Source organism: Musa acuminata, chromosome BXJ1-5 (assembly GCF_036884655.1).
Source record: "Musa acuminata AAA Group cultivar baxijiao chromosome BXJ1-5, Cavendish_Baxijiao_AAA, whole genome shotgun sequence".
In the NCBI taxonomy this organism is placed as follows: Eukaryota; Viridiplantae; Streptophyta; class Magnoliopsida; order Zingiberales; family Musaceae; genus Musa; species Musa acuminata.
In genome coordinates this window covers 9442274-9505839 of record NC_088331.1, presented here as the reverse complement: position 1 = coordinate 9505839, position 63566 = coordinate 9442274, and the positions used below count along the sequence as shown (strand labels likewise).

The window sequence follows — 63566 nt, the reverse complement described above, 5'->3', positions numbered from 1 at the left end:
ACAAGAAGCCTTTAATTCAAAATTTTCTATTTGAATTTTGGTTATGTGGGTCTTTTCCTGCCATTTAGCTCTGTCAAGAGTAATTTCTCTTTGAATAGTAAGATGTCATTTCCTTAAATTTTTAATAATTTCTTTGGTCTTACTCAAAATTTACGACACCTTGACTTAATTATTTGAACACCTCCTTTCTGGTGTGTTATGTCTAGTCACATTGAACATATTGCAGGGGCTTATGTTAGTAAGCTCTCTGTCCTTGTTATGCAGCTTTTGCTTGCGAAACACTCTGTTCTGTGATGCTGATAATAAGTTTGCAATAAGAAGACTTCAGAGTGTGCTAATGGGAGCTTGAGAAGGGCCGAGAAATATGTTCCAAGCATGATGGAATGCTGATCACTGCTTTAGGCCACAATATAACCATTGACAATCTGGACATGAGCTTCTTTAAGGAAAAAGTGAAAGTTTCCAGTACAAATTGACTTATAATTGCCACTTGATTTATGAAAACTTGCATATTCAAAATTGGAACAAAAATTTCCATAACGTATGATGTTGTTATAAGTTGTAACTTACAAATTTCCCGAGATGATGGACCCTTTTGGTATAGAACAATCTAGATGGAAGCCAAGTACTTTTGAAGGATTGGTGGATGGTGGCCAACATAGGCTTAGGGCATGTCTCTAAATGAAGCCAAATATGCACAATGACAGAAAGGATCAAACCAACAATGGGAAAACAAAAGTCATTGTAGCATGAAAGTATGGCATTTTTTGCAGCTATGTAGGTTATAGCAGCCAACAATGGGAAATCAATGGCATCATAGCTAGATGTTAATACACAAATAAAGATTGATGACCAACTGAGAAAAATAGATTGGAAATGGATTGGTTTTAAAATTTATAGACATGATGGAGAACTAACCTATTATTCATTGTGTGGTTCAGCATATTTAATGATAAGAGAACAGACAGTAAGTTCATCCATGAAGATAGATCATGAACTGGACTTTAGATGCACCCCAAATCAAGGATTAATTTCCTCGGGGTAGAATAAAAAGGGAAAAATCTAATTTACTAGGCATTAAAACCAAAGGGTAGAATAAATAGTTAACGCTTAATTTGTTTCTTCTATCATGTATTGTTTCTCCTCTTCTTTGGTGGTCAAACTGGAATGAGACCACTGAGCCACGTAGGAGAGAAGTGAAGCACTAGCGAGATACCAATTCGACGAAACTCTGATGTGGCAAGTTTCATTTATTCCTCCCCTTTCATATCCACTTCTCCACTTCTTTGATGAATATGCTACAGTAGGAACACTTGAGTTTTAATGGAGTATTGTGGCAAGATAAACCCAGGTTCTAAACTGAAGAAGCCTAAAAGCCCATAACCAAAGCTTATAACTAATTGATTTTAGACACTGAACTGGACTGGCTTGGTACTCATCCATCTGAAATGAGAGAGGGAAAGAAAAGAAAAAAGAAGAGATAGAAGAAAAATATAAATCAATTTATTCTTGTTGCTCGTTGAATTCTGAGAACTTCATTTTTGCATGCCAAATGGTACATTTTGCTCAAATGGGTAGTGGGCAATGAGAATTTTATTTTTGCTCTGAATTATTCCTTCTAACTAAAAGCTGGGTGGTCCCAGCTTCTTGGCTTAAGCTGAATAAGTTCAGTTCCTTTACTAGTTTTGTCCTTATACTGTATGACATTGCAGTGTTATGTTTTTGTCATCAAGGAAAGCTTGCATCATGTTGTCTTTGTAAGGGAATCTTTTCAGTTATATTGGGCTTTTTTGTTATCTATTTTTATGGTTTTTCTTTTAATTTTATATGATGCGGATGAAGACGTTAAATCAAATAGCTACAGTGAAGGATGATGGGACTGTTGTGGTAGATGTTCCAAGCAATTTTGAAACCAAATCAATAAATTTGAGATCTGAGAATATATATGGTGAAGCAGTTGATGAAGAGCCAGTAGATTTGCCTGATCTACAGTATCGACCTCCGATGCAAATAGTCATTCTTATTGTTGGGACACGAGGTGATGTGCAACCATTTGTTGCTATTGGAAAACTTTTGCAGGTTAGTTAATTTGTGATGTATTCTTCTGTATTACTAAATCCTAACAATTACCATCGGTCTAATTCTGGATTTGTAACTTAGTTCAGGCAGTGTTTAGTAAGTAGATTTACTTCATACTTTTTATTAAGAAAATTTCCAATTTAAATTTCGGAAGTGCCTAGTAAGATTTATCAACGTTTGTTGTATCACCCAAGTCGGTATGGTACGGATGGTATGGATTGGTCTAACTGACATCCGAGACACGGATTGCTTGAGTCCTTGTTGACACGCCTGAACGTATCATGTGTCGGTACACTGGTATAGGCCTGGTACATACAGACAAGGTTCGCCGTACCGTACCGTACCGGCATTTCGACCCGGGCTCGGTATCGGTACGGTACGGTATACCGCTCGGTACACCCAGGTGTACCGAGCACCGTACACTGCTACAATGTTACTGTACACTGCTACAGTGCTCGGTACGGTACGGGGCGGTCCGCGTACCGCTGGCCTGTCGGACCGGTACGTACCGCCCGTACCGGGCGGTACAGTCCGGTACGGCAAACCTTGCATACAGATCTAACAAATCTCCGAGACGGATCCAGTACCCGAAATGGTGCCCCCTGAGATTTATAGTCATTTTTATTTAACACTCTGGAACTTTGTTAATTGTTTTGCATGGTTTTCATTTTTCTTCTTATGCATCGTTGGTCTCATCAAAAGTTCCTAGTTTTATACATCTTGATCCAGTATTTTGAGTATCCCATTTGGGCATTTGAGACATGGGAGAAATAAAAAATATTTTTGTCCTATTAGAACAAAGGCTAAGAATACTTGTCAGCATTGTCCTTCATGTTTGTCTATTCAGCATTGTCTTTTGATATTGGACATCATTTCCTTATGCGCAGACATTTGATTTTCATTACTTTCAGAAGGCAGTATTATTGATTTATATGTACTTCATTTTTTCAGCATTTAGCCTCTTTGGACATTGTGTTCCACATGACTGCCCCATGATTATGAAATAAGTTTCTTTCAGGCCTATGGTCATCGTGTTAGGCTGGCAACTCATGCAAATTTCAGGGAATTTGTTTTAACTGCTGGCTTGGAGTTTTATCCTCTAGGTGGAGATCCAAAAATTCTTGCTGAATGTATGTGAATAATTTAGTTAGTTATTAAATGTGTTTGACAAATGTATTTCCGGATAGTTCAGTTCATGGATTGCTACTTTTTCAGATATGGTTAAGAATAAAGGTTTCTTACCTTCTGCACCATCGGAGATACCTATCCAACAGAAACAGATTAAAGAAATTATATTTTCCTTGCTTTCAGCCTGTAAGGATCCTGATATTGGCACCGATGTTCCGTTCAAAGTCGATGCTATAATTGCAAATCCACCCGCATATGGTTAGAATCTAAACTTCTATACTATTAGCTGAAAGTAGATTTTTTATCTTTTCCTCTCTTGGTCTTGATTTTAGCAGATTAAGATATGTCAGCATCTATTGTTTTGCCTCCAAGAACAGTAAGAAAGTAATCTATAATAACACTACATAATCTTATGTTTTTTTTTGTTTGTGCATTATATCATTATATTACACAAGGTTTGCAATTATGGGCCACGGTTAGACCGATTCGAGTCTGGTCCATTCCAGCATACCAACATACGGTGTGCTAAAACATGCTTTGGTATTGATGGGGGAGGGAGAGAAACAAAGGAAGAAAGAAGAAGAGGAAGAGGAAGCCAAGGATGAAGAGGTGTACTAGGAGTTGGCGACGGGCGCATGGGTGGTGGCGAGCAGAGGGCGACAAGCAGACATGGGAGTAGCGATGGGTGAAGACATGAGAGTCACAATGCACAAGCCAAGCCCTAGTGTAGGGTTAAAGTTAAAAGAGAAAATAATAATAATAATATAATTATACTGAACCAGATCGGGCCACCCTATTTGGGCTGGTCCACATACTGGTTGGTGGTTGGACCGATAAAAACCAGTTGAACTATACCAAACCGGTGATATTGCAATATATGATATTACAGTCATTATTTATGGTGCTACATCAAGCGACAAATAGTATGTTGTCTTATGGGCAGGGTAGATCCATGAATTATATGCAGGCGGCCATTCTAGTGAATCAATAATTATTGGCAACAATTCAACATCCTAAGAGAGTGATATGTTTTGGCATATCTCAGACCAAAATGAAGGAAAAATAATTTAACAAACGAATGGAGTACATGGGCCATATGAAGTGGAAATAAGTCTAGGATAACTGAGGGAAGGATTTATTTAAAATAATGAAATTCCACACCAATATCATACTCGCACAGACAAACAGGCTTTCACCTCTCCGATAAACTGAAAAAGGCAGACTAAGACAAAGTACTCATTGCACTTAATACACTTAATAATGGCCCCCAGGATACCAAATTCTCAACTTTTCTGGTTTGTTGCCTGAGATATCATTGGCTTATTTGGTATATCTTGAACAGGATCATTGGGTAAGAGCTGCTGCTTAGGCTCTCTGTTGCAAACAATGTATATACCAACTGATTCATGCTGGTCTTTTGAGGGTGGCATTATGGGGTTTGCTGCCAAGGCATATGCCTAGGCACAGGAACAGGCCTATGCAATGTAATAAAATCTAATGATATCATCGCAACATGGTTGGAAAAAGGTACACGTGTTAAGCATTAAGGGTATTCTGTTGCCAGGACTAATTCAAATTTAAAATCACATAAGCTTTACGTCTCTTTGACATCAAGGTAAAAGTTGTGATGTGATCTACTGCTGGACATCAGTGGAGTTTTTAACAGGATATGATCACTTTGCTTTTTTTACCTATTTTGGTCTTAGAAACAAGCTGAGTATTTAAGAATGAACCTTGATCATTTTATTCAGATCCAGCAAAGCCTGAAGTTAAACACAGTTCCTCCTACTGCTGAGCACCATATAACTTCACTAGTCACCTCCTTGTATTTCATGTGCTACATTTGTGTGGTTAGTTAAATTACTTGCTTTCTCAATCTGCCTTGATAGCACAAGATGTTTATTGCTCGTCTCTACTTGTATATGGTTATAGTGGTTTAATAGATACTATAAACAGACTGCATTGAGTTTATGCTCATGTTTCGTCATTTCCATAAGGACTTATTTCGACCTGGATGACTGCATGTTCAGGGCATACACATGTGGCTGAGGCGCTAAAAGTACCAATTCACATTTTTTTTACAATGCCATGGACGTGAGATCTTATTTCCCTTTTTCATTCTTTCTGTATAGCATATGGTGGTTTACATTATGGCTATGTTTGAAGTTGGTTTTAGTAAAAGTAGGTAACTTAAGTGTGCCTGATGTGACATTTTCTTTCACATTTTCAGACCAACTAGTGAATTTCCACATCCTCTTTCCCGTGTCAAGCAATCTGTTGGATATAGAGTAAGAGAAATATATTTTGCTCTCCTATTGTTTCATTTGTTATATTTTCTGTATTAAATTAAAGAGTGGTTAACATTTTCTGTTTAACCTAGTTAAGATCTTGTTGTTATTGTGTAAAATTCTATAAGCTAATGTGAAAGTTCTTTCTTTGTGCTTTGATGCCAGCTTAGTTTCTATCATTACCTATCTCGGCAGTATACTGCATGATGTCATAATAGTGGCCTATGGTTTTTTTTTTCTACCTATAGCTTATATTCTGAAGCCATTGAATCAATTTTCGTGCTTTTATCTGGTAGTATAATCTTGAGTTGTATGTAGTTAATGACCTTCTTCTTCATATATTTTACTATTGGTACTCTCTTCTCATTGATATAATTCTAAATAGTTTATTTCCTTTGTTTTATTCCTTGATCTTTGTAGATTTCACCTGACTTTAATTTTACTTAATTATGATTTTTGTCTTCTTTTGCAGCTCTCGTATCAGATTGTTGATTCTGTGATTTGGCTTGGAATATGCGACATGATAAATGATTTTAGGAAACAAAAATTAAAGCTGCAACCTGTGACTTATTTAAGTGGTGTACAGACTTCTGCCTCTGACATACCTTATGGGTATATCTGGAGTCCCCATCTTGTTCCAAAACCAAAAGGTTATTTTTTGAACTTAGTGATCATTGTTTAAACATATACTTTGAGTATAGATGTTAACTCTGTGACTGGCTCATGAACTGGGCAATTTCTCCTGGTCTAAGCGCCTGCCCGAACGAAGTAAGGCGCTCAAGAATATTAAATTTTAAAAATTATATATTATGATCGATAAATATGATCTTAAAAATAAAAATGACACAATCTAGTTTCTACTAATGGAGAATTATGCTAAACAAGTTTCTAACCAGTGCTAAACAGTTCTAAAGAGTGAGTCAATATAGCAAGGTATGCAATATTGAATTGTATGCAATATAGCAAGGTATGCAATATTGAAATTGCCCAGTTCATGAGCCAGTCACAGAGTTAACATCTATACTCAAAGTATATGTTTAAACAATGATCACTAAGTTCAAAAAATAACCTTTTGGTTTTGGAATAAGATGGGGACTCCAGATATACCCATAAGGTATGTCAGAGGCAGAAGTCTGTACACCACTTAAATAAGTCACAGGTTGCAGCTTTAATTTTTGTTTCCTAAAATCATTTATCATGTCGCATATTCCAAGCCAAATCACAGAATCAACAATCTGATACGAGAGCTGCAAAAGAAGACAAAAATCATAATTAAGTAAAATTAAAGTCAGGTGAAATCTACAAAGATCAAGGAATAAAACAAAGGAAATAAACTATTTAGAATTATATCAATGAGAAGATGTTTGAAATCATAATAGAACTTTTTTTTTCTTGGAAAAAAATAACATGTAATTTTCTGCAAGCATTACTATCAGAAAGAGCAATTTATCTTTTGCTCCTTCAATTTTACAGCACAAAAAATAACATGTAATTTTCTGCAAGCATTACTATCAGAAAGAGCAATTTATCTTTTGCTCCTTCAATTTATCTACACACTGACATGTTAAGGTCATTTGACAAAATTTTAACGAGAGAAGGTATATTTTTCCTTCTAAAACACTTCGACCCCAGCCACTCTACCTTGAGTTGAAACCGAATTTGCTGCTTGATTATAATCCCTGTAACATTAAGAGAACATTACAATTTTAACTTTGACAAATTTTAAATAGAGTAATCCTTCTCTAGCAACAGGAGCTTCACATTGCAGTGCATATTACACATACCTCAGATCCTGTGTGCCTCCTAGACCTCATGCATATAAGATGTTTTAGCAAATTTAGTTGTTCAACTTGACTATTTGAATTTTGTTGTGGTCATAACTCTATAGGATTTAATATCATCAATGTCTATGCCCTCCTAGTATCGGTACTCATTCTTATTTTAAACTTTTATGTAAATTTGTAGCCTGTTCAAGAACCTGGAAAATTGACAAAGATTATTGTGGAGGCACTAAAAATTACTGGTCAAAGAGGCATCATCAATAAGGGCTGGGGTGGCCTTGGAAATTGTGAGCATATTATTTATATGACAGTTCTTTTTTCTCTTTGTTGCTTATCCTTCTGAGATATTTTATAGAAGGATGTTATTTTTCAGTGGCAGAACCCAAGGATTACATGTACCTGCTGGATAATGTTCCCCATGACTGGTTATTCCTGCAGTGTAAGGCAGTGGTAAGCCATGCAACTTGACACTTTTGATTTGCTGATGCTACTTTTTGTTGCAGTGTTACTCCAAGATCTTCTATGACATATGAAGAAAATTTCAATATAGAGTTCAGGTACCTGCTATAGCAGGAATCATAGGGTACATGTTAGTTGAGCATTGGCTCAAGTCTCTTGAAATAAGGAGGATCCAATCAGTGTTTTCAAAAGGTGCTTCGGCGAGGCGTGGCTCGAGCGCCTTGCAAAACCTTCAGGCGAGATGTTTCGATGAAGTGCTGCTTAGGCGCTCGCCTGAGCCCTAGTGTCGAGCGCCTCTAGCGAGTGCCCAAGTGAAGTTGGGTTGGAGTTTGAGCATGGTTCCATGGAATGAGCAAGTCAAACCCACCCTCCCGAGAGACAAACCCAAAGTGAAACCATAACACAAAACCCGCCCCCCCTGGAAACAAACCCGAAGTGAAACCCTACATCTGTCGCCGCTGCCTTCATCCGTAGCTTTGTCCGCCTCCCTCTCCTTCCCCCACCTTCCTCAATAGTCGTCGGTTACTCCTCTTCTCAATTTCCTCTTTAGAACTGTTTAGCATTGGTTAAAACTGTTTAGCATCATATTGATCCACTCTTTAGAACTCTTTAACACTAATTATAACTCTTTTAGCACTATATTGCAAGGTTCGCAATACCGTACCGTGCCGGTGTTTTGACCTGGGCTTGGTACGGTACGGTACGGTGTACCGAGCAGTACACCCAGGTGTACCAAGCGGTATACTTGATTTCAGTCCATTAAACCCTCTGAAAATACCTGAAAAAAAAAATTAGGATAGGGTTTTCAGTCCGTTACTGCTATAGTGCGGTAACGGTCGAAATCGATCGTTATCGAGTTGTACCGGGCGGTAACGGTCAAAATCGACCGTTACCGAGTAGTGCTGGGCGGTAACGGTCGAAATTTCGACCATTACCACCCGATAATACCCCGTATCGTCCGATACGGGGTTTTTTTTAACGTACCGCCCGGTAGCGGGCGGTCATGTACCGATAGCCTGTCGGACCGGTACGTACCGCTCGTACCGAGCGATACAATTCGATATTGCAGACCTTGCTATATTGACTCACTCTTTAGAACTGTTTAGCACTGGTTAGAAACTTGTTTAGCATAATTCTCCATTAGTAGAAACTAGATTGTGTCATTTTTATTTTTAGGATCATATTTATCGATCATAATATATAATTTTTAAAATTTAATATTCTTGAGCGCCTTACTTCGTTCAGGCAGGCGCTTAGGCATGCACCAAGAGCTTTTAAAAATACTAGATCCAATGTGGACCTACAACATTGTTTGTTGATTGATAGTGGTGAAAATAAATTGATCAACTATTCAGTTGAACAATTTTAGTAATATTGATATTGTAGTATTATTCAAGTTTTTGAACTATCGCTTTTAGCTTCTCTCAATCTTCCACCAGTATGTTTTTTTCTTTCCGTCAACTAAACACCTTATATAATTGAAAAACATTAATCGAGGGAATATTGTTTTATGACTACTTAATCCAAAATCTCCAAAGCTGCTTAAATATGTGAAGCTTTAGTGATTTACTTATGTGATTGGCTTTGCTATTCCTTTCTGAAAAAATAATATTTTTTGGAATGAGACAAATGAGTGAGACCCGATATATCAAATTTGCTCATTTGCTGCTGTTTCATTGTATGCTTTACAACTAGACATGATTGGTCTCACTGCCAACAACAGAGCTAGATGTCCTAACGGCATGTTGATGAATGCCAGCAACACTTCATATTTGAACTGATTTTTATCTTTTGTATATTTTCAGGTGCATCATGGTGGTGCTGGAACAACAGCCGCTGGGCTTAGGGCTGCTGTATCACTTCTAACTTGCTTTCTCTGTCTTGCTTTCTTTTTCTTTTTTCTCATATTAGAGACCGTAAAATTTGCTTATGTACATACTTGTCTACATAACGTTGGTTTTGTAGTGCCCAACTACTATTGTACCTTTCTTTGGTGACCAACCTTTTTGGGGAGAACGAGTGCATGCCAGGGGACTGGGACCCCCACCTATCCCTGTTGATCAATTTTCACTAGAAAAATTGGTTGATGCAATAATGTTCATGATGACACCGAAGGTTAGTAATCGGCCTTTCCAAATGTCATATGATTATTTTGATATTTGTGCTTGGTGAGAACATGATAAGACAAAACATATGACCATGATTTGTGGTAAAAGACAATGGTGGCTAGTAGGAGAACCAGATGCGAGAGATAACTACCAACTACCAATTGCAATACAGTGGTGAGGCTTCTGAAAAATGCAGGAGTTGTCAGAGATGTTCTTTTACAATTGCAATGAGAACCAGATGTTCTTTTACAATTAGGACTCTACTTCGTTTCATTGGAAATGTTGCTCCTACAAAACTCGTTGCAGAATGTATCCAAAACCTGCAGCGATTGGATTATGTGTTTCTGTGAACTTTCAAACAGCAATATTTATTATTGGAAACCTTAGTTTTGGTGAATCAATCATTTAGTCTCCTTTTGTAGTCTAATGTATGTGGATTTTGCAAATTTACAGGTGAAAGAAAATGCTGTCCAACTAGCCAAAGCCATGGAAACGGAGGATGGTGTTTCTGGAGCTGTTAAAGCATTTCTAAAGCATCTTCCTCCAAAAATCTCACCTCAAGTTACACCTGAACCATCAAGCTTCGTGGATTTCTTGGTTGCTCCTATTAGAAGGTGTTTTTTTTCACCTCAAGTTACATTTTGTGCATTTTATGTTGTTAAAGAAAGGCATTTATGGTGGAACATATATCTATATGCTAGAGTACATATATCTTACCCTACCAGTTATTAATCATCCCATGCCATCCCACGTGCTGGCTTTAATTTTACGCCATAATGTACACGTCCTGGCCATTCCGGTTCGTGGAATTCCTCGACCCCTCGGCTTTCCCATAGAGCAAGCGACAGTGGATCCCACGAGAGTCACTACCGTTGTGCTGCTGCCACGCCATCGCGTCACAGGCTAAACATAAAGGCCTAAAGCAATGAGAACCGGTGCATTTTGTCTTGGGCGGAACGGGACAGCAATACACGAGAGTTGGTGGTGGGTTGGTTTAATTGTCAACGGAAGAAGACAGAGAAAGAGAAGATTCCTTCACTTTTAATTTAATTAATTGCTCGATCAAAGAAGTCCGTCGAAAAGTGACCCAACACAGGTCAAGTCACAATTAAGAGACACCCCAACCTTTGTTTTCACGCATTGCTTTGTACTAAAGTGCGGTGTTGATTGTGCACATCACGGATGATTATAAATTTTTTATCAGGCCTCCTGTTTGTTTAAACAACCAACTCCAACAATTACATCAAAAATCATACTCTTAATGAAATTAAGTTTCCTCATATTTCTTTTCATATCACTAATGGTAATTATCTAACATCTTTTTACAGGTTTTCTTATCACTTGCTCGTATCATCATAAAATATTCTGTAACACCCTTGATTAGTCCCACATTGAAAGTGTTACAACATTTTGGTCAATGGTTTGGACCAAACGAAATTGATAGGTCAATTAGCCCATTAGATACGAAGATGTCAAGCCTTTGAGTGAGGGTGATTATAACACCCCTGATTAGTCCCATATTGATAGTTTATCAAACCCTTATAAGCTAATCTTAATCTTACTCACTTTCAATGTAGAACTAATCAGAGGTGTTACCCACTTTCGATGTGGGACTAATCAAGGGTGTTACATATTCTTTCTCATATGAATCTCTATCTAAATTATTCACTAATATATTTTTTTTAATATAATTTCTCTATTCTTTAAATAAATAAATCAGGAAAGAATTTTGTAAAGAAGGGAAAATATAGACAGGTCATTTTAGTCATCAACCAAATTGACAATGAGAGTCGTCCCTTTTAATATCGAGCAAGGATTTTATTAATCCTCCTTATTGATATCTCTTGGGAAAACCTTGACATTAACAATTAGTCAAAGGATTTTATTAGAATTGTTCAAAGGGTGATAAACTCGTGAGGCATCACAACAAACCCAAATTGTTTGGACCAATTGGGAGGTAATAACTAATTAATCACACGATATTAGTTTTCTATACATGCAATGCACGAGCACATACAAAAATACATATCTCTAAGCTTCAAGGCTCGCAACTATCAAATGAATGATTTAACGTGGCTAAGCGAATGACATTTTCTGCTTATTATGATTGCATCCATTCTATGATCTATCTATATTATTGATCTTATCGAATTGTCCATGATCATATCATATCTAATATTTTCTTCATACTATTTATAATAAACTTTATGTTTTTTACCTACATGATATATTTCATCATCAAACCGTCAATTATACAATAACCTCGTCTATATGATAAAAAAAAGAAAATCAAGATAGCATCACCACTAAATCAATAGGATCATTGATTTAGTGGTGATGCTATCTTCATCTTAATTGTCCTCATGGAGAGCAAACAAATAATCCAAGGTGATGATTTTGTGGTTATCCTTTTGTGTGTTCATTTATGGTCAACCTCAATATTCTTATCTATTTTGGTGATTCAGATATGATGAGGAAAATAAAGTTGCATGAACTTTCAGCTTTGTATGCTAGATAGGTTATAATGATAAATTATTTGTTTTCATTCTTGTGCTACTTAATGCTCCTATTGATGGATCTTCCTGTACTGGTGCAAATTCAGCATTCATGCTTGAGAAGTGATATTGCTTTAGCTTTGGGCTATATGGTAAGAATTGCATTAAGCAAGCATTTGATTAAAGTTAATATGACTTACGAAGCAGAAATTATGTCTGTCCTATTCTTTGTCGTTTTTCATTGGACCTCCTCTTGTTAGCTGCTAAAGAACTTGCTCCCAATTTCTCTGATTAGTATCTCACTTTACTGAGTAGAAACACTTATGGTGATTGGAAGTCCATAGTCAAGACTGCAGGAAAGATTTAGTATTGTTGCACCTGTGGAACCAATCTGTAAGATCTTTGCTTTTATGTTGCTTACATCTATCTATTCATATTTGAGCCATACTTCTGTTATGTTGCTATAACTTGGAGTCTATTTTTTTGTAGAGTGCATGAAATGGAGATGATGTCAGTGGGTCTTTCATGGTATATAAGCAATTAGGCCATACAAAAGCATCATTAACAAGTACAGAGGGTTATAATCCCAACTATTTGGGGTGAGCTACATGAATGAATCCTTTTCATTTATTTCTAATAACAGTGATATCCTAGTGCATGTTCTAATTTGTATTGCGTGAAAATCCATCTTCTAAATTATGGCAATGTATTTAATGGCTACTAGATGACAAACACGCTATTCCTTCTTCTCCTTGATTGATATTCATGCTCGGGAGAATAGAATGTGACATGCACTGGTGGTGTTGTTATGTACATGGAACTTTAAGAAGAACCTTTTTCCCCATTTTCTTGTTATTTCCAATATTGATTTAACATAGTCACGATGTTTACGTTGCGATGGAATGTTATCAAGCAATTAGGCAAGCTTGATTCTCTTAGCCTATTTCTGTGAATTTTGGCATTTTGTACTGTTTAGGTCCTGATACATGTTATAAAATTCTCCTTCTGTTTCGTTTCATATCTGTTTCTTGTACTGTTTAAGTCCTGATACATTTTGTACTATTTCTAGGTATTTCCAATATCTGTTTGTTCGTATCAGACTCGTAGTTTGTGACTTCGATAAGTTCTATTTTCTCGTAGCTTGTTCTTGTTAAAGACCCAAACTGTTTGTGGAAAATTAGACTGCCAAAAGTCGTAGATCATGTCTATGATCTTCCTTTTGTTCCATTACTTTTTCTTCTGATTGAGCAAACTTTTACTCCATAGACTATGAACGTCCTGAAAGCCACATGCCATTGTGCAGTTGCACAAACATTTCACAAGATTAGTGGGAAATAGTATCATAGCTTACTCTCTCTTATTTCAATAGCTGACTTGAATCTACAGCCACATGGGATTTACTTAAAATTGTCTTCAGTGAAATACCTTAAGAGATTAAGGTGACTTTCCAGGATACCCTGCATGTTTTATCAAATATAATATGAATTTATAAGTAGCAAAAGGATGATTCTTCATTTCCTTGAAATGCAATGGTATATTCTTGGAATTAACAGTGAAGAGTGGGTTTTCCCTTCGTATCTGTCCATTCTAAGGGGCAAGACACTCTGTTTCTTCTGTTCTCTCACATCAGGTAACCATGCTAAACCACTATGAAACAACTTGTCCCAGTAAATTCCTATACTGTTTAAAATAGGCTAAACCTCCAAGAGGACTTGTTTGTTTCTTGGTGCAGATCATGAAGTCACTACGAACCAGAGCATGTCTTTATGATTAGTCCTTGATTTGCTTAGTGCAGTTTGAGACTTCGCCCCCAGTTCAAGGTGCTCAGTTGATGGTGAACGCTTGGAACAGGTGTCCTGATTTTTTGGTAAGGTTTTCTTTAATCCAACTCTTGTTTTGCAATTCATTCACATTGCATTGTTACAGTTCGTCCATTTTGCATGTGTATGTGTGCATATATATAGCGGTGGTGAAGTGGTGAAGGCAGGAATCTATTTTTACGGCATCTTGCAACCATCTTGTAGTTATTGGTTTGTCTTTTTCTTTTTGTCGATCATAAAATTGGGATTATGGTGGACCTTAAACGGGCCATATATTTGAATAGGTCAAATCCGTTGAGATCCGAGAACGTCCAAACAGGCCGAGGGATCAGTCCATGATCATATACTTATGCATTTACCACATATTATTTGTTTTCTTTCTTTATTGTTTTTGGCCTACTGAGTGTACTCATTAGTTTTCAGTGTCAACTGGAGCAACTAATGTTCTATGGAAATCCAGGTCAAACTCTGTGGTATCAGTCCAAAAAGACACATTCGGAAGTCAAGATCTATTGAAGAACACACAATAAAAGGAAAAAAGGAGTGATCTATTGAAAAAAAAAAAAAATCTTTTTTTAGTGTTTCTCTTGCCATTAAAGAAGACAATGATCTATTTTTCACAGTGACTTAAAATACCCAAAGATATATGACAAGGTAATTTAATTAAACGGATTCACATGCACTGTTACTGTTCTTGTCCCCATGAACTCATGGTTTGCAAAGGAGTTATGGCCACTCTGCATATATAAGAGACAAGAGGAGAAAGCAATATGAGGTACACCAAATATAAATTAATGGTTTGCTGTACGAAGTTAAGTATCAGGGTGTTAATTGTTGACCAAGATAGTCATGTAAACAAATAAATGCAATATCATCTAAAAATTTATCTATCTATACAAATCTTTGCATGAAACATTACTCTGTGTCCATATAATTTGCACTTCAGGTTCACATGGTTCTATTAGTTTTTTTCTCCAGCATTTGTACATCAGTTCAGATTTGATAATCTAAAATGCAGTGAGAAATATGCTCATCATCATCAACATCATCATCAGACGACCTATCCAATCTATTCTATTATTGGCTGTCTCCTTCAACTTTTGTTCATCATCATGTGCAGGTTGAATAGACATCACCTTTTGTAGTTTGGCATCAACATGACAGCCAATTCCCACACAGGTATCTTTCATGCTCAAAGTACCTGACAACTGTTTGACAAATGTTGTGGGTCTTCCCTGAGAACAATCCTGTCGACAAATATCCACATTGGCAAGAATCTGCATGAGCCACTTGGAGATCTGTATGTATTCTTCTCTTTTTTATGGATGTTGCATGATTCTGCTGAGAACGATAAAGTTACCAAGATGAGTTGTAGCATCATTTAGAGCATGTCAATACATTTTGGCATCATTTGGACCAAGCATTTAGCTTGATTCATCTTGAGAAGGTTTTTCAGAGCAATCCAAAGGCTGTTCCCTGTACTTTTCTCTTATGTCATGTTTGTTCTGATGACAGGTAGACGTAGATGGAGGACATGTAGGTTAGCTTTCTGTCATCAGCCTCCAGAAGAGTGGAGGATGAGACTTGTTCCAAATGGTCCAAGGTCCGCAAGGAGGTCAAGCCCAATGGCTGTAGGAAGATGTAGGGCTGGGTCATGTTCAGACTTGAAGCAAGAAAGAAGGACCTCAGAGCTCCCTTCTCTGCAGGACGAAGATGTAAATGCTGGATCCTACTGATTCATATCCAAGTCAATTATGGCCAACAAGTCTTGGATTCTTGTGAAAATTCTTGTGTCAGAAACCTCATGGTGTTCCCCCACCTAACATTTTTTTTGTTGTTTTTCTATACTCGACATGTGCATTATCTTCTTCGACATTCAAAGATCAGATCCTGAGAGTACAAAACTTTTCAGTATTATCTTCTTCATGCACAGAGAGAAAAGAAGGGAACTAATAGAACCTAGCAGAATGATTGCAGCTGTGTGCCACCAACCAGCATATTGGCTTTCTTCTTGTAATGTTGGAGGATTGATGAAAAGATTAGGGTTAGTTTGACAATTATGCATGGGTAGGTCAGCATGAGAGCTACGACTTCCGACTCCAAGACAAGATTGGAGAGACTATCCTCACTTGCCTCACAGTACTTACAAAGATCACAACTTGAGATCGTACTGCATTCTGGTCTGCATCCTATTCAGCATTCACATGAGACCAAATCTCTCCAGCAGTAGAACTCCGAGATCTCCAAGTTAATTGCTTTCTCCTGATATCACAATACCAAAAAAAGATTTTGCTCATTCTTAAAAGGTCAATCTTTTCAAAAAAAGTTTATGATCCCTTAACAACTTACAAAAGAAAAAATATTTTACTCGAAATTCACAAGATTCACAAGAACCATTTAAGAAAGCATAGTCAATATAAATTATAAATATAAACTTCGTAAGCTCTAGATGATTACATGACAAAAGGTCTAAAGTGATCCATCATCACATAACAAACAAAATGAGGTTGTCAAACCAACGATCAACCCTCAAGTATTATATCAAATATCTCGGTTATAATTTTATCCATGACAGTATGATCATTCCTTACATTAGTTATAGTATAGCCATTCGTTTCATTGTTTCCCATTTCAAGACGAAGAAAAGCTAATGATTCCCGTGACACACTCTCTTCTTCTCCCTTTTGGTCACAGATTTAGTCATGCTCTAACCCAAGCTCATCATTGGATTCTGCCAACAAATTGACCCATGTCCATAATTAACGCTGGTTGGTTCAAAAGACAGGTTTGGTAACTACCTGTTGGGCATAATCCAACATCCAATCTCCTTAATCGTATTTTTATTATTTGAAGATCATCGAATCAAATTAATCAAGATTAACATATATCATGTCAGATATTAATTATATCCAAAATTTAATCCTTTCTTTAAATTTTTATTTAAAAGATCGTATTTTGTCCACATGAAAGAACAATGAATTTGAGTCAAATTTGTCAGTTAGCTTATATTTGATTAGATTATTTTCAATCTTAAACTATGAATCGAACTCAATATACATAATTCGATTCTTTCAATCGTTTGCGAGGATCAAATCTAATATATATAATATGATTCTTTCCATATGAAACCGTCTTCTAAGTTCATCTTTCTTTATATCATACACAAATATTTACAACTCTAACAACAGCTGTTAACCGGTGAGCTGGATTTATCTCGAGAACAATATATTTCGGCAAGTGCTACCGCTACAATAATAAATCCTGGAAAGATTTAAGGGGATGAAAGGGTGACTCGGAAAGATATGTGTCTTGCAGAATCCTTCTTACGGTAGAATGTGCCCAGTTAATTGCTTTCATCACATTTGATCTGCAGGAAAACAAGAAACAAAAGGCGAAAAACATGAAACGAAAACAAAAGCACGAGGCAAACCAAAACTGCTGCATTGAGAATTGAGAGGATTCCTATTGTTTTTGTTTTATTTGTTCACAGAAAACAAACTTTGGCAGTGTTTTCTATGTCTCTTTTCCCATTTGCTACGTACATGCAGATTGGGAAAGAGAAGAACGTGACACTCACCTGGAGAGAGAGAGAGAGAGAGAGACGTCACATTTTTTCTAAGAGAACGTGACGTTTTGGACCTCCCCGCCGACACTACGATGACTGCCACTTTCTGGGGAAGAGGACGATGAGGAATTCCAAAAGGAGGACGGCGACGGAGACCCGGCCCCGTCCTTCTCCCTCTTCGGTATCGAGTTCAGACTGATGGCCACAGGCGGGATCTCGGAGCTGCGCAGGTCCGGCGGCGGGTGGCGCCACTGTGGCAACGGCCCCGTCAATAGCTGTCGGGAAGAAACATGTTAAAGCGGAATATTTTTTTTCCTCTTTGTATATCAAAATATTAACTTGGTATCCAAATGAAAATATTAATCAAATCAATCACACGGTGAGATCAAATCTTTTAACGTGGAAAAACCAATGTGAGAAAAACCACGGAACCGTAGTCCACCTCAAACTTCCACTATCAATAATACTGATAACAGGTTTACAGTAGATCTTCTCTAGAATAACAAGAGAATCAAAATAACATCAAGAACATAGATCTTGGTTCAAGAATAACATATATTCATCACATAGATGGATCTCCTCCAAAGAAAATTCTAGGTCTCACAAAGTAGATATCGCAGGAAAGTACCTTAGAGAGGGTAAATTGTAGATCAACACTGTTAGGATTGTAGAGTTTGCTGCAAAGATTCTCCACATAAAATTTGGACCGAAATTGATAATGTTTGGCCACCGATCGTCAAACAGAAAACTCAGAAACCTTACTTTCTCTCTCTATTTCTCTCTCCTCTTTTCTCTGCACGTCGTCGCACGCTGCACGCGCACTCTGATCTATTTTCCTCACCTTCTCTCTCCTCTTTTTAATTTTTTTCATTTGCTGATTTGAGTTCAATAGGCCCAATTGTCCAAGCCCACATATAGACTGTACCCAACAATTCTCTCCCTCCAGCTCATATGGTGGGCTGTACCAAGTCCGCTCTTCGCCTACATGCTTCAAGCTTCTCCTTAGGTAAAGACTTTGTCAATATATCTGAACCATTCTCATTGATATGCACTTTTTCCAATTGTAATTCTTTCATCTCAAGCACATTACGAATCCAGTGATATCTCACATCAATATGCTTGAATCTAGAATGGTATGTTGAATTCTTGGAGAGGTGAATGTCGCTCTGACTGTCACAGTAAACAGTATATCCTTCCTGTTTCAAGCCCAATTCCTGTAGAAACTTTTTTATCCATAAAGTTTCCTTACAAGCTTCAGTAACTGCTATGTATTCTACTTCTGTGGTTGATAGAGCAACACACTTCTGTAACTTAGACTGCCAAGAGACTGCTCCCCCTGCAAACGTCATTAAGAATCCCGAAGTGGACTTCCTGGAATCAGTATCACCTGCCATGTCTACATCTGTATACCCTTCTAACACAGGTTCATCATTACCAAAACATAAACATAACCTGGAAGTACCTCTTAGATATCTTAATATCCATTTCACTGCTGCCTAATGTTCCTTTCCAGGATTAGAGAGAAATCAGCTGACAACTCCAACTACATGAGCTATGTCTGGCCTAGTACAAACCATATCATACATTAAACTGCCTATTGCAGATGAGTAAGGCACTCTGGACATTTCTTCTTTTTCTTTCTCACTTGTAGGACATTGTTTCGAACTAAGCTTGAAATGACATGCAAGTGGAGAACAAACTGCTTTGGCTTTACTCATGTTGAATCTTTCAAGAACCTTTTCAATGTAAGTCTCCTGAGATAGCCAAATCTTCCTTTTCTTCCTATCACGAAGAATCTTCATGCCAAGTATTTGTCTCACCGATCACAAGTCTTTCATGGCAAAAGACTTACTTAGCTCTCTTTTAAGCTTTCCAATTTTTCCAACATCATGGTCAACAAGCAACATATCATCAACATATAGTAGTAAAATAATAAAATCATCATCTGAAAATTTCTTCATAAACACACAATGATCATATGTGGTTCTATCATACCCTTGGCTCATCATAAAGGAATCAAACTTCTTATACCACTGTCTAGGTGCCTGTTTGAGTCCATATAAGCTTTTCCTAAGCTTACATACCAGATTTTCTTTTCCCTTGACTTTGAAACCTTCTGGTTGCTCCATGTAAATTTCTTCTTCTAAGTCACCATGAAGAAATGCTGTTTTTACATCAAGTTGCTCAACTTCTAAATTCAAGCGGGCAGCCAAACCAAAAACAACTCGGATAGAAGACATTTTTACAACCGGAGAAAATATTTCTTCAAAGTCAATACCTTTCTTCTAACTGAATCATTTCACAACTAGTCGTGCCTTGTATCTCTGTTGTGAGCTATTGCTTTCAGTCTTCAATTTGTAAACCCACTTATTCTTGAGAGTTTTCTTCTCTTTAGGCAATCTTACCAAGTCATAGGTATGGTTCTCAAGCAAGGATCTCATCTCTTCTTGCATGACTTTAACCCACTCACTCTTATTCTCATGTAGAATAGCTTCTTGGTAAGTTTCTGGCTCTCTCTCGTCAGTAAGTATAACATACTCATGTGGAGGATATCTGGTAGAGGGTTGTCGCTCTCTAGTGGATCTTCTCAATGGAATCTCAACTGGTGGTGGAGGTGCCTGTTCAGTTGGTTCAGCATCATCAACTGTAGGTGTATCATCACTAGTATTCTCACCACAATCTTCTTGTTCATCTCCCCCATGATCATCATGAACTACAAGTGAAGGAACTGGACCCAAACTCCAAGGAATATAAACAGAGGTTTCTGGCTTCTCAACATTATCACCATCATCAAACAATTGGTCTTCAAGAAACACAACATCTCTACTTCTAATAATCTTCTTGTTCACTGGATCCCATAATCTGTACACAAACTCTTCATGACCATATCCCAAGAAGATACATGCTTTTGCTTTACTATCAAACTTGGACCTCTCATCTTTGGGAATATGAACAAATGCTTTATACCCAAAGACTCTCAAATGATTATAAGATATATCTTTTCCTCTCCATACTCTCTTTGGAACATCACCTTGTAGAGGAACTGATGGAGAAAGATTTATCAGGTCAACTGTAGTTCTCATAGCCTCCCCCCAAAATGACTTCGGTAACTTGGCGTGAGAAAGCATACACCTAATCCTTTCTTCAGTGGTTCTGTTCATCCTTTCTGCCACACCGTTCTGCTGAGGAGTTTTAGGAACTGTTTTCTCAAGCCTGATACCATGAAACCTGCAATAATTCTCAAAAGGACCCCTGTACTTGCCACCATTATCTGATCGAATACACTTTAGTTTTCTGCCAGTTTCTCTTTCAACACTGACATGAAACTCCTTGAAAGCATCGAGTACCTGGTCTTTAGATTTCAAAACAAAAGCCCACACTTTTCTAGAATTGTCATCAATAAAAGTAACAAAATAAAGAGCACCTCTAAGAGTTCTAGTTTGCATAGTACAAACATCAGTATAAACTAAATCAATAACTTCAGATCTTCTAGATGATGGATATGTATGAAATGCAACTCTATGTGTTTTTCTAAGCAATGATCACAAGATTTAAGAGATGTACCTTGTAACGCTGGTAAGAACTGCTTTCTAGCAAGAGTTTGAAGTCCCTTCTTATCAAGTCTACTTGTAGATATCAAGTTAAGACAAATATCTGGAACATGTCTTACATCTTTGAGTATTAATTTGCTCCCAATACTGGTCTCCAAGCAAATATCTCCAATACCCATAATCTTAGATGTACCATTGTTTCCCATTCTAACATTACCAAAATCACCAATAGTGTAAGATCTAAAGAAATCACCATGAGAAGTGACATGAAATGAAGCACCAGAGTCAATTACCCAGCTACTGTCCTGAGCTACAAGGCTAACACAACCTTCATCACAAACAATAGTGATATTACCTTCAGCAGCAACTGTATTGGTCTCTTTCTCATTTTTCTTCATTTCATTCTGTTCTCGCTTCCAAAACCTACACTCTTTCTTCATGTGACCTGACCTGTTACAATGAAAACATTTGATATCTCTTCTAGACTTGGATCTTCCTCTATAACAATATGGATTTCTGCTATGACTTCTTCCACGTCTTTCTTGTTTTTCAATAACAAATGCACCAGAAGAAGATTCACCCTGTTCTTTCCTTCTGGCATCTTCATTTAACAAACTGTCTTTAACCATATCTATGGTTAGAGTCCCCTCTGGCGTGGAGTTACAAATAGTCACCACATACGTTTCCCAACTTTCTGGTAAAGAGCTAAGAAATAATAATCCCTACATCTCATCATCTATATTCATTTTCATAGCAATCAACTTGTTTGCAAGACTCTGAAATAGGCTTATGTGCTCAACAATATTACTATCATCTTTATACTTCAAATTTACAAGCCTTCTGAGGAGATAAATTCTATTTTCCACTATCTTTTTCGCAAAGAGGTTTTCTAACCTTTGCCAAACAACATCAGCTCTGGTTTCATCTGAAATATGCTCATGCAAGTTTATATCCATCCATCTTCTAATATAGGCAATAGCTTTTCTATGTTGAACTTCTCATTCTTCATCGTCCATAGTAGAAGGTTTATCTTTAACCTTGATAGACTTATATAAATCTTTGCAATAGAGCGAATCTTCCATCAGACGCCTCTAAGTGGAATAATTTGATGAGTTCAATTTAATCATACCATCTGATTGTTCCATTTCAATCACACAAGAAAACTAGCACCAAACAACCTGACGCTCTAATACCACTTATTGGGAAGAAACCTGTTAAAGCGGAATATTCTTTTCCCTCTTTGTGTATCAAAATGGGTTCCTCATCTAAATACTAACTTGGTATCCAAATGAAAATATTAACCAGCACAGTATAAATAGCAGAGCAAAAATCAATCATACAGTGAGACCAAATCTTTTAACGTGGAAAACCCAATGTGGGAAAAACTACGGGATCGTAGTCCACCTCAAACTTCCACTATCAATAATACTGATAACAGGTTTACAGTAGGTCTTCTCTAGAATAACAAGAGGATCATAATAACATCAAGAACATAGATCTTGGCTCAATAATAACATATCTTCATAACATAGATGGATCTCCTTCAAAAAGAATTCTAGGTCTTACAAAGTGGATATCGCAGTAAAGTACCTTAAAAAGGGTAAACTGTAGATCAACACCGTTAGGATCGTAGAGTTTGTTGCAAGGATTCTCCACATAAAATTTGGACCGAAACTGACAATGTTTGGCCACCGCCGCATGCTACACGCGCATTCTGATCTATTTTCCTCACCTTCTCTCTCCTTTTTTTTATTTCTTTCATTTGCTGATTTGGACTCAATCGGCCAAATTGTCCAAGGCAGCGCCCTCCTCACTGCCGCCAACTCCACCTCCGCCACCGCCGAAGACGCCCGGTTGCTTCTCTCAACCACGTCCTCCGCGGCAGCAGTAGCAGCCGCCGCCGCTGTCGCCGCCTCCGCGACGTCAGTCCCCTCGTCCAAAGCCAAGTTGGGGCCGAGGATGGGCTTGGGTTCCTGGAGTGGTTGACCGCGGTCGGTGTGGTGAAGGAGGAGGAGGAGGAGGGCGTGGCGGGCCTCGTCGCGCTCTCGGGTGGCGGCCTCGAGCAGGCGGGAGAGGTGGAGGCCCCGGGACTCCATCCTCCGGAGCTCCTCCTTGGCCGTGGCGCGAGTGGACTCGAGCTCCAGGGTCGTCCGGAGGAGCGCTTGCTTCAGCTCCTCCGCCGTCGCGACTCCGTCCGCTTCCTGCCATGCATTCCAACCTATCATGGCTACAAGCTCTAGTTTCGAGAGGTCGGAGGAGGAGGAGAAGAAGAGGGAAGATACCTGAGGTTGCCAAGGCAAAGACCATGAGGCAGCGAAGCTGGCGAGAGGCGGATGCAAGCGGTGGAGGTGGTCCATGTCGGTTGCCTGTAGGCGGCAACCCTCGTCGAAGCACAAGCCAATCCGATTCTTTCTTATATGAATGCGGCCGTCAGCGTAGTACACACGAGACACCTCATCCGGATTGGCACTACATAAAATGTCATTGATGCTCATTTCAACTTAGAAATATGACGACTTTAGATCTACACTTTTCCTAGTAAATTAAAATGCATTGGTTCTTCAAAGCATTTCACAGGAATTTCTTACGATAGGATTCAAAGACATAGCATACTTACGATAGGATTCAATAGTACGTGCTATTTCTTGTCTGATCATCAAATTCGAAATCAAAATCAAAATCAAAAGCGTCCACGTAAATTTGAAGTTTCAGCGTATACAGCTTCGAGATATGTGGCATTTTCTCTGAAACCGTATCTGATAGGGGGGTCACCATATAGTCAACGGGGACACGGACTGTGATGCCAGCCATCCCATGGTTGGACAATCGAAGTGACCCCCCTCAGGGAGTAATGGCGACGCGACATGCCACGATGCCATCCGCGCGTGGCCCACACCCTGCCCGAGTGAACGACCATTAACGCTGACCCGACGTCGCCAACATCACCCCCTCTCAGCCAGCGGCTCCGTCGCCCATACCCTGCACGTTCACCCAAACGCAGAAGGCGACGACCGAGGCCGCCCATACCCTGCGACAGGATGGTCCGCCACGCGAGCCTAATGGCGATGTCAAATCCAGCCAGAGGCATGACCCTGCTCTGACAGGCAGGAACATCAGGTAGTATCAGACCCAAACTATAAATAGTCCAGAGCCCTAAAGGTAATTAGGGGGGGGGGGGGGGGGGGGGGGGGGGGGGGGACAACGGCACGAGTTCTACACACAGAAATCCTCTTCTCGTCCGCTAATTAGATCGTCGGAGGGGTCGGGCCGAAGATACGGTCCGACCTTTGTGCAGGTACACGACGACCGCGTTACCGGGACGCTGCAACTAACCATCTCCGAAGACCACGCCCCGATCGGGTTGCTGCGAGCGCTTCCCCAAAGATGTCAAGAAGCTCTACCTGTGATCCTCGACATCCGGACCCCTGAACCGAGTCGTACCGCCCCGAGGTCACGGCATAAACAGGTGCAGACCGCATCAGATTGGCGCTAGAGGAAGGGCCCGAATGTCGAGCGATCCTCATGCCGACTCCGTCGGACCCGTCGCCCACGGAGAAAGAGAAATGCCGACGTCAACGCCGGATCGTTATTGGCGCCTTTTCAACGACTTAGGGATGCCACCCCCATTACCCGCGGTCGGCCCCCCGGCCGTACCGCCCGAGGCGTTTTTCGCCCTCGCTAAGCAAGTACAGGGAATAGCGGAGATAATGCAGACCGTTGTCCCACTTATTTCTGAAATCAGGCGACTGACAGACGCCTCCACCGACCCAACCCAACAAAGGCCGAGCACGGGACAGGATGCAATCGGTGAAACCCGAGACGGGGCCGTTCACCACGAGAATTCGCCCGCACGCGTTTCTCCCGCACCCTCCCGAGCCGCGTGACGTCGCCCTAAGCCTGACTCCGTATCATCCGACTCGGCGGACAACTTCATTAAGGTACAATTCTCCCAAGTCAACCGCCGCCTGGACGAATTCCGACGTGAGCTCCAGAAGTCACGGGACGAATCAAATGAGGGCACCTACGGGTGGATCCCCTTTTGTTCAGGAAATACAAGAGAAACCTGTTCCCCTCAACTTCAGGGTGCCGGCCCTAGAAACGTACGACGGCGGCTCCGACCCAGCGGAGCATGTCGTCGCGTTCAAGACTCAGATGGCCCTCTACGGCAGGTCTGACGCACTAATGTGTCGTACATTCCCGACGACCTTCAGAGGACCAGCACGCGCATGGTTTAGCCGGCTGCGCCAATCCTCAATCACATCTTTCGACCAGTTCGCCAAGGAGTTCGAACAAAGCTTCCTTACCAGCGCGCGACCTCAGCCTCCCATAGCGGCCCTGCTGGCGCTAACGCAGCATGAAGAGGAGACGCTCGCACAGTTTGTAACACGCTTCGCCGCGGAGATCCGCGGGTATCCGGATACTCACCCTTCTTTGATCATGCAGGCGTTCCTGACGGGGCTGAAACCCTCGAGGTTCTTCTGGTCACTAATTGAGAAGCTGCCGGCCACTGTCCCTGAGATGCTCCACCGTGCCAACCAATACGTTGCCGGCGAAGCATTGGCAGCAGGAAGACACGCGATCGGGAAGAAACCGTGGATCGAGCAATCCCGAGCCGCCACCTCGTCGGTCGACCCGTAACCCCGTCGGAGGGTTGACCATCCCGAGCAGCGGCTCCCGAGGCCTCCGCCCCTCCCACTCAACACGCCTCGTACCGAGATCTTCCTCCAGATCAGGGAGAAAGGTCTTTTGCGGCCCCCCAATCCCATGAGAGCTACTTACAAAAATCGGTCGAAATACTGCAGGTTCCACCGAGACCATGGCCATGACACAGAGGACTGCCACGACCTCCAGAACCAGATTGAGGAGCTGATCAGAAGGGGGTACCTCGGCCGCTATCTCAAGGAACCTCGAGAAGCAACCCTGCGTCCCCGGATGCCCGTCGAAATGCAGGTCGATGTCATCATCGGGGGACCGGTGGCAGGCGACAGCAGCTCAAGCTCAAGGAAATCCTACGCCCGGAGCTCGGTCGAGAAACGCCCCCGACCCGAGCTAGAACCCGAAATCTCTTTTGGGGCCGAGGAGGGGGAACGGTCCCATCATGACGACGCTCTGGTGATCTCCATCTAGATCGCCAACGCTCGGGTAAAGAGGGTAATGGTCGACATTGGGAGCTCCGCCGACGTCTTGTACCTCGACGCCTTCAAAAGGCTCGGCTTGCCCACCGAGGACCTCATTCCCATAAGCTCGGCCCTCGCGGGATTCACCGGAGACTCAATCTCCCCGCTTGGCACCACCACACTCCCTGTCACCATTGGGGAGGAACCAAGGACCAGGACAATAATGACTACGTTCATGGTGGTCAGCCTGCCCTCGGCCTACAACGTCATCCTCGGACGCCCAACGCTCAACAAGCTGAGAGCGGTAGTCTCAACCTACCACCGAGCCATCAAGTTTCCCACCTCGGCAGGGGTCGGAGAGTCACGAAGCAACCCAGGAGAGTCGAGAAGGTGCTACCTCACCGCGGTCTCCCTCCCGAAGAGGGCATGCCTCCATATCCCAGACCCTCGAGAAGAGGCTGCCACACCAACGCACCTTGAACCCCCCGAGCAGCTTACCGAGGAGCCGATAAAGGGAGACCGACCCGGTCAGACTGTGAAAATCGGCGTGGCCCAACCCAGAGAAAACCAGCTCCAGCTCGTCGAGTTCCTGAAGGAAAACACTGATGTATTCGCATGGTCGCCCAAGGAAATGCCAGGGATCGATCGCACGGTAGCCGAACACCAGCTTAACATCAATCCCGAGGCCAAGCCTGTGAAGCAAAGGCCACGGAGGTTCACCCCCGACCGGCAGAAGGCGATCAGCGAAGAAGTCGACCGATTGACAAAGGCCGGATTCATTTCCGAAGTGAAGTTCCCCCAGTGGCTGTCAAATGTAGTCCTTGTTAAAAAGCCTAATGGAAGCTGGCGGATGTGCGTTGACTACACCAATCTCAACCAGGCGTGTCCCAAAGACTACTACCCGCTCCCGAGGATAGATCAGTTAGTCGACGCCACCTCGGGCTGCGAACTCCTTACCTTCTTGGACGCATACTCGAGCTACAACCAAATCCACATGGCACCAAAAGACCAAGAGAATACCGCCTTCATCACCGACAGAGGAATATATTGCTACAAGGTGATGTCGTTCGTCCTAAAGAACGCTGGGGCAACCTACCAGCAGAGGATGGTCGACAAGCTGTTCAAACGCCAAATTGGCAGGAACATGGAAATATATGTGGACGACATGATCGTAAAGAGCAGAACCGCGGAGGCGCACCTGGCCGACTTGGCGGAAACCTTTCAGACCCTCAGACGATTCAATATGCGTTTGAACCCCGCAAAGTGCATCTTCGGGGTTAGCTCGGGAAGATTCCTCGGCTTCGTCATCCACCAGAGGGGAATAGACGCCAACCCGGAAAAGGTACGGGCCATAACCCGGATGCACTCACCCCGCTCCGTCAAAGAGGTACAGTGCCTCAAGGGGAAGCTGGCGGCGCTCAGTAGATTCATATCCCGGTCAGGCGACAGATGCCTGCCCTTCTTCCAGGCCCTGCAACAAGTCAACAACTTCACCTGGACCCCCGAGTGCGAGGAAGCTTTTGAAGACCTAAAGACGTACCTTACCCGCCTGCCCCGACTCGCTTCCCCTGAGCCAGGGGAAACCCTGGGCCTTTACCTAGCGGCGTCAGCACGAGTAGTCAGCTCGGTATTGGTCCGAGAAGCACCGCCGAAGCAGTAGCCTATCTATTACGTCAGCCACGTCCTCGCCGGAGCCGAGGCGCGATACCCCCCTATCGAAAGGCTGGCTCTGGCGTTGGTAAAGACAGCGCGAAAGCTGCGCCCATACTTCCAGTCCCACACAATCAAAGTCGTCACTGACCAGCCGCTGCAGAAAATCCTATCCAAGTTCGACGTGTCAGGCCGAATGTTACGGTGGTCGGTCGAGCTCAGCGAGTTCGACATCCAATACTCTCCTCGGAACGCCATCAAAGCCCAGGTACTGGCCGACTTCATCTCTGAACTAACGCCCGAGGATTGTGCAGATGGACGGAGGGACACCGACCGCGCGTGGACCCTGCACGTCGACGGCTCCGCCATCACCGGCGCAGCCGGAATCGACCTCGTCCTTAGAAGCCCTATTGGAGAAACCTACGAGAGGTCCATCCGACTGCAATTCCCAGCCACTAACAACGAAGCCGAGTATGAGGCGCTACTACATGGCCTACGCCTCGCCTTAGAGATGCAGGTAGACAACCTCGAGGTATTCAACGACTCTCAGCTGGTGACAGGACACGTGAATGGGAGCTACGAGACCCGGGACCCCACAATGGCATCATACCTGGTGGAAACGCAGCGGCTCGCCCGCCTCTTCAGCCGGTTCTCAATCACGCAAGTGCCCCGGGCCCAGAACGCATCAGCCGACGCCCTGGCGAAAGCAGCCTCCGCACGGGGTTTAGAAGAAACCTCCATGACCGAGCCCATAGCAGCGCCAACCATACCATCCTGCGGCGTCGTCGAGACTCGAACCCCGCCCAACTGGATGGAGGAGATACTCCGCTTCAAGATAGATGGGACAGAGCCCGACAACCCAACGACAGGAAGACGACTAAGGCGAACACAGGCCTGGTATAGCGTAGTCGGTGGGAAGCTGTACCGCAGAGGTTTCTCACAGCCCCTCTTGCTCTGCCTCGCACCACCCGAGGCCAACACTGTCCTCGCCGAGCTTCACGAGGGAATTTGCGGGGAGCATATCGGGGGTCGGACCTTGGCCTTCAAGGCCCTCCGACAAGGATACTACTGGCCAACGATGCGCCGAGACGCCGCATCATACGTGCAACAATGCCAACCGTGCCAACAGCACGCCAGACTGCAGCATCAACCGGTGGTCCCTCTCAACCCGATGGAAATCGCTTGGCCCTTCGCCCAGTGGGGACTCGATCTCCTCGGCCCCTTTCCTCCGGCTTCGGGGCAACGACGTTTCCTCATTGTCGGGGTTGATTATTTCACAAAATGGGTTGAAGCCGAACCCTTGGCCTCCATCACCGAGAAGCAAGTTCAAAGCTTCACGTGGAAGAACATCATCACTCGGTTCTGGATCCCGAGGTCCATTATCACCGACAATGGGGTCCAGTTCAACAACGCCAAGTTTAAAGCTTACTGCTCGTCGTATGGAATACAACTGAAGTTTAGCTCGATGGCGCGCCCCCAGACCAACGGGCAAGCCGAGGTAATGAATCAGGCGATTCTATAGGGCCTCAGGAGGAGAGTCTCGGGCACGCACGGAACCTGGGTAGACGAGCTGCCGAGCGTTCTATGGGCGATGCGGACAACCCCGAAGACGGCTTCAGGCGAATCCCCGTTCAGCCTTACATTCGGGACCGAAGCGGTCCTCCCGCCCGAAATGGTATTCCCAATTTTTCGCACCTCGGGTTACAAACAAGATGGTTCTGAGGAAGGCCTGAGAGCGCACTTAGACCTCCTTGAGGAAAGGAGGATCGAGGCCCACCTGCGCTCCCTGGCCTATAAAAAGGCCGTGGCACGAATGTACAACCGAAGAGTCCGTCCCCGCCCAATCAAGATCAGAGATCTCGTCCTCCGCAAGGCAGAGGTAACCGACCCGACCCGGGCGGGAGGCAAGCTCGCACCCAACTGGTAGGGCCCATATAGGGTCTACGACATGGTCCGAGAAGGGACCTACCGACTCGAAACTATGGAAGGAAACCACTTACCAAGAACCTGGAACGCAACAAACCTGAAGAAGTTCTATCCATAAAGAAAGATCAAACGAGGGCATGCATTATAAGGGACTCACGCGACAATAGTCAGAACGAACTACCTCCAATATAAAAGATATGTACATGCAATGGGTAGGCGATACAGAGATCAAAGGCCGACCCAGCCAAAAACAAAAAGTAAAATACAAATCAACTCGGAGGAGGCGTCTCGGGCCCATCATCAAAGGGAACGCTCCCCGGCATATCCACGCCATCATCCGCAGGGTGATCGGCAAAAGGGTCCGGCTCCAGCTCCCACTCCGGATGGGTCGATCGGGCGCGAGCACAGGCCATCGGAGATCCCGCCCAGGGGAACCTGATCCCCGAGAGCCGCGCCACCTCCCCTCGGAGCGCCACGTGGCGTGCAGCGCCGCACACCCCACCGCCACAACTTACGGCGCCTGCATTCTTGCCTTTGGAAGATAGCAAAGCAATGACTCCCAAGTACAAGAAAGGCCTACGTCCAAGGCACAGCGCCAACGCGAGGCAACTTGCGACTCGTCGGTTCAAAGCATATCCCGAGCCGCTCCAGTTCATTTCCCGACTTGCGGCTCGGCGATCCAGTCATGGCGAGTCGCTCCAATTCAGTTCCCGACTTGTGACTCGTCGATCCAGTCATATTACGAGTCGCTCCAGTTTGGCCTCCGACTTGCGACTTGTCGGTTCAAAGCATATACCGAGCCGCTCCAGTTCATTTCCCGACTTGCAGCTCGGCGATCCAGTCATGGCGAGTTGCTTCAGTTCAGTTCCCGACTTGCGACTCGTCGATCCAGTCATATTACGAGTCGCTCCAGTTCAGTTCCCGACTTGCGACTCGTCGATCCAGTCATATTACGAGTCGCTCCAGTTCGGCCTCCGACTTGCGACTCGTCGGTTCAAAGCATATCCCGAGCCGCTCCAGTTCATTTCCCGACTTGCGGCTCGGCGATCCAGTCATGGCGAGTCGCTCCAGTTCAGTTCCCGACTTGCGACTCGTCGATCCAGTCATATTACGAGTCGCTCCAGTTCGGTTCCTGACTTGCGACTCGTCGATCCAGTCATATTACGAGTCGCTCCAGTTCGGCCTCCGACTTGCGACTCGTCGGTTCAAAGCATATCCCGAGCCGCTCCAGTTCATTTCCCGACTTGCGGCTCGGCGATCCAGTCATGGCGAGTCGCTTCAGTTCAGTTCCCGACTTGCGACTCGTCGATCCAGTCATATTACGAGTCACTCCAGTTTGGCCTCCGACTTGCGACTCGTCGGTTCAAAGCATATCCCGAGCCGCTCCAGTTCATTTCCCGACTTGCGGCTCGGCGATCCAGTCATGGCGAGTCGCTCCAGTTCAGTTCCCGACTTGCGACTCGTCGATCCAGTCATATTACGAGTCGCTCCAGTTCGGCCTCCGACTTGCGACTCGTCGGTTCAAAGCATATCCTGAGCCGCTCTAGTTCATTTCCCGACTTGCGGCTCGGCGATCCAGTCATTACGAGTCGCTCCAGTTCAGTTTCCGACTTGCAACTCGTCGATCCAGTCATTACGAGTCGCTCCAGTTCAGTCCCCGACTCGCAACTCGTCGATCCAGTCATTACAAGTCGCTCCAGTTCAGTCCCCGACTTGCGACTCGACGATCCAGTCATTACGAGTCGCTCGTTTGAGTCAAACATTACACAAGGACGCCATCCATCCACTGAACTCTAAAAAATCGATGCAACACGCCTCCGCCTGGGGGGGGGGGGAAGTGATAGGGGGGTCACCATAGAGTCAACGGGGACACGGACTGTGATGCCAGCCATCCCATGGTTGGACAATCGAAGTGACCCCCCTCAGGGAGACATGCCACGATGCCATCCGCGCGTGGCCCACACCCTGCCCGAGTGAACGGCCATTAACGCTGACCCGACGTCGCCAACGTCACCCCCTCTCAGCCAGCGGCTCCATCGCCCATACCCTGCACGTTCACCCAAACGCAGAAGGCGACGACCGAGGCCGCCCATACCCTGCGACAGGATGGTCCGCCACGCGACCCTAATGGCGATGTCAAATCCAGCCAGAGGCACGACCCTGCTCTGACAGGCAGGAACATCAGGTAGTATCAGACCCAAACTATAAATAGTCCAGAGCCCTAAAGGTAATAGGGGGGGGGGGGGGGGGGACAACAGCACAAGTTCTACACACAGAAATCCTCTTCTCGTCCGCTAATTAGACCGTCGGAGGGGTCGGGCCGAAGATACGATCCGACCTTTGTGCAGGTACACGGCGACCGCGTTACCGGGACGCTGGAACTAGTCATCTCCGAAGACCACGCCCCGATCGGGTTGCTGCGAGCGCTTCCCCAAAGATGTCAAGAAGCTCTACCTGTGATCCTCAGCATTCGGACCCCTGAACCGAGCCGTACCACCCCGAGGTCACGGCCTAAACAGACCGCATCAATATCCATCAGTTTCATCAACCCGAGACAAAATCCCCACGTATCATCTTTCCCTGCAAAGTTTATTATTATAAATGTCGTGGACAAAAGGAATACATGCAGAAAGGGATCATCAAGTAGGATTACGATACCAACCAGCAGAGCCCAGACAAGCAATCGGCCCTATTGTTCTGATGGAGAGAAGAACCTTCAATTCATACAAATTTTATACCGTTTTCAGAAGAGACGATGAATCCAAAGCTATAATCATCTCTTGAGAATGATAAAGAAAGGTCGTCTCATAGATCTTACCTCCTCGAAACCCGAACTCGAGTTGCTGACAATCTTTTATTGCGATGAGTTTGCTCGCCATCTTTTATTTCAGTGCATATTTGCCAGTTTAGCATGGAAAATGGTTGCTGAAAATTCTCAATTTGATGTATGAGTTTGATAAATGGTATAATGGAGGTTGGCTTACTAGTAAATAGCGTTGGCAAAGTGATTGTCGAGGAGGTGACCTCTGGGCTTTTATAGTAGAGAGGAAGGCCGTGTATTTTTCGTTTTAGGTGGCCAAGCGAAAAGCTCAATTCCCGGCTTAAGGTAGTTTACAGTTGGTTGACTTGACTGACTCGGACCTATTGCAATCACTTTATCAAGCACAAGGTAAGTAAGAAGCATGCACCTAACCACAAACTCAAATCCAAGACAATAGGGTGGAAGCTTTCAACCACCAACAATACCTCTTTTCCTTTGGTAGAATAAAGCCAAGATATCTTGGATTGAAAGAGGATATAGAAATACCAAATACTTTTACTGACTGATTAGGAATAGGAGATACAAAACATATTTATCCATTACATTATTGATACTGATCGTCAACAAGTCTCCAATCATAATGACATATCAGCTTGTTTTGTCAAATAATATGATAATATTTAAAATCAATATGTGTTTAGAACAAGATCTGTCATACCGAAATGTACCGCTCGGTACGGGCGGTACTTATCGGTCCAACAGATTACCGGTACGCGGACCGCCCGGTACCACTACAGTGCTACAGTATTATACTGTAGCGCAACTACAGTGCAACAATGATATACTGTAACAGTGTTACAGTATGAAAAAATATAAAATTACTCGGTACATTATGGTGTACCGCTTGGTATACCCTGATGTACCGTTTGGTACACCGGTACTGTATCGTATCGAGCCTGAGTCGAAACGTCGGTACGATACGATAAGACGAACCTTGATTTAGAACAATCATTGATTGGAGTCAATGTCCCCAACCTAACCAAATGATGACTGATGTTCTTGTCAAATCATTTACTTATGATAAAATCCTCACTTCCGGGGAAAGGTAAAATTTCCGAATGGAATAGTTTTAATATTATTATTATTATTTGACCTTCTGCTATAAAGCACAATACTGCATTTGTCTTCCTTTTTATTGATAATTCATTTGTCTTCCTTTTTGTTGATGTTGCATTTGTCTGGAACTCATAGAAGGATCTTGTGTTTGAGGGAATTTTCGATTCAGGAATACCGTCCTTTAATTTTGTAGTATCTGAATAAGTGTTTTCTTTTAATAGAATTGTTTTTTTATTTTTTATTTTTTAAATGACGAACTCAAATTCCAAGTAAGAGTGCCTCAGACAGCACGAATTCTCAGAGGCCCATCAGAACCGTCCATTGTTTCATCAGACGGATGATTGAGATCAAAAGAAACGATCGAAGGATATAGACTGGCCCAGCAAATAGACACGTCGGTTTAAGAAACCCAAGTCCGTTTTTGAAATGGGTGCACCAATCTTGAAGAGATGCTTTCCCATTTAGATAATCCATATTTCATATTCGTAAGTGGCGGTTGGTGATTGCTATACTCGGAGGCTAAAGGCATCATTACATAGCGCCGATTCCCACTCGCTCTCACTATTTCTTGGCGAGCACCGTATTCCCGATGCCCCACTCCCTCTTCGTTCCTCTCACCGGTGCTTCTCAATTTTGAGCCGTTTAATAATGGCGGAGAACAGCAACAGCATGGGGGAGAGCGACAAAGATGGATCCGCCTCCTCTCCCGCGGGTAATTTTCGCGACCCTTTCTTCTTCTTGGTTGGGTTCGTATTCGCGGGTTGTGGTGCCCCGTGATTTCGTACTGTTGTCTATGCCGATGGGGTGTTTGAATGATTGATTTCTTCATGGAGTTCCACCGGCGTGTTTATGTCGCTGCGTTCTTTGATACTCGGGTGTTTCTGATGTAACCGATGTGACAACGGGAGGTTCTAATTAGTTCGAGGGTCTGATTTCGGAGTTTGGTATCAGTTACTCTGATGGGTTTTGAGGCGTCACGAGTGATTTAGGAAGAGGAATGAAATCTAGCGGTTCCGGATAGATAGGTAATTTACGGCGGTGGTGTCTCCCGTATCGATTAGAGGGCTCGTAACTAACTGGGAATTGTCCGAGAACGACCCTATTGTAGCGAATAACAAGATTTGGGAAACAGTATTTTCTAAACATGTAGAAATATCTAGTCACCGAACACTGGCTTTAGTCGTAGCGCTGGATTTCTGCTGGTGCTAGATTGACAAGAGTCGCTGAAAATTTTTCTTTAGATGGAGTGCGATTTTTAATTGCCAAGAAAATGTTGTTGACCTAAAAAACATTCTAAAGAGCAGAACTTATCAAGTGGTGATCGTTGATCGGTTCTTTGGTTATTTCCCTTTTTTAATCATGGTCTTTGTCCAGATCAGAGATGATTTTTTTTATATTAGTACACTTAGAATAACATCTTCCAGCTGGTACCATCACGCCCAAGACAGGTTGTTTTGACTTGATTGAACCATCATCAGCTTTTCAGTGAGTTTAGGTTCTTCCTTTGTAAGTTTTCTTTTGAACAAATGTGACAAGTTATCATTTTCCTTGTACGAAGATTATTCTCATTAGTTACCAACCAGGTAGTATAGAACTGAGATCTGCTACTGATATATTTGTGAATATAAAGATTGTGTGATTTGCTAAAATTTCATAGAGAGAAAATATGTATGTTTTAACAAGAGAGTCCTCATGACTATTATGGTTAACCTTGGTCGAATGTGTCATAGGTAGTGGTAGTGGTGCTCTCCATCTTGGCTAACTTCAATTATGTCCTTTTAATGTGGAGCATCGGTAGTGTATCTGTTTGAACAAAATTTATTTTATGATTGTTCTATATTTTCTGACTTCTATAGATAAAGTTACTTATTGGGATGTGCTCTCTGTTCAGAGACTAAACTTGTGTTTTTTTACATTAGTGGTTCCAGGGCAACCCATACGGAAAATAGAAAAAAAAGTCTTTTTTTCTATTTTAATTCATTTCATTTACAAATTTTTTGATGTATTCAGTCTTCAAGTGTGGAAACCACAGGACTAGAAGAGGTAGGATTGATTTTCATAATTATAATTAAAGTGAAGTATGTCGAAAGTTTTTTTGAATACTGCCATGCCAAGTTGAAAATAAATGTCCTATAGCAAGTTTCCTTTCATGCACTATGTTCGATATCAAGAAAAAGTGGTTCTGTGTTCAAGGGGGACTCATTTTCTGATGAAGAAATGGAAATGCCACTTTGTAAATTTCTTACTTCTTGGTGCCAAATTGCAACATCTTGATTATTCCTCTTTTGATTTGTTAAAAAATGCTGAGCTACCGATGAATGATACTGCAGTATGTAGACCACCACATTTGCTAATGCATAGTAGCTCCTTTTGTACAGCTTGAGAAGTGGAAAATATATTTTTAATACTGTGATGTAGCATCTAAATTCTCTTTCTGTTGTTTCAGTCGAGAGAAATCTTCCTAGGGCAAGCACAATGCCTAAAGGGACAAAATATGCTGAAAAATCAGAGACTTCCTCAGAAGGACCAAATCTAGAAAGGTCCAAAACTGAGAAACATGGGCAAAATAGTCCACATGATGACCCAACAGCCCAATTATTTGACGACAAGATTCCTGACAAACAAAAGGTTTGACCCTCTTGGCCTTCCTTATTTCCTGGGATGTATTAATATTTATATTATAGGATTTTTTTTAGTATAGCTTTTGATTGCTGAGAGATTATTCTTATTGTGCATCTCTCTTTACATGAACAGTTTTAAGTTTTATTACTCTAGTTAACCACGACCTTGTTTGGCATGTTTGCTGCTTTAAAAAAATAAATGAAGCAGAAATTTTGAGGGGTACCCTAGGTCCATCTTCTCAGTTAGAATAGAAGAAGATGCAGCGCTTTAGCAATTGGTGAGAGACTATGTTGGTGTTATGCTTAAATGTGGATTTTAGATCTGCTGCCTGTAGACGAATTAGATCGATGGTTGGTTATTATAATTTTAGTTCTTAAATGTGTCAACAAGACTGATGAATTTTAATTTATATTGCTGAATTCTGTCCTGTAATTATAAGCCACAGAATATTTACTTTGATTTATGATTTGAAGTAGAGTAAAGATTTTAAAGGACAGCAGAAAAGAAGACGGGAGGAAGGATTGGATGACTGCTGTCCATTTTTAGCTGTTCAGTGAGCCATATCATCTTCCCAGATATTCAATGTATTTGTTCTCTTAAGAGACTGTTCATCATGGTTATTAATTTTGGATAGTGACTTCAAAACTTAGAAGCCACATGTAACATAGTTAACAGTCGAAAGCTCCTATGCATGATTATCCACCACAAGAAGCCTTTAATTCAAAATTTTCTATTTGAATTTTGGTTATGTGGGCCTTTTCCTGCCATTTAGCTCTGTCAAGAGTAATTTCTCTTTGAATAGTAAGATGTCATTTCCTTAAATTTTTAATAATTTCTTTGGCCTTACTCAAAATTTACGACACCTTGACTTAATTATTTGAACACCTCCTTTCTGGTGTGTTATGTCTAGTCACATTGAACATATTGCAGGGGCTTATGTTAGTAAGTTCTCTGTCCTTGTTATGCAGCGTTTGCTTGCGAAACACTCTGTTCTGTGATGCTGATAATAAGTTTGCAATAAGAAGACTTCAGAGTGTGCTAATGGGAGCTTGAGAAGGGCCGAGAAATATGTTCCAAGCATGATGGAATGCTGATCACTGCTTTAGGCCACAATATAACCATTGACAATCTGGACATGAGCTTCTTTAAGGAAAAAGTGAAAGTTTCCAGTACAAATTGACTTATAATTGCCACTTGATTTATGAAAACTTGCATATTCAAAATTGGAACAAAAATTTCCATAACATATGATGTTGTTATAAGTTGAAACTTAGAAATTTCCCGAGATGATGGACCCTTTTGGTATAGAACAATCTAGATGGAAGCCAAGTACTTTTGAAGGATTGGTGGATGGTGGCCAACATAGGCTTAGGGCATGTCTCTAAATGAAGCCAAATATGCACAATGACAGAAAGGATCAAACCAACAATGGGAAAACAAAAGTCATTGTAGCATGAAAGTATGGCATTTTTTGCAGCTATGTAGGTTATAGCAGCCAACAATGGGAAATCAATGCCATCATAGCTAGATGTTGATACACAAATAAAGATTGATGACCAACTGAGAAAAATAGATTGGAAATGGATTGGTTTTAAAATTTATAGACATGATGGAGAACTAACCTATTATTCATTGTGTGGTTAAGCATATTTAATGATAAGAGAACAGACAGTAAGTTCATCCATGAAGATAGATCATGAACTGGACTTTAGATGCACTCCAAATCAAGGATTAATTTCCTCGGGGTAGAATAAAAAGGGAAAAATCTAATTTACTAGGCATTAAAACCAAAGGGTAGAATAAATAGTTAACGCTTAATTTGTTTCTTCTATCATGTATTGTTTCTCCTCTTCTTTGGTGGTCAAACTGGAATGAGACCACTGAGCCACGTAGGAGAGAAGTGAAGCACTAGCGAGATACCAATTCGACGAAACTCTGATGTGGCAAGTTTCATTTATTCCTCCCCTTTCATATCCACTTCTCCACTTCTTTGATGAATATGCTACAGTAGGAACACTTGAGTTTTAATGGAGTATTGTGGCAAGATAAACCCAGGTTCTAAACTGAAGAAGCCTAAAAGCCCATAACCAAAGCTTATAACTAATTGATTTTAGACACTGAACTGGACTGGCTTGGTACTCATCCATCTGAAATGAGAGAGGGAAAGAAAAGAAAAAAGAAGAGATAGAAGAAAAATATAAATCAATTTATGCTTGTTGCTCGTTAAATTCTGAGAACTTCATTTTTGCATGCCAAATGGTACATTTTGCTCAAATGGGTAGTGGGCAATGAGAATTTTATTTTTGCTCTGAATTATTCCTTCTAACTAAAAGCTGGGTGGTCCCAGCTACTTGGCTTAAGCTGAATAAGTTCAGTTCCTTTACTAGTTTTGTCCTTATACTGTATGACATTGCAATGTTATGTTTTTGTCATCAAGGAAAGCTTGCATCATGTTGTCTTTGTAAGGGAATCTTTTCAGTTATATTGGGCTTTTTTGTTATCTATTTTTATGGTTTTTCTTTTAATTTTATATGATGCGGATGAAGACGTTAAATCAAATAGCTACAGTGAAGGATGATGGGACTGTTGTGGTAGATGTTCCAAGCAATTTTGAAACCAAATCAATAAATTTGAGATCTGAGAATATATATGGTGAAGCAGTTGATGAAGAGCCAGTAGATTTGCCTGATCTACAGTATCGACCTCCGATGCAAATAGTCATTCTTATTGTTGGGACACGAGGTGATGTGCAACCATTTGTTGCTATTGGAAAACTTTTGCAGGTTAGTTAATTTGTGATGTATTCTTCTGTATTACTAAATCCTAACAATTACCATCGGTCTAATTTTGGATTTGTAACTTAGTTCAGGCAGTGTTTAGTAAGTAGATTTACTTCATATTTTTTATTAAGAAATTTTCCAATTTAAATTTCGGAAGTGCCTAGTAAGATTTATCAACGTTTGTTGTATCACCCAAGTCGGTATGGTGCGGATGGTATGGATTGGTCTAACTGACAACCGAGAAACGGATTGCTTGAGTCCTTGTTGACACGCCTGAACGTATCATGTGTCGGTACACTGGTATAAGCCTGGTACATACAGATCTAACAAATCTCCGAGACGGATCCAGTACCCGAAATGGTGCCCCCTGAGATTTATAGTCATTTTTATTTAACACTCTGGAACTTTGTTAATTGTTTGTGCATGGTTTTAATTTTTCTTCTTATGCATCGTTGGTCTCATCAAAAGTTCCTAGTTTTATACATCTTGATCCAGTATTTTGAGTATCCCATTTGGGCATTTGAGACATGGGAGAAATAAAAAATATTTTTGTCCTATTAGAACAAAGGCTAAGAATACTTGTCAGCATTGTCCTTCATGTTTGTCTAGTCAGCATTGTCTTTTGATATTGGACATCATTTCCTTATGCGCAGACATTTGATTTTCATTACTTTCAGAAGGCAGTATTATTGATTTATATGTACTTCATTTTTTCAGCATTTAGCCTCTTTGGACATTGTGTTCCACATGACTGCCCCATGATTATGAAATAAGTTTCTTTCAGGCCTATGGTCATCGTGTTAGGCTGGCAACTCATGCAAATTTCAGGGAATTTGTTTTAACTGCTGGCTTGGAGTTTTATCCTCTAGGTGGAGATCCAAAAATTCTTGCTGAATGTATGTGAATAATTTAGTTAGTTATTAAATGTGTTTGACAAATGTATTTCCGGATAGTTCAGCTCATGGATTGGTACTTTTTCAGATATGGTTAAGAATAAAGGTTTCTTACCTTCTGCACCATCGGAGATACCTATCCAACGGAAACAGATTAAAGAAATTATATTTTCCTTGCTTTCAGCCTGTAAGGATCCTGATATTGGCACCGATGTTCCGTTCAAAGTCGATGCTATAATTGCAAATCCACCCGCATATGGTTAGAATCTAAACTTCTATACTATTAGCTGAAAGTAGATTTTTTATCTTTTCCTCTCTTGGTCTTGATTTTAGCAGATTAAGATATGTCAGCATCTATTGTTTAGCCTCCAAGAACAGTAAGAAAGTAATATATAATACACTACATAATCTTATGTTTTTTTTTGTTTGTGCATTATATCATTATATTACACAAGGTTTGCAATTATGGGCCATGGTTAGACCGATTCGAGTCTGGTCCATTCCAGCATACCAACATACGGTGTGCTAAAACATACTTTGGTATTGATGGGGGAGGGAGAGAAACAAAGGAAGAAAGAAGAAGAGGAAGAGGAAGCCGAGGATGAAGAGGTGTACTAGGAGTTGGCGACGGGCGCATGGGTGGTGGCGAGCAGAGGGCGACAAGCAGACATGGGAGTAGCGATGGGTGAAGACGTGAGAGTCACAATGCACAAGCCAAGCCCTAGTGTAGGGTTAAAGTTAAAAGAGAAAATAATAATAATAATATAATTATGCTGAACCAGATCGGGCCACCCTATTTGGGCTGGTCCACATACTGGTTGGTGGTCGGACCGATAAAAACCAGTTGAACTATACCAAACCGGTGATATTGCAATATATGATATTACAGTCATTATTTATGGTGCTACATCAAGCGACAAATAGTATGTTGTCTTATGGGCAGGGCAGATCCATGAATTATATGCAAGCGGCCATTCTAGTGAATCAATAATTATTGGCAACAATTCAACATCCTAAGAGAGTGATATGTTTTGGCATATCTCAGACCAAAATGAAGGAAAAATAATTTAACAAACGAATGGAGTACATGGGTCATATGAAGTGGAAATAAGTCTAGGATAACTGAGGGAAGGATTTATTTAAAATAATGAAATTCCACACCAATATCATACTCGCACAGACAAACAGGCTTTCACCTCTCCGATAAACTGAAAAAGGCCGACTAAGACAAAGTACTCATTGCACTTAATAATGGCCCCCATGATACCAAATTCTCAACTTTTCTGGTTTGTTGCCTGAGATATCATTGGCTTATTTGGTATATCTTGAACAGGATCATTGGGTAAGAGCTGCTGCTTAGGCTCTCTGTTGCAAACAATGTATATACCAACAGGATCATTTGGTATATCTTGAACAGGATCATTGGGTAAGAGCTGCTGCTTAGGCTCTCTGTGGCATATGCCTCGGCACAGGAACAGGCCTATGCAATGGAATAAAATCTAATGATATCATCGCAACATGGTTGGAAAAAGGTACACGTGTTAAGCATTAAGGGTATTCTGTTGCCAGGACTAATTCAAAATTAAAATCACATAAGCTTTACGTCTCTTTGACATCAAGGTAAAAGTTGTGATGTGATCTACTGCTGGACATCAGTGGAGTTTTTAACAGGATATGATCACTTTGCTTTTTTTACCTATTTTGGTCTTAGAAACAAGCTGAGTATTTAAGAATGAACCTTGATCATTTTATTCAGATCCAGCAAAGCCTGAAGTTAAACATAGTTCCTCCTACTGTTGAGCACCATATAACTTCACTAGTCACCTCCTTGTATTTCATGTGCTACATTTGTGTGGTTAGTTAAATTACTTGCTTTCTCAATCTGCCTTGATAGCACAAGATGTTTATTGCTCGTCTCTACTTGTATATGGTTATAGTGGTTTAATAGATACTATAAACAGACTGCATTGAGTTTATGCTCATGTTTCGTCATTTCCATAAGGACTTTTTTTTTTTTTGTTTTATATCCCTGAGGAATGATGATTCTGACTATCGACCTGGATGACTGCATGTTCAGGGCATACACATGTGGCTGAGGCGCTAAAAGTACCAATTCACATTTTTTTTACAATGCCATGGACGTGAGATCTTATTTCCCTTTTTCATTCTTTCTGTATTAGCATATGGTGGTTTACATTATGGCTATGTTTGAAGTTGGTTTTAGTAAAAGTAGGTAACTTGCAAATCTATATGCACTGCCTGTTATTACCTTAACCTAAGAGCTGAAGTGTGCCTGATGTGACATTTTCTTTCACATTTTCAGACCAACTAGTGAATTTCCGCATCCTCTTTCCCATGTCAAGCAATCTGCTGGATATAGAGTAAGAAAAATATATTTCGCTCTCCTATTGTTTGATTTGTTATATTTTCTGTATTAAATTAAAGAGTGGTTAACATTGTCTGTTTAACCTAGTTAAGATCTTGATGTTATTGTGTAAAATTCTATAAGCTAATGTGAAAGTTCTTTCTTTGTGCTTTGATGCCAGCTTAGTTTCTATCATTACCTATCTCGGCAGTATACTGCATGATGTCATAATAATGGCCTATGTTTTTTTTTTTTCTACCTATAGCTTATATTCTGAAGCCATTGAATCAATTTTCGTGCTTTTATCCGGTCTTGCTTTTTAGTATAATCTTGAGTTGTATGTAGTTAATGACCTTCTTCTTCATATATTTACTATTGGTACTCTCTTCTCATTGATATAGTTCTAAATAGTTTATTTCCTGTGTTTTATTCCTTAATCTGTGTAGATTTCACCTGACTTTAATTTTACTTAATTATGATTTTTGTCTTCTTTTGCAGCTCATATCAGATTGTTGATTCTATGATTTGGCTTGGAATACGGGACATGATAAATGATTTTAGGAAAAAAAGATTAAAGCTGCGACCTGTGACTTATTTAAGTGGCGTACAGACTTCTGCCTCTGACATACCTTATGGGTATATCTGGAGTCCCCATCTTGTTCCAAAACCAAAAGGTTATTTTTTGAACTTAGTTAACTCTGTGACTGGCTCATGAACTGGGCAATTTCTCCTGGTCTAATCTGAAATCGAGCTTACCACACTGGCATACCGGGCAATAAGCTGACTGGTAGCCTGTTGTACCAAACAGTAAGTCTATCATCTGATACTTGCTTCTCCATGGTCCATCGCTGCCGCCTTCCCACCATGCTGTTGCTCCTCCATTTGTTCGTTTGTGTAAGGGCCTCTCCTAAACTGCTTGCATGCATTGTGATCTCTTCTCTACTGCATGCACACTCCTCTTCCTTCTTTTGCCTCCTCTTGCTCTCACTCTTGTTCTAGGTTCATCCTCCTTCTCTTCCTCTTTATTATGCTCTGCTCGTCTATATGGTACCAAACGTTATCAACCGTTGATACATTTATCGATACCAATATCGTGCCAATCTGACCATCAGTTGTTATGGATACCAACTGAGACTTTAATTCTTGGATGTATGATGACAACATAAAATTTATCCAACTATAAGAGGTCAGCTTGTAGTTGCATGTAAATGTATTTTCATATTTTTTGTCAGAAAAGAAATGATGGCACCAATTTCTGTTGTTTTTTGTTTTGTTCTTGAATTGGTATAATAAATTAAGTTGCATTAGCTTTTCACGTTATAGACAACAAGAGCATTAATCATAACTCTTTTTTTATATATTCATAAACTGATCTTTCTGAAAGAATTTATACATTTTGATATTTGGTGTATGGAAAAGTGTAAGCTTCAATTGTTTTGTGTGGTTACTATTTGCGATTGGGGACCCAAAATTGATGTGGTTGGATTTTGTTTCCTTGACCTTGCATCAAATTATGAACCGCCAGAGTCACTTGTAGATTGGCTGAATGCTAGTGAAAAGCCTGTTTATATTGGGTTTGGTAGTCTTGTAAGTTCATTTTGCTATTATGATGTTGGTCACCCTTTCCGCAAATGATCTTTCATTGGCTCTCCATAGCTTCTGCAAAGTATCATTGTAGCCATATTGAATTTATTTTCTTTCACATTTGTTGACTGTCGCCTTTATAGTTTTTTATTTCTTCTCTTAAAGCTTATTAGTACTCTAACTGGTTATTTGTTAACAGGCACTAGTTTGTACTGCATAATTATTCTACCACTATAGATTGCAATTGCTCGTCTTTTTCTCAAATATGTTGTATGAGCTTTTATATATAAAGATTGGTTCCTTACCTTTTACTAGGCATCCTGGTTTCAGATCACATCACTGTTATAGTTGGTTTCAGGAATTGTCTACCACATGTTTGAGAAATCTACAGTGGTTCTTTACTTCTTTTGATGTGTGGAATGTTTCTTAAATCCTCCTTGAAAGATACTCGTAATGGCATTCCCCTTCTGTCTTCTAGGTTAATTACTAGTTATTACTGACATAAATAAGTCTCAATGTGCATATCTGCTGCAAATTCTTATATCAAAAGCTGAGTTGTCTGATGGGGTGCCCAGGTTAGACCTTGATGGGGTGCCCAGGTTAGACCTTGAAGTCATGGGGAATATTATCCAAGGATTACGTGTATCAGGAATAACTTAAGGATGTTATTTTTCAGTGGCAGAACCAGTGGCAGAACCCAAGGATTACGTGTACCTGCTGGATAATATTCCCCATGACTGGTTATTCCTACAGTGTAAGCCCTTCTGTTCTCCCAATGCTAATTCTATGTCTATCCAAAAATAAACAAATCCTTACAGCTCAATAAACTAGCTACAAAAAGGAAACTAAATAAAACCAATTTTTTTCCTTTCCTTCTGTTCTCTCAACGCTAATTCCAGGTCTCATTTCAGAATAAACAAATCCTTAAAAGCTGAGTGTCATTATCAAACAGAAGATTATTAATGATCATGGTCGAAGTCTATCTAGATTACAAGATAAATAGGTTAGGTTGCAACTCATTCTCCTGACAAACAGTAAAACTCATAATCGAATTATTACAAGCTAAACTACAAGAGTCCGATATAATTATTTAACATATACTTCAATATTTATGTCATTGTGGCATATAACATAAGGACCGAGAAAATGTAATACATTAGCATAAAAAAAATAGTAACACTGACTTAGGTTGCATTTGAGAACATATTTATATTTTTAATGTGTATTTAGAGAATACTGTTTAGAACTTTAGAATATGTAACTCTAGAATACAGTTTAGTAAACAACAGATAAAAATTATATTTTAAATATGCATTGACATAACTATTTTTTGGTAAAATTATATTTCAAAAGTTCATTGAATACTATAGACAAATTTATCCTTTTAATATTTTTAATAGTTATTCAAAAGGGAATACATATTTTTATTTAAATTAATAAGTAAATAAATAAATGTCTGTAATCTTACAAAAGATTTCATATGTCCCGGATATATAATAAATAAATAATATAATCATATAAATAAATATAAAATAACCTTCGAAAATAAAATAAATAAAATTTCATCTTATAAAAGATATAAATCATGTTGGTTTCTCACTAAATTATATTGGCCATTATGTAATTTTATATAATGTCATAGTGGATTTTAGGAATTTGAAAAGTTACATTAGCATCCCATAAATGTTGCATGTGATGCTGCCTTTGTCGATGCTATCCCGAGGTAGCATCAACATTTGAATATTTGCAATACAGCATTCATACCAAATATGATTTCAAAAAATTTACCAAACATCAATACATATTTGAAACGTGCATTATACCATCAATGCACATTTCAAATATGTTCCCAAATGCACTCTTAGTCAATAAGATAAAAGCGTTCGTATAGCAGTAATTATCATGCATGACGGTCTGTAGATAATTCAACTGATATCTGGCAAAAGGATGAGCTCTAGTGAATGAGGATCATGCGAATGTAGGATCTTGGAGGGTTCTCGTAACCCTCAGTGAATAGAAAGATTATTTACAATTTTCCATATTAATTCCTATATGTTCCAAACAAATACTGAAGAGACATTTTATATAACTGATAATTTTGCAAAATAAATTTCTTCAGCACGTTTTGGCACAGGATCATCAAGGTCTAACCTAGGCACCCCATCAGACAACTCAGCTTTTGATATAAGAATTTGCAACAGATATGCACATTGAGACTTATTTATGTCAGTAATAACTAGTAATTAACCTAGAAGACAGAAGGGGAATGCCATTGCGAGTATCTTTCAAGGAGGATTTAAGAAACATTCCACACATCAAAAGAAGTAAAGAACCACTCTAGATTTCTCAAACATGTGGTAGACAATTCCTGAAACCAACTATAACAGTGATGTGATCTGAAACCAGGATGCCTAGTAAAAGGTAAGGAACCAATCTTTATATATAAAAGCTTATACAACATATTTGAGAAAAAGACGTGCAATTGCAATCTATAGTGGTAGAATAATTATGCAGTACAAACTAGTGCCTATTAACAAATAACCAGTTAGAGTACTAATAAGCTTTAAGAGAAGAAATAAAAAACTATAAAGGCGACAGTCAACAAATGTGAAAGAAAATAAATTCAATATGGCTACAATGATATTTTGCAGAAGCTATGGAGAGCCAATGAAAGATCATTTGCGGAAAGGGTGACCAACATCATAATAGCAAAATGAACTTACAAGGCTACCAAACCCAATATAAACAGGCTTTTCACTAGCATTCAGCCAATCTATAAGTGACTCTGGCGGTTCATAATTTGATGCAAGGTCAAGGAAACAAAATCCAACCACATCAATTTTGGGTCCCCAATCGTAAATAGTAACCACACAAAACAATTGAAGCTTACACTTTTCCATACACCAAATATCAAAATGTAAAAATTCTTTCAGAAAGGTCAGTTTATGAATATATAAAAAAAGAATTATGACTAACGCTCTTGTTGTCTATAACGTGAAAAGCTAATGCAACTTAATTTATTATACCAATTCAAGAACAAAAAAAAAAACAACAGAAATTGGTGCCATCATTTCTTTTCTGACAAAAATTATGAAAATACATTTACATGCAACTACAAGCTGACCTCTTATAGTTGGATAAATTTTATGTTGTCATCATACATCCAAGAATTAAAGTCTCAGTTGGTATCCATAACAACTGATGGTCAGATTGGCACGATATTGGTACCAATAAATGTATCAACGGTTGATACCGTTTGGTACCATATAGACGAGCAGAGCATAATAAAGAGGAAGAGAAGGAGGATGAACCTAGAACGAGAGTGAGAGCAAGAGGAGGCAAAAGAAGGAAGAGGAGTGTGCATGCAGTAGAGAAGAGATCACAATGCATGCAAGCAGTTTAGGAGAGGCCCTTACACAAACGAACAAATGGAGGAGCAACAGCATGGTGGGAAGGCGGCAGCGATGGACCATAGAGAAGCAAGTATCAGATGATAGACTTACTGTTTGGTACAACAGGCTACCAGTCAGCTTATTGCCCGGTATGCCAGTGTGGTAAGCTCGATTTCAGATTAGACCAGGAGAAATTGCCCAGTTCATGAGCCAGTCACAGAGTTAACATCTATACTCAAAGTATATGTTTAAACAATGATCACTAAGTTCAAAAAATAACCTTTTGGTTTTGGAACAAGATGGGGACTCCAGATATACCCATAAGGTATGTCAGAGGCAGAAGTTTGTACACCACTTAAATAAGTCACAGGTTGCAGCTTTAATTTTTGTTTCCTAAAATCATTTATCATGTCGCATATTCCAAGCCAAATCACAGAATCAACAATCTGATACGAGAGCTGCAAAAGAAGACAAAAATCATAATTAAGTAAAATTAAAGTCAGGTGAAATCTACAAAGATCAAGGAATAAAACAAAGGAAATAAACTATTTAGAATTATATCAATGAGAAGATGTTTGAAATCATAATAGAACTTTTTTTTTCTTGGAAAAAAATAACATGTAATTTTCTGCAAGCATTACTATCAGAAAGAGCAATTTATCTTTTGCTCCTTCAATTTTACAGCACAAAAAATAACATGTAATTTTCTGCAAGCATTACTATCAGAAAGAGCAATTTATCTTTTGCTCCTTCAATTTATCTACACACTGACATGTTAAGGTCATTTGACAAAATTTTAACGAGAGAAGGTATATTTTTCCTTCTAAAACACTTCGACCCCAGCCACTCTACCTTGAGTTGAAACCGAATTTGCTGCTTGATTATAATCCCTGTAACATTAAGAGAACATTACAATTTTAACTTTGACAAATTTTAAATAGAGTAATCCTTCTCTAGCAACAGGAGCTTCACATTGCAGTGCATATTACACATACCTCAGATCCTGTGTGCCTCCTAGACCTCATGCATATAAGATGTTTTAGCAAATTTAGTTGTTCAACTTGACTATTTGAATTTTGTTGTGGTCATAACTCTATAGGATTTAATATCATCAATGTCTATGCCCTCCTAGTATCGGTACTCATTCTTATTTTAAACTTTTGTGTAAATTTGTAGCCTGTTCAAGAACCTGGAAAAATGACAAAGATTATTGTGGAGGCACTAAAAATTACTGGTCAAAGAGGCATCATCAATAAGGGCTGGGGTGGCCTTGGAAATTGTGAGCATATTGTTTATATGACAGTTCTTTTTTCTCTTTGTTGCTTATCCTTCTGAGATATTTTATAGAAGGATGTTATTTTTCAGTGGCAGAACCCAAGGATTACGTGTACCTGCTGGATAATGTTCCCCATGACTGGTTATTCCCGCAGTGTAAGGCAATGGTAAGCCATGCAACTTGACACTTTTGATTTGCTGATGCTACTTTTTGTTGCAGTGTTACTCTAAGATCTTCTATGACATATGAAGAAAATTTCAATATAGAGTTCAGGTACCTGCTAAAGCAGGAATCATAGGGTACATGTTAGTTGAGCATTGGCTCAAGTCTCTTGAAATAAGGAGGATCCAATCAGTGTTTTCAAAAGGTGCTTCGGCGAGGCGTGGCTCGAGCGCCTTGCAAAACCTTCAGGCGAGATGTTTCGATGAAGTGCTGCTTAGGCGCTCGCCTGAGCCCTAGTGTCGAGCGCCTCTAGCGAGTGCCCAAGTGAAGTTGGGTTGGAGTTTGAGCATGGTTCCATGGAATGAGCAAGTCAAACCCACCCTCCCGAGAGACAAACCCAAAGTGAAACCATAACACAAAACCCGCCCCCCCTGGAAACAAACCCGAAGTGAAACCCTACATCTGTCGCCGCTGCCTTCATCCGTAGCTTTGTCCGCCTCCCTCTCCTTCCCCCACCTTCCTCAATAGTCGTCGGTTACTCCTCTTCTCAATTTCCTCTTTAGAACTGTTTAGCATTGGTTAAAACTGTTTAGCATCATATTGATCCACTCTTTAGAACTCTTTAACACTAATTATAACTCTTTTACCACTATATTGCAAGGTTCGTAATACCGTACCGTGCCGGTGTTTTAACCTGGGCTTGGTACGGTACGGTACGGTGTACCGAGCAGTACACCCAGGTGTACCAAGCGGTACACTTGATTTCAGTCCATTAAACCCTCTGAAAATACCTGAAAAAAAAAATTAGGATAGGGTTTTCAGTCCGTTACTGCTATAGTGCGGTAACGGTCGAAATCGATCGTTATCGAGTTGTACCGGGCGGTAACGGTCGAAATCGACCGTTACCGAGTAGTGCTGGGCGGTAACGGTCGAAATTTCGACCATTACCACCCGATAATACCCCGTATCGTCCGATACGGGGTTTTTTTTAACGTACCGCCCGGTAGCGGGCGGTCATATACCGATAGCCTGTCGGACCGGTACGTACCGCTCGTACCGAGCGATACAATTCGATATTGCAGACCTTGCTATATTGACTCACTCTTTAGAACTGTTTAGCACTGGTTAGAAACTTGTTTAGCATAATTCTCCATTAGTAGAAACTAGATTGTGTCATTTTTATTTTTAGGATCATATTTATCGATCATAATATATAATTTTTAAAATTTAATATTCTTGAGCGCCTTATTTCGTTCAGGCAGGCGCTTAGGCATGCACCAAGAGCTTTTAAAAATACTAGATCCAATGTGGACCTACAACATTGTTTGTTGATTGATAGTGGTGAAAATAAATTGATCAACTATTCAGTTGAACAATTTTAGTAATATTGATATTGTAGTATTATTCAAGTTTTTGAACTATCGCTTTTAGCTTCTCTCAATCTTCCACCAGTATGTTTTTTTCTTTCCGTCAACTAAACACCTTATATAATTGAAAAACATTAATCGAGGGAATATTGTTTTATGACTACTTAATCCAAAATCTCCAAAGCTGCTTAAATATGTGAAGCTTTAGTGATTTACTTATGTGATTGGCTTTGCTATTCCTTTCTGAAAAAATAATATTTTTTGGAATGAGACAAATGAGTGAGACCCGATATATCAAATTTGTTCATTTGCTGCTGTTTCATTGTATGCTTTACAACTAGACATGATTGGTCTCACTGCCAACAACAGAGCTAGATGTCCTAACGGCATGTTGATGAATGCCAGCAACACTTCATATTTGAACTGATTTTTATCTTTTGTATATTTTCAGGTGCATCATGGTGGTGCTGGAACAACAGCCGCTGGGCTTAGGGCTGCTGTATCACTTCTAACTTGCTTTCTCTGTCTTGCTTTCTTTTTCTTTTTTCTCATATTAGAGACCGTAAAATTTGCTTATGTACATACTTGTCTACATAACGTTGGTTTTGTAGTGCCCAACTACTATTGTACCTTTCTTTGGTGACCAACCTTTTTGGGGAGAACGAGTGCATGCCAGGGGACTGGGACCCTCACCTATCCCTGTTGATCAATTTTCACTAGAAAAATTGGTTGATGCAATAATGTTCATGATGACACCGAAGGTTAGTAATCGGCCTTTCCAAATGTCATATGATTATTTTGATATTTGTGCTTGGTGAGAACATGATAAGACAAAACATATGACCATGATTTGTGGTAAAAGACAATGGTGGCTAGTAGGAGAACCAGATGCGAGAGATAACTACCAACTACCAATTGCAATACAGTGGTGAGGCTTCTGAAAAATGCAGGAGTTGTCAGAGATGTTCTTTTACAATTGCAATGAGAACCAGATGTTCTTTTACAATTAGGACTCTACTTCGTTTCATTGGAAATGTTGCTCCTACAAAACTCGTTGCAGAATGTATCCAAAACCTGCAGCGATTGGATTATGTGTTTCTGTGAACTTTCAAACAGCAATATTTATTATTGGAAACCTTAGTTTTGGTGAATCAATCATTTAGTCTCCTTTTGTAGTCTAATGTATGTGGATTTTGCAAATTTACAGGTGAAAGAAAATGCTGTCCAACTAGCCAAAGCCATGGAAACGGAGGATGGTGTTTCTGGAGCTGTTAAAGCATTTCTAAAGCATCTTCCTCCAAAAATCTCACCTCAAGTTACACCTGAACCATCAAGCTTCGTGGATTTCTTGGTTGCTCCTATTAGAAGGTGTTTTTTTTCACCTCAAGTTACATTCTGTGCATTTTATGTTGTTAAAGAAAGGCATTTATGGTGGAACATATATCTATATGCTAGAGTACATATATCTTACCCTACCAGTTATTAATCATCCCATGCCATCCCACGTGCTGGCTTTAATTTTACGCCATAATGTACACGTCCTGGCCATTCCGGTTCGTGGAATTCCTCGACCCCTCGGCTTTCCCATAGAGCAAGCGACAGTGGATCCCACGAGAGTCACTACCGTTGTGCTGCTGCCACGCCATCGCATCACAGGCTAAACATAAAGGCCTAAAGCAATGAGAACCGGTGCATTTTGTCTTGGGCGGAACGGGACAGCAATACACGAGAGTTGGTGGTGGGTTGGTTTAATTGTCAACGGAAGAAGACCGAGAAAGAGAAGATTCCTTCACTTTTAATTTAATTAATTGCTCGATCAAAGAAGTCCGTCGAAAAGTGACCCAACACAGGTCAAGTCACAATTAAGAGACACCCCAACCTTTGTTTTCACGCATTGCTTTATACTAAAGTGCGGTGTTGATTGTGCACATCACGGATGATTATAAATTTTTTATCAGGCCTCCTGTTTGTTTAAACAACCAACTCCAACAATTACATCAAAAATCATACTCTTAATGAAATTAAGTTTCCTCATATTTCTTTTCATATCAATGATAATTATCTAACATCTTTTTACAGGTTTTCTTATCACCTGCTCGTATCATCATAAATTATTCTGTAACACCCTTGATTAGTTCCACATTGAAAGTGTTACAACATTTTGGTCAATGGTTTGGACCAAACGAAATTGATAGATCAATTAGCCCATTAGATACGAAGATGTCAAGCCTTTGAGTGAGGGTGATTATAACACCCCTGATTAGTCCCATATTGAAAGTTCATCAAACCCTTATAAGTTAATCTTAATCTTGCTCACTTTCAATGTAGAACTAATCAGAGGTGTTACCCACTTTCGATGTGGGACTAATCAAGGGTGTTACATATTCTTTCTCATATGAACCTCTATCTAAATTATTCACTAATATATTTTTTTTAATATAATTTCTCTATTCTTTAAATAAATAAATCAGGAAAGAATTTTGTAAAGAAGGGAAAATATAGACAGGTCATTTTAGTCATCAACCAAATTGACAATGAGAGTCGTCCCCCTTAATATCGAGCAAGGATTTTATTAATCCTCCTTATTGATATCTCTTGGGAAAACCTTGACATTAACACTTAGTCAAAGGATTTTATTAGAATTGTTCAAAGGGTGGATAAACTCGTGAGGCATCACAACAAACCCAAATTGTTTGGACCAATTGGGAGGTAATAACTAATTAATCACACGATATTAGTTTTCTATACATGCAATACACGAGCACATACAAAAATACATATCTCTAAGCTTCAAGTCTCGCAACTATCAAATGAATGATTTAACGTGGCTAAGCGAATGACATTTTCTGCTTATTATGATTGCATCCATTCTATGATCTATCTATATTATTGATCTTATCGAATTGTCCATGATCATATCATATCTAATATTTTCTTCATACTATTTATAATAAACTTTATGTTTTTTACCTACATGATATATTTCATCATCAAACCGTCAATTATACAATAACCTCGTCTATATGATAAAAAAAAGAAAATCAAGATAGCATCACCACTAAATCAATAGGATCATTGATTTAGTGGTGATGCTATCTTCATCTTGATTGTCCTCATGGAGAGCAAACAAATAATCCAAGGTGATGATTTTGTGGTTATCCTTTTGTGTGTTCATTTATGGTTAACCTCAATATTCTTGTCTATTTTGGTGATTCAGATATGATGAGGAAAATAAAGTTGCATGAACTTTCAGCTTTGTATGCTAGATAGGTTATAATGATAAATTATTTGTTTTCATTCTTGTGCTACTTAATGCTCCTATTGATGGATCTTCCTGTACTGGTGCAAATTCAGCATTCATGCTTGAGAAGTGATATTGCTTTAGCTTTGGGCTATATGGTAAGAATTGCATTAAGCAAGCATTTGATTAAAGTTAATATGACTTACGAAGCAGAAATTATGTCTGTCCTATTCTTTGTCGTTTTTCATTGGACCTCCTCTTGTTAGCTGCTAAAGAACTTGCTCCCAATTTCTCTGATTAGTATCTCACTTTACTGAGTAGAAACACTTATGGTGATTGGAAGTCCATAGTCAAGACTGCAGGAAAGATTTAGTATTGTTGCACCTGTGGAACCAATCTGTAAGATCTTTGCTTTTATGTTGCTTACATCTATCTATTCATATTTGAGCCATACTTCTGTTATGTTGCTATAACTTGGAGTCTATTTTTTTGTAGAGTGCATGAAATGGAGATGATGTCAGTGGGTCTTTCATGGTATATAAGCAATTAGGCCATACAAAAGCATCATTAACAAGTACAGAGGGTTATAATCCCAACTATTTGGGGTGAGCTACATGAATGAATCCTTTTCATTTATTTCTAATAACAGTGATATCCTAGTGCATGTTCTAATTTGTATTGCGTGAAAATCCATCTTCTAAATTATGGCAATGTATTTAATGGCTACTAGATGACAAACACGCTATTCCTTCTTCTCCTTGATTGATATTCATGCAATTAGGCAAGCTTGATTCTCTTAGCCTATTTCTGTGAATTTTGGCATTTTGTACTGTTTAGGTCCTGATACATGTTATAAAATTCTCCTTCTGTTTTGTTTCATATCTGTTTCTTGTACTGTTTAAGTCCTGATACATTTTGTACTATTTCTAGGTATTTCCAATATCTGTTTGTTCGTATCAGACTCGTAGTTTGTGACTTCGATAAGTTCTATTTTCTCGTAGCTTGTTCTTGTTAAAGACCCAAACTGTTTGTGGAAAATTAGACTGCCAAAAGTCGTAGATCATGTCTATGATCTTCCTTTTGTTCCATTACTTTTTCTTCTGATTGAGCAAACTTTTACTCCATAGACTATGAACGTCCTGAAAGCCACATGCCATTGTGCAGTTGCACAAACATTTCACAAGATTAGTGGGAAATAGTATCATAGCTTACTCTCTCTTATTTCAATAGCTGACTTGAATCTACAGCCACATGGGATTTACTTAAAATTGTCTTCAGTGAAATACCTTAAGAGATTAAGGTGACTTTCCAGGATACCCTGCATGTTTTATCAAATATAATATGAATTTATAAGTAGCAAAAGGATGATTCTTCATTTCCTTGAAATGCAATGGTCTATTCTTGGAATTAACAGTGAAGAGTGGGTTTTCCCTTCGTATCTGTCCATTCTAAGGGGCAAGACACTCTGTTTCTTCTGTTCTCTCACATCAGGTAACCATGCTAAACCACTATGAAACAACTGGTCCCAGTAAATTCCTATACTGTATAAAATAGGCTAAACCTCCAAGAAGACTTGTTTGTTTCTTGGTGCAGATCATGAAGTCACTATGAACCAGAGCATGTCTTTATGAGTAGTCCTTGATTTGCTTAGTGCAGTTTGAGACTTCACCCCCAGTTCAAGGTGCTCAGTTGATGGTGAACGCTTGGAACAGGTGTCCTGATTTTTTGGTAAGGTTTGCTTTAATCAACTCTTGTTTTGCAATCAATTCACATTGCATCGTTACAGTTCGTCCATTTTGCATGTGTATCTGTGCATATAGTGGTGAAGTGATGAAGGCAGGAATCTATTTTTACGGCATCTTGCAACCATCTTGTAGTTATTGGTTTGTCTTTTTCTTTTTGTCGATCATAAAATTGGGATTATGGTGGACCTTAAACGGGCCATATACTTGAATAGGTCAAATCCGTTGAGACCCGAGAAGGTCCAAACAGGCCGAGGGATCAGTCCATGATCATATACTTAGGCATTTACCACATAATATTTGTTTTCTTTCTTTATTGTTTTTGGCCTACTGAATGTAATTAGTTTTCAGTGTCAACTGGAGCAACTAATGTTCTATGGAAATCCAGGTCAAACTCTGTGGTATCAGTCCAAAAAGGCACATTCGGAAGTCAAGATCTATTTAAAAAAACACAATAAAAGGAAAAAAGGGATATATGACAAGAAATGACAAGGTAAGAAAGGGATCTATTGGAATAAAAAAGAAAAAAAATATTTTTTTAATGTTTCTCTTGCCATTAAAGAAGACAATGATCTATTTTTCACAGTGACTTAAAATACCCAAAGATATCTGACAAGGTAATTTAATTAAACGGATTCACATGCACTGTTACTGTTCTTGTCCCCATGAACTCATGGTATGCAAAGGAGTTATGGCCACTCTGCATATAGAAGAGACAAGAGGCGAAAGCAATATGAGGTACACCAAATATAAATTGATGGTTTGCTGTACAAAGTTAAGTATTAGGGTGTTAATTGTTGACCAAGATAGTCATGTAAACAAATAAATGCAATATCATCTAACAATTTATCTATCTATACAAATCTTTGCATGAAACATTGTCCATATATTTTGCACTTCAGGTTCACATGGTTCTATTAGTTTTCTCTCCAGCATTTATACATCAGTTCAGATTTGATAATCTAAAATGAAGTGAGAAATATGCTCATCATCATCAACATCATCATCAGACGACCTATCCAATCTATTCTATTATTGGCTGTCTCCTTCAACTTTTGTTCATCATCATGTGCAGGTTGAATAGACATCACCTTTTGTAGTTTGGCATCAACATGATAGCCAATTCCCACACAGGTGTCTTTCATGCTCAAAGTACCTGACAACTGTTTGACAAATGTTGTGGATCTTCCCTGGGAACAATCCCGTCGACAAATATCCACATTGGCAAGAATCTGCATGAGCCACTTGGAGATCTGTATGTATTCTTCTCTTTTTTATGGATGTTGCATGATTCTGCTGAGAACGATAAAGTCACCAAGATGAGTTGTAGCATCATTTAGAGCATGTGAATACATTTTGGCATCATTTTGTTTCGTCTTGAGAAGGTTTTTCAGAGCAATCCAAAGGCTGTTCCCTTTACTTTTCTCTTACGTCATATTTGTTCTGATGACAGGTAGATGTAGATGGAGGACATGTAGGTTAGCTTTCTGTCATCAGCCTCCAGAAGAGTGGAGGATGAGACTTGTTCCAAATGGTTCAAGGTCCGCAAGGAGGTCAAGCCCAATGGCTGTAGGAAGATGTAGGGCTGGGTCATGTTCAGACTTGAAGCAAGAAAGAAGGAGCTCAGAGCTCCCTTCTCTGCAGGACGAAGATGTAAATGCTGGATCCTACTGATTCATATCCAAGTCAATTATGGCCAACAAGTCTTGGATTCTTGTGAAAATTCTTGTGTCAGAAACCTCATGGTGTTCCCCCACGTAACATTTTTTTTGTTGTTTTTCTATACTCGACATGTGCATTATCTTCTTCGACATTCAAAGATCAGATCCTGAGAGTACAAAGCTTTTCAGTATTATCTTCTTCATGCACAGAGAGAAAAGAAGGGAACTAATAGAACCTAGCAGAATGATTGCAGCTGTGTGCCACCAACCAGCATATTGGCTTTCTTCTTGTAATGTTGGAGGATTGATGAAAAGATTAGGGTTAGTTTGACAATTATGCATGGGTAGGTCAGCATGAGAGCTACGACTTCCGACTCCAAGACAAGATTGGAGAGACTATCCTCACTTGCCTCACAGTACTTACAAAGATCACAACTTGAGATCGTACTGCATTCTGGTCTGCATCCTATTCAGCATTCACATGAGACCAAATCTCTCCAGCAGGAACTCCGAGATCTCTAAGTTAATTGCTTTCTCCTGATATCACAATACCAAAAAAAGATTTTGCTCATTCTTAAAAGGTCAATCTTTTCAAAAAAATTTTATGATCCCTTAACAACTTACAAAAGAAAAAATATTTTACTCGAAATTCACAAGATTCACAAGAACCATTTAAGAAAGCATAGTCAATATAAATTATAAATATAAACTTCGTAAGCTCTAGATGATTACATGACAAAAGGTCTAAAGTGATCCACCATCACATAACAAACAAAATGAGGTTGTCAAACCAACGATCAACCCTCAAGTATTATATCAAATATCTCGGTTATAATTTTATCCATGACAGTATGATCATTCCTTACATTAGTTATAGTATAGCCATTCGTTTCATTGTTTCCCATTTCAAGACGAAGAAAAGCTAATGATTCCCGTGACACACTCTTCTTCTCCCTTTTGGTCACAGATTTAGTCATGCTCTAACCCAAGCTCATCATTGGATTCTGCCAACAAATTGACCCATGTCCATAATTAACGCTGGTTGGTTCAAAAGACAGGTTTGGTAACTACCTGTTGGGCATAATCCAACATCCAATCTCCTTAATCGTATTTTTATTATTTGAAGATCATCGAATCAAATTAATCAAGATTAACATATATCATGTCAGATATTAATTATATCCAAAATTTAATCCTTTCTTTAAATTTTTTTTTAAAAGATCGTATTTTGTCCACATGAAAGAACAATGAATTTGAGTCAAATTTGTCAGTTAGCTTATATTTGATTAGATTATTTTCAATCTTAAACTATGAATCGAACTCAATATACATAATTCGATTCTTTCAATCGTTTGCGAGGATCAAATCTAATATATATAATATGATTCTTTCCATATGAAACCGTCTTCTAAGTTCATCTTTCTTTATATCATACACAAATATTTACAACTCTAACAACAGCTGTTAACCGGTGAGCTGGATTTATCTCGAGAACAATATATTTCGGCAAGTGCTACCGCTACAATAATAAATCCTGGAAAGATTTAAGGGGATGAAAGGGTGACTCGGAAAGATATGTCTTGCAGAATCCTTCTTACGGTAGAATGTGCCCAGTTAATTGCTTTCATCACATTTGATCTGCAGGAAAACAAGAAACAAAAGGCGAAAAACATGAAACGAAAACAAAAGCACGAGGCAAACCAAAACTGCTGCATTGAGAATTGGGAGGATTCCTACTGTTTTTGTTTTATTTGTTCACAGAAAACAAACTTTGGCAGTGTTTTCTATGTCTCTTTGCCCATTTGCTACGTACATGCAGATTGGGAAAGAGAAGAACGTGACACTCATCTGGAGAGAGAGAGAGAGAGAGAGAGAGAGAGAGAGAGAGAGACGTCACATTTTTTCTAAGAGAACGTGACGTTTTGGACCTCCCCGCCGACACTACGGTGACTGCCACTTTCTGGGGAAGAGGATGATGAGGAATTCCAAAAGGAGGACGGCGACGGAGACCCGGCCCCGTCCTTCTCCCTCTTCGGTATCGAGTTCAGACTGATGGCCACAGGCGGGATCTCGGAGCTGCGCAGGTCCGGCGGCGGGTGGCGCCACTGTGGCAACGGCCCCGCCAATAGCTGTCGGGAAGAAACCTGTTAAAGCGGAATATTTTTTTTCCTCTTTGTATATCAAAATACTAACTTGGTATCCAAATGAAAATATTAATCAGCACAACATAAATAGCAGAGTAAAAATCAATCACACGGTGAGATCAAATCTTTTAACGTGGAAAACCCAATGTGAGAAAAACCACGGAACCGTAGTCCACCTCAAACTTCCACTATCAATAATACTGATAACAGGTTTACAGTAGATCTTCTCTAGAATAACAAGAGAATCAAAATAACATCAAGAACATAGATCTTGGTTCAAGAATAACATATATTCATCACATAGATGGATCTCCTCCAAAGAAAATTCTAGGTCTCACAAAGTAGATATCGCAGGAAAGTACCTTAGAGAGGGTAAATTGTAGATCAACACTGTTAGGATTGTAGAGTTTGCTGCAAAGATTCTCCACATAAAATTTGGACCGAAATTGATAATGTTTGGCCACCGATCGTCAAACAGAAAACTCAGAAACCTTACTTTCTCTCTCTATTTCTCTCTCCTCTTTTCTCTGCACGTCGTCGCACGCTGCACGCGCACTCTGATCTATTTTCCTCACCTTCTCTCTCCTCTTTTTAATTTTTTTCATTTGCTGATTTGAGCTCAATAGGCCCAATTGTCCAAGCCCACATATAGACTGTACCAACAATTCTCTCCCTCCAGCTCATATGGTGGGCTGTACCAAGTCCGCTCTTCGCCTACATGCTTCAAGCTTCTCCTTAGGTAAAGACTTTGTCAATATATCTGAACCATTCTCATTGGTATGCACTTTTTCCAATTGTAATTCTTTCATCTCAAGCACATTACGAATCCAGTAATATCTCACATCAATATGCTTGAATCTAGAATGGTATGTTGAATTCTTGGAGAGGTGAATGTCGCTCTGACTGTCACAGTAAACAGTATATCCTTCCTGTTTCAAGCCCAATTCCTGTAGAAACTTTTTTATCCATAAAGTTTCCTTACAAGCTTCAGTAACTGCTATGTATTCTACTTCTGTGGTTGATAGAGCAACACACTTCTGTAACTTAGACTGCCAAGAGACTGCTCCCCCTGCAAACGTCATTAAGAATCCCGAAGTGGACTTCCTGGAATCAGTATCACCTGCCATGTCTACATCTGTATACCCTTCTAACACAGGTTCATCATTACCAAAACATAAACATAACCTGGAAGTACCTCTTAGATATCTTAATATCCATTTCACTGCTGCCTAATGTTCCTTTCCAGGATTAGAGAGAAATCGGCTGACAACTCCAACTACATGAGCTATGTCTGGCCTAGTACAAACCATATCATACATTAAACTGCCTATTGCAGATGAGTAAGGCACTCTGGACATTTCTTCTTTTTCTTTCTCACTTGTAGGACATTGTTTCGAACTAAGCTTGAAATGACATGCAAGTGGAGAACAAACTGCTTTGGCTTTACTCATGTTGAATCTTTCAAGAACCTTTTCAATGTAAGTCTTCTGAGATAGCCAAATCTTTCTTTTCTTCCTATCACGAAGAATCTTCATGCCAAGTATTTGTCTCACCGATCACAAGTCTTTCATGGCAAAAGACTTACTTAGCTCTCTTTTAAGCTTTTCAATTTTTCCAACATCATGGTCAACAAGCAACATATCATCAACATATAGTAGTAAAATAATAAAATCATCATCTGAAAATTTCTTCATAAACACACAATGATCATATGTGGTTCTATCGTACCCTTGGCTCATTATAAAGGAATCAAACTTCTTATACCACTGTCTAGGTGCCTGTTTGAGTCCATATAAGCTTTTCCTAAGCTTACATACCAGATTTTCTTTTCCCTTGACTTTGAAACCTTCTAGTTGCTCCATGTAAATTTCTTCTTCTAAGTCACCATGAAGAAATGCTGTTTTTACATCAAGTTGCTCAACTTCTAAATTCAAGCGGGCAGCCAAACCAAGAACAACTCGGATAGAAGACATTTTTACAACCGGAGAAAATATTTCTTCAAAGTCAATACCTTTCTTCTAACTGAATCATTTCACAACTAGTCGTGCCTTGTATCTCTGTTGTGAGCTATTGCTTTCAGTCTTCAATTTGTAAACCCACTTATTCTTGAGAGTTTTCTTCTCTTTAGGCAATCTTACCAAGTCATAGGTATGGTTCTCAAGCAAGGATCTCATCTCTTCTTGCATGACTTTAACCCACTCACTCTTATTCTCATGTAGAATAGCTTCTTGGTAAGTTTCTGGCTCTCTCTCGTCAGTAAGTATAATATACTCATGTGGAGGATATCTGGTAGTGGAGGTGGCGGATGCAAGCGAAGCTGGCGAGAGGCGGATGCAAGCGGTGGAGGTGGTCCATGTCGGTTGCCTGTAGGCGACAACCCTCGTCGAAGCACAAGCCAATCCGATTCTTTCTTATATGAATGCGGTCGTCAGCGTAGTACACACGAGACACCTCATCCGGATTGGCACTACATAAAATGTCATTGATGCTCATTTCAACTTAGAAATATGACGACTTTAGATCTACACTTTTCCTAGTAAATTAAAATGCATTGGTTCTTCAAAGCATTTCACAGGAATTTCTTACGATAGGATTCAAAGACATAGCATACTTACGATAGGATTCAATAGTACGTGCTATTTCTTGTCTGATCATCAAATTCGAAATCAAAATCAAAATCAAAAGCGTCCACGTAAATTTGAAGTTTCAGCGTATACAGCTTCGAGATATGTGGCATTTTCTCTGAAACCATATCTGATAGGGGGGTCACCATATAGTCAACGGGGACACGGACTGTGATGCCAGCCATCCCATGGTTGGACAATCGAAGTGACCCCCCTCAGGGAGTAATGGCGACGCGACATGCCACGATGCCATCCGCGCGTGGCCCACACCCTGCCCGAGTGAACGACCATTAACGCTGACCCGACGTCGCCAACGTCACCCCCTCTCAGCCAGCGGCTCCGTCGCCCATACCCTGCACGTTCACCCAAACGCAGAAGGCGACGACCGAGGCCGCCCATACCCTGCGACAGGATGGTCCGCCACGCGAGCCTAATGGCGATGTCAAATCTAGCCAGAGGCATGACCCTGCTCTGACAGGCAGGAACATCAGGTAGTATCAGACCCAAACTATAAATAGTCCAGAGCCCTAAAGGTAATTAGGGGGGGGGGACAACGGCACGAGTTCTACACACAGAAATCCTCTTCTCGTCCGCTAATTAGATCGTCGGAGGGGTCGGGCCGAAGATACGGTCCGACCTTTGTGCAGGTACACGACGACCGCGTTACCGGGACGCTGCAACTAACCATCTCCGAAGACCACGCCCCGATCGGGTTGCTGCGAGCGCTTCCCCAAAGATGTCAAGAAGCTCTACCTGTGATCCTCGACATCCGGACCCCTGAACCGAGTCGTACCGCCCCGAGGTCACGGCATAAACAGGTGCAGACCGCATCAGATTGGCGCTAGAGGAAGGGCCCGAATGTCGAGCGATCCTCATGCCGACTCCGTCGGACCCGTCGCCCACGGAGAAAGAGAAATGCCGACGTCAACGCCGGATCGTTATTGGCGCCTTTTCAACGACTTAGGGATGCCACCCCCATTACCCGCGGTCGGCCCCCCGGCCGTACCGCCCGAGGCATTTTTCGCCCTCGCTAAGCAAGTACAGGGAATAGCGGAGATAATGCAGACCGTTGTCCCACTTATTTCTGAAATCAGGCGACTGACAGACGCCTCCACCGACCCAACCCAACAAAGGCCGAGCACGGGACAGGATGCAATCGGTGAAACCCGAGACGGGGCCGTTCACCACGAGAATTCGCCCGCACGCGTTTCTCCCGCACCCTCCCGAGCCGCGTGACGTCGCCCTAAGCCTGACTCCGTATCATCCGACTCGGCGGACAACTTCATTAAGGTACAATTCTCCCAAGTCAACCGCCGCCTGGACGAATTCCGACGTGAGCTCCAGAAGTCACGGGACGAATCAAATGAGGGCACCTCGGGTGGATCCCCTTTTGTTCAGGAAATACAAGAGAAACCTGTTCCCCTCAACTTCAGGGTGCCGGCCCTAGAAACGTACGACGGCGGCTCCGACCCAGCGGAGCATGTCGCCGCGTTCAGGACTCAGATGGCCCTCTACGGCAGGTCTGACGCACTAATGTGCCGTACATTCCCGACCACCTTCAGAGGACCAGCACGCGCATGGTTTAGCCGGCTGCGCCAATCCTCAATCACATCTTTCGACCAGTTCGCCAAGGAGTTCGAACAAAGCTTCCTTACCAGCGCGCGACCTCAGCCTCCCATAGCGGCCCTGCTGGCGCTAACGCAGCATGAAGAGGAGACGCTCGCACAGTTTGTAACACGCTTCGCCGCGGAGATCCGCGGGTATCCGGATACTCACCCTTCTTTGATCATGCAGGCGTTCCTGACGGGGCTGAAACCCTCGAGGTTCTTCTGGTCACTAATTGAGAAGCTGCCGGCCACTGTCCCTGAG

The 63566-nt window shown here is 40.6% G+C and overlaps 4 protein-coding genes across 35 annotated transcripts in view; 3 read left to right on the top strand and 1 right to left on the bottom strand.

Moving 5' to 3' along the window:
* The window catches only part of LOC108951851 (sterol 3-beta-glucosyltransferase UGT80A2-like), an 18050-nt gene extending 1978 nt beyond the window's left edge, over positions 1-16072 (top strand). Inside the window, exons 3-17 of one of the 16 annotated variants that reach the window (XM_065182873.1) lie at positions 1843-2079; positions 3098-3209; positions 3295-3465; positions 5238-5301; positions 5438-5495; positions 7461-7563; positions 7650-7726; positions 9541-9588; positions 9701-9850; positions 10297-12731; positions 12828-12937; positions 13892-13968; positions 14071-14205; positions 15279-15458; positions 15674-16072. In XM_065182873.1, the coding sequence (XP_065038945.1) occupies positions 1843-2079; positions 3098-3209; positions 3295-3465; positions 5238-5301; positions 5438-5495; positions 7461-7563; positions 7650-7726; positions 9541-9588; positions 9701-9850; positions 10297-10575 (1299 nt within the window). In that variant the 3' untranslated portion in view covers positions 10576-12731; positions 12828-12937; positions 13892-13968; ... (1 more) ...; positions 15279-15458; positions 15674-16072. Of the gene's footprint in view, positions 1-1842; positions 2080-3097; positions 3210-3294; positions 3466-5237; positions 5302-5437; positions 5496-7460; positions 7564-7649; positions 7727-9540; positions 9589-9700; positions 9851-10296; positions 14206-15278; positions 15459-15673 lie in introns of all 16 variants that reach the window. The other 15 variants (XM_065182881.1, XM_065182876.1, XM_065182875.1 and 12 more) reach the window with 15 other exon arrangements.
* A 1219-nt stretch (positions 16073-17291) lies between these two features.
* On the bottom strand, positions 17292-24798 carry LOC135675242 (uncharacterized). The gene is made up of 5 exons (XM_065185520.1): positions 24608-24798; positions 24253-24366; positions 22841-23743; positions 18102-18114; positions 17292-17998 (listed from the first exon to the last, which is right to left on the bottom strand). The coding sequence occupies exons 1-5, from the start codon at positions 24796-24798 to the stop codon at positions 17774-17776; spliced, it is 1446 nt and encodes a 481-aa protein (XP_065041592.1). The 3' UTR covers positions 17292-17773.
* A 3439-nt stretch (positions 24799-28237) lies between these two features.
* On the top strand, positions 28238-29563 carry LOC135675241 (uncharacterized). The gene has a single exon (XM_065185519.1). It carries the CDS (start codon positions 28238-28240, stop codon positions 29561-29563), a length of 1326 nt encoding a protein of 441 aa, XP_065041591.1.
* Positions 29564-34289: 4726 nt separating this feature from the next.
* LOC135673682 (sterol 3-beta-glucosyltransferase UGT80A2-like) lies at positions 34290-57120 on the top strand. 17 transcript variants are annotated; one of them, XM_065182865.1, is made up of 17 exons: positions 34300-34556; positions 36291-36472; positions 39013-39249; positions 40031-40142; positions 40228-40398; positions 42217-42280; positions 42463-42520; positions 48657-48759; positions 48846-48922; positions 50737-50784; positions 50897-51046; positions 51493-51653; positions 53640-53684; positions 53848-53925; positions 54022-55254; positions 56344-56523; positions 56722-57120. In XM_065182865.1, exons 1-13 carry the CDS (start codon positions 34493-34495, stop codon positions 53650-53652), a joined length of 1440 nt encoding a protein of 479 aa, XP_065038937.1. In that variant the 5' UTR covers positions 34300-34492; the 3' UTR covers positions 53653-53684; positions 53848-53925; positions 54022-55254; positions 56344-56523; positions 56722-57120. The 17 variants fall into 17 exon arrangements, with proteins under 17 accessions (XP_065038938.1, XP_065038937.1, XP_065038934.1 ...); XM_065182856.1 differs by having other exon boundaries at positions 34301-34556; positions 51493-53925; positions 54022-54131; positions 54941-55017; positions 55120-55254; XM_065182857.1 differs by having other exon boundaries at positions 34301-34556; positions 51493-53925; positions 54022-54131; positions 54941-55017; positions 55098-55254.
* The last annotated feature ends 6446 nt before the right edge of the window (positions 57121-63566 follow it).

Bases quoted from the DNA above. Each gene is read 5' to 3' on its own strand.
- LOC135673682 (XM_065182855.1), top strand. From the start codon at position 34,493: ATGGCGGAGAACAGCAACAGCATGGGGGAGAGCGACAAAGATGGATCC. The intron at 36,473-39,012 runs GTTTGACCCTCT...ATGCGGATGAAG, and splicing joins AGATTCCTGACAAACAAAAG to ACGTTAAATCAAATAGCTAC. The intron at 42,521-48,656 runs GTAAGAAAAATA...GTAAATTTGTAG, and splicing joins AGCAATCTGCTGGATATAGA to CCTGTTCAAGAACCTGGAAA.
- LOC135675242 (XM_065185520.1), bottom strand. From the start codon at position 24,798: ATGAGGATCGCTCGACATTCGGGCCCTTCCTCTAGCGCCAATCTGATG. The intron at 24,367-24,607 runs GTTAGTTGCAGC...CTGTCAGAGCAG, and splicing joins GGGCGTGGTCTTCGGAGATG to GGTCATGCCTCTGGCTGGAT. The intron at 23,744-24,252 runs GTATGGGCGACG...CATTTTATGTAG, and splicing joins CGTTTGGGTGAACGTGCAGG to TGCCAATCCGGATGAGGTGT.
- LOC135675241 (XM_065185519.1), top strand. From the start codon at position 28,238: ATGTTACGGTGGTCGGTCGAGCTCAGCGAGTTCGACATCCAATACTCT.